The sequence below is a fragment of the Astatotilapia calliptera genome, chromosome 16 (genome assembly GCF_964374335.1).
Source record: "Astatotilapia calliptera chromosome 16, fAstCal68.1, whole genome shotgun sequence".
NCBI lineage: Eukaryota > Metazoa > Chordata > Actinopteri > Cichliformes > Cichlidae > Astatotilapia > Astatotilapia calliptera.
Window position 1 is genome coordinate 36,615,540 of NC_137437.1, and position 71,771 is coordinate 36,687,310.

General features: G+C 45.5%; 3 protein-coding genes across 8 annotated transcripts in view; all 3 read left to right on the plus strand.

The window, feature by feature from the left end:
* The first annotated feature begins 8,749 nt into the window (after nucleotides 1-8,749).
* On the plus strand, nucleotides 8,750-23,276 carry LOC113007931 (exosomal polycystin-1-interacting protein). The gene is made up of 2 exons (XM_026144997.2): nucleotides 8,750-9,745; nucleotides 17,737-23,276. The coding sequence occupies exon 2, from the start codon at nucleotides 17,785-17,787 to the stop codon at nucleotides 18,526-18,528; it is 744 nt and encodes a 247-aa protein (XP_026000782.1). The 5' UTR covers nucleotides 8,750-9,745; nucleotides 17,737-17,784; the 3' UTR covers nucleotides 18,529-23,276.
* A 3,983-nt stretch (nucleotides 23,277-27,259) lies between these two features.
* LOC113008132 (uncharacterized) lies at nucleotides 27,260-37,887 on the plus strand. 3 transcript variants are annotated; one of them, XM_026145311.2, is made up of 8 exons: nucleotides 27,260-27,420; nucleotides 31,201-31,321; nucleotides 31,461-31,584; nucleotides 34,041-34,231; nucleotides 34,384-34,544; nucleotides 35,755-35,908; nucleotides 36,184-36,311; nucleotides 36,887-37,887. In XM_026145311.2, the coding sequence occupies exons 1-8, from the start codon at nucleotides 27,313-27,315 to the stop codon at nucleotides 37,595-37,597; spliced, it is 1,698 nt and encodes a 565-aa protein (XP_026001096.2). In that variant the 5' UTR covers nucleotides 27,260-27,312; the 3' UTR covers nucleotides 37,598-37,887. The 3 variants fall into 3 exon arrangements, with proteins under 3 accessions (XP_026001096.2, XP_080146877.1, XP_080146878.1); XM_080290751.1 differs by lacking the exon at nucleotides 27,260-27,420 and adding an exon at nucleotides 28,916-29,125; XM_080290752.1 differs by lacking the exons at nucleotides 27,260-27,420; nucleotides 35,755-35,908; nucleotides 36,184-36,311 and adding an exon at nucleotides 28,916-29,125.
* A 20,734-nt stretch (nucleotides 37,888-58,621) lies between these two features.
* LOC113008068 (uncharacterized) overlaps nucleotides 58,622-71,771 on the plus strand; it is a 23,452-nt gene continuing 10,302 nt past the window's right edge. The window contains exons 1-4 of one of the 4 annotated variants that reach the window (XR_013902296.1): nucleotides 58,622-66,848; nucleotides 68,396-68,499; nucleotides 68,585-68,696; nucleotides 68,777-69,271. Coding sequence is in view for 3 of the 4 variants with exons in the window: in XM_026145217.2 (XP_026001002.2) it covers nucleotides 66,741-66,848 (108 nt within the window). In the remaining variant the exon portion in view is untranslated. Of the gene's footprint in view, nucleotides 66,849-68,395; nucleotides 68,500-68,584; nucleotides 68,697-68,776; nucleotides 69,272-71,771 lie in introns of those variants that run through there. The other 3 variants (XM_080290753.1, XM_080290754.1, XM_026145217.2) reach the window with 3 other exon arrangements.

Sequence of the window (71,771 nt, forward strand, 5' to 3'; positions counted from 1 at the left end):
TACAATTAATATTAGGAAAACATACAGTTGATATCAAATGTTAAAAAAGTATAAATCCAATATCTTGGTTACATTTTCCAGTCACCGGCATGCAGCCAGTGTCAGCCGCTCCTGCTCTTTTCTTAGTGTTTTACTCAGTATTGGAGTGCTGGTTTGTTCCCCTCAAACGAGTGGGTTGAGACAGTTTTGGTTCTCCTTGATGCTGAGGAACTGTTGCTTTCATTGAGGAACGTGGCCGCGGCGCAGCAGATACACACTGCACGCTTTGTGATTGCCCTGATGGCGCCGGTGTTCTGACAAACCATCCTACTTTTGGCAAAACGTCCTACCATAAGTAGTTTATGCACATTTCTGCTGTCACAGAGTAATTTCAGCACCAATTTAAGTAGGTATGACGGTTTGCCACGTAACTGTGCCCATCAGAGTATGCTTGTAGCTCATATTCATAAAGCCAGGACGGTTGGCCACTTCATTTTACCCGTGAAAGTATGTTTGTAGGTCACATTCACAAAGGTAGCATGGTTTGGCACTGAATTTTACCCGTCAGAGTATGTTTCTAGCTCTTATAAACAAAGGTAGGATGATTTGGCACTGAATTTCGTGTTGTGCGTATGCGCAGAAATAACGGGTAGGATGGTTTGTCAGGTAGGATGGATTCCCTGATGTGTCAGCAGACTCACGGCTGACATCAGGAGACTAACACATCGCAGGTATAGAACGATCAAGTGCTGATTCTGGTTAAAACATTGCTTTACTGAGTGTGCACTGAGACGTCCATCCATCATAACACAACAACAGAGAAAACAACTCTACGATCCTGCTGCTGTAAAAGTACTGCAGTGATGTAAAGCTGTGTCACCTCAGCGTATTGTACGCATGAACATAAACCCGTAGACGACTTTTCCTCCCTTTTCCCTGTTATTGTGAATTAAAAAAAACACATATAAACCGCAAAAAGTAACCACAACATGTTAGTCGTGGGTTTGTCTCATAAGGGAATGAAGGTGAAGTTAACCAAGGTCACTTGAAGAGCAGTTGAGTATGGGGAGCAGTTTGTAAAGTGAAACATGCTGAAATTAACAGCAACATTTTTCCACATTTAGCTCAAAGCCTTACAAAAACATATTTTTTCGAGTAATTTTTTACAACATTTAGTAAAATATTTGTAACTTTTCATCAGATGTTAAATGTAAAATCTAAATATTATATTTAAATCTAAATGTTAAATGTTAAACCTAAACGTTTAGGCTAATATGCAAATGTATTGTACGGATCAACGGAAATACCAAAATAAAAGCTTCCCGAAAACCTCCGGTGCAAAAGTGTGCCGGTGTTGTGCCAGAAACTGATTGCCGTCTGCGGGAGCGCGCGCAGCTGCTTAAAGCTGCAGCGCCCGGATTACTTGCGTTGCCAGCTACTTCCATGCAACTGATATAACGGGCGGGGGGGCAAACAAACACATTTATGCCTTTGTTATTAGGCAAAGGTATGCATTTATGGAACTTCAACGTTTCTTGTAACTGAATTATGACGCTTTTCAGAACATTGCTTTCAGTGTGTAGCGCAGTCACGAATGACTACACGCATCAGGATGGAATAATTAATGCCTACAGGTTTAGTATGTCTACTCTCGTTGTTAATATTTGTTATAAGACTGTCGAATAGTAGTTAAAACAATAAAGACCTATTGTGCCAGTATCACCATGACTCTTTCTTGTTTGTTCAGAATAACGACTGAGAACATGGCATTTTAGCTCTACCAAAAAGTGATTGTGGCCTATAACTCGTCACTGATATTTCTGCTTCAAACTTGGCGGATGTCATTCAGAAGGGTCATATGTCAAATATTACATCTCAAACAGTCCCTTAGAACTGCTGGATAACCTGTAAAGGAACATTAACATTGATAATATGCCATTTTCAGCCTGCCAAAAAGTGATTGTGGCCTATATCTTGTCACTGAAACAATGTTTCTGCTTCAAACTTGCTGCATGTCATTCAGAAGGGTCCTATGTGACATATTATATCTCAAACATTCTCCAAGAACTGCTGAAAAACTTTTAAAATAACATTAATACCGATAATATCTCATTTTCAACCTGCCAAAAAGTGATTGTGGCCTATATCTTGTTAATGAAATACTATTTCTGCTTCAAACTTGCTGCATGTCTTTCTGAAGGGTCCTATGTGACATATTATATCTCAAACAGTCCCTTAGAACTGCTGAATAACCATTAAGGGAACGATAAAACTGACAATATGCAATTTCCAACCTGCCAAAAAGTGATTGCCGCCTATATCTTGTCACTGAAACAATATTTCTGCATCAAACTTGTTGGGTGTCATCCAAAAGGGTTATATGTGACACATTATATCTCAAACAGTCTCTAAGGACTGTTGAATAACTATTAAAGGACCATTAATACCCATAATATGCCATTTTCGACCTGCCAAAAAGTGATTGTGGCCTATATCTTGTCACTGAAACAATATTTCTGCTTCAAACTTGTTGGGTATCATCCAAAAGGATGATATGTGGCACATCATATCCCAAACAGTCTCTAAGAAATGCTGAATAACCTTTAAAGGATCATTAATACCCATAATATGCCATTTTCAACCTGCCAAAAAGTGATTGTGGCCTATATCTTGTTAATGAAATACTATTTCTGCTTCAAACTTGCTGCATGTCTTTCTGAAGGGTCCTATGTGACACATTATATCTCAAACAGTCTCTAAGGACTGCTGAATAACTTTTACAGGAACATTAACATTGATAATATGCCATTTTCAAGCTGCCAAAAAGTGATTGTGGACTATAACTTGTGACTGAAACAATATTTCTGCATCAAACTTGTTAGGTATCATCCAAAAGGGTTACATGTGACACATTATATCTCAAACAGTCTCTAAGGACTGTTGAATAACTATTAAAAGAACTTTAATACCGATAATATGCCATTTTCAGCCTGCCAAAAAGTGATTGTGGACTATATCTTGTCACTGAAACAATATTTCTGCTTCAAACTAGGCGGATGTCATTCAGATGGGTCATATGTCAAATATTATATCTCAAACAGTCTCTAAGGACTGCTGAATAACTTTTACAGGAACATTAATACCCATTAATGTTCCTGTGGGGCGACCGTGGCTCAGGGGGTTGGGAAGTGCATCTGTCGCCGGTTCGTTCCCCGGGCTCTCTGTTCTGGTCGTTGTGTCCTTGGGCAAGACACTTTACTCTACCGCCTACTGGTGAGGGGCCGATGGCGCGATATGGCAGCCTTGCTTCTGTCAGTTTGCCCCAGGGCAGCTGTGGCTACAACCGTAGCTGCCTCCACCAGTGAGTGAATGAATAGTGGCATTGTAAAGCGCTTTGGGTGCCTTGAAAAGCGCTATATAAATCCAATCCATTATTAATGTTATCATCTATAGCCCATTGTGTAAGCCAGTTCTTGTCATTTAGTTAGTATGACATGTATTTCTTGTCTGTGTGTTTCTTGTTGTCAAGCCTCCCTTGTTGGTTCGTGTCATGTCTGTAATTTGTTATACTTGCTGTTTTACTTTGACAGTCCTGTGCTTCTTTCTTCTTAGTGCTTAATTTTACTCTTCTACTGTGATGTCATAATTTTCATTTCATTAAGCTGTTTCCCTATATGTTTCCAATGTCCATGATCACCTCCTGTCTGTATCTCAGACCTTTTTCTTCCTTTGTTTTGCTGTCAAGTCATCTGTGTATTTTACCTTCACGTCTCATCACAATACTCATTGTAGTCATCATAGATAAGATAACATAAGATAGGATAGGATAAGACTTTATTGATCACACAATGGTGAAATTTTTGTGTTACCTCAGATCAAGTAGGTAGGTATCAGAAGGAAAATACAAAAATAACAATAAATACAAACAAATATAAAATACACTTTATACAACGGTAGCATACAAAGTATGTGCTTATGGATGTGCTTGTGGAAATATCCAAGACATAAACTATATAGCTTAACATAACTATTCTACCATTACTGTTCCTGTGAAGTAATAGATATCTATACGTATAGACATGTACATGAACACACACGTAGACAATAAATATACATATGTATACATACATATATACCTGCACACCTCCATAAACAGAGAAGGTGCATTTTGCATTAATTTTGACCATGGATGACCACAAAGTCCAGTGAATTATGACATCGTCATTGAGGAGTTATAGAGTTTAACTGCTGTTGGGATGAAAGATCTGCGAAAGCACTCCTTCCTGCAGCAAGGATGTTTCAGGAAGGAGCTGTGATAGTTGTCTAAATTGGTTTATATTTAGCATAGTTTCATAACAGTTTTCATAATTATTTTCCAACTTTAGTTGTTTCTCCTGTTCCATCTTTGCTTGAGTTTTGTCATGTTTACCTGCCTTAATAAAATCACTTGCTTTTGGTTCTAGTCTCTGCTCTGTCTCTTCCAGTGTCTCCATTTGTGTCCTCTTTCTTGTTCAACACAAGCACTTACTATGATTTTCTAAAAATAAATATGATTCCAATTTTTGGAATAGCAAATGTTACTTCAAATAATGACTGCATTGTTATATATTTTATTCACAGTTTGCAGAGTGCATCTTAAAAGATGTTCCAGTAGAGTTTGAGAACTCTGCTTCAAGTATTGCAAGTCTGAGACAACAGATTGCAATATGTCTTCTTGAGAATACAGGTATCATTACAAATATAAATTAAATAGTAAACTACAAATTGTTTTATTGAACGTGTTTTTAACATTGTTCTTTTATTGCTATAATCTTATTATGTAGTCATGCAAACAGATTTCATTATTATTAAAATTAAAGTATTTGCTTCTTGTTGTTGAAGATGACCTGACTGACCTATGCCACTATTGTGGGAACCACGATGGTGACACCGATTGGGTAAATGCTTATGTTTTACATGTCCATAGCCCATTCAGTCTAAAAAGATGATAAAAAAATCACGAAACAAAAATATAATTTTAAAAATGTTACAAACTATGTGAATACATCATCTGAATTATTGTAGTTGTAATGAATGGTGGACTGCTTTATGATCTGCGTATTTTGCAAAATTGTTATTTAAATACTTCTTTGTATACCACTATTAACATAATACTTGTGTTTCCTTGTTTTGTCTAATTCAGATTGGCTGTGACATTTGCTCACGGTGGTACCACAGGGGCTGTGCAAAGAAGCCCCGCAAGAGCACAGAAAACAAATTTGTCTGTGAGCATGCTGGTCAGACAGTTAGGTTCTCTGGCAATTTTTCTAAGGCTTTGAAATGTGTGTTTTGTATCGTTGTCTCCAATAATATTAATTCGTTGTTTATTTATTGATTTATTCATTCATTCATTTATGTTTGTGTTGCTGTGTGTGCTTATGTATTGTTAACAACATTAAAATTCAGCTTTGATTTGAATTAGTTTGTAGGATTATTCAATTATTTCCTGTTTCCTAACAAGTTAGCATTATAGTTACTGTGGGAAAAGAATTAATATATATGTTGTTTCATGGTTTACTGGTGTTCAGCTTCCACTATACCCCCTGTTTCTGGTATATTTGTTAGTTTATTTAAATTGGTGGTTTCTTCTTTAATTGGATGTTATTGTTATTGTTTTTTGTTTTTTGTTTAAATTAATAAGTGCCGTATTGGAATGACATTTTTTTACCTTTTGTTTTCTCTTTCCTATTACTTATTGTTCCTAATTTATTTATGCAGATCTCCTCCCAGCTGTTTCCATTTGGTGTTATATTTGGTTTTATATTTGAAATTTGACATTTTATGCGCTGTCCAATAAAGGCTTTATTTAAATTTTCAGCAGAATGTGTCACATATTATCCTTCTGAATGACATCAGTCAAGTTTGAAGTAGAAATATTGTTTCAGTGACAAGTTATGGTCCACAATCACTTTTTGGCAGGCTGAAAATGGCATATTATGGGTATTATTGTCCCTTTAAAAGTTATTCAGCAGTTCTAAGGGACTGGTGGAGATATAATATTTGACATATGACCCATCTGAATGACTTCCAGCAAGTCTGAAGCAGAAATATTGTTTCAGTGACAAGATATAGGCGGCAATCACCTTTTGGCAGGTTGGAAATTGCATATTATCAGTTCTATTGTTCCCTTAAAGGTTATTAAGGATTTCCTACAGACTGTTTGGGATATGATGTGCCACATATCATCCTTTTGGATGATACCCAACAAGTTTGATGCAGAAATACTTTTTCAGTGACAAGATATAGGCCACAATCACTTTTTGGCAGGCTGAAAATGGCATATTATCGGTATTAATGTTCTTTTAAAAGTTATTCAGCAGTTCTTGGAGAGTGTTTCGGATATAATATGTCACATGTAACCCTTCTGGATGATACCCAACAATGTTTGAAGCGGAAACATTGTTTCAGTGACAAGTGACTTTCCCTGGAATAGCCTCCCACTGTCGTTCTCTAAACCTAAAAGAGAATTATGGATTTGATCAACTGGTCTCTGAATGCTATTGACTCCCTTTTCTCAACGAGAAGTCTGGGCTCGGGAGAGCCTGAGTGCCCTGGAGGGACTTTCCCTGCCGGATACACGATGGACGGGTGGCAGAACTGGAGGATCATGTGCCTGGCGGGACTGTCGATCGAGGACGCTGAAGATATCTACCTATTCGGAACCATGATAACAGGGTTCATGCTGATCGGAGTTGGCTTAGCCCTGGTTTATCGGAGAAATAAGAGAGCGGAACCAGCTGTTCAAACCCCCCCCCAAGGCTGCCCGCTGGAATCGAAATGGAACGAGGCGCAACCTCTCACAACGAACGTAATATGGTCAACACCTTGGAGACGCTTGCAGCTGCTGTGAAGGCTCAAAGCAACAACATTGAGCGTATGAGGGGAAACATCAGAGAGAGGCCTGCTCAAAATGGGACCCTTGAGCGACAGTTGGAAAACATCGCGGAACGGATCACTGCAGCTGTGAGGTCTCAGAATCAAAAGAACGATAACACCATGGAACAGAAGTTTGATACCATCATAGGGAGGCTCGCGACTCTCCAACGGGAGATCGAGAGGCCAGTGTCGGAGTGTTAAAGAGCAGCCTGAAAAATTCTCCTGGGCTGCTCGCATGAAAATTAACAAAATCAACATGAACATTGCGGACCCCCATAACGCGCCAGCTGCAGGCCCAAGGCTGGAGCCAAACAATCACTCCCTGATAACGACTGTGTGATGACTATTCTTCCCATCCCATGCAAGGACACCTGGATTGGCTGGAGGACTGTTTACTTAGCCTGATAGGCCGAAGGACACTGTCTCAGCTGAACTATGGACACGCACACACACACACTTACACTGATAAGCACTCACTCATCCCCCCTCCCTTTCCAATGCCTTCGATGCTTGTTTCCTGCGAGGGAACACGGCGGGTCTATGTGCCGCGCTGGAATGATAGCGCTGTGCAGGGCGGCTGCTGTGTTTGCTTCGGATTACTCCTCACCCCCCACCCACCCCTGTGGCTTGTCATGTCTTCACAATGTTGTGCTGTGGACATTTATGTGCTTTTTTGTGCAAAGGAGTTTTTTGTTTCCTGTTCTCATGCTGTCCTACCATGGAAGCACAGTATGAGTAGGGGTCTCTTTTTTCCTCTTGTACTTTCCCCATTGTAGTGTACATTTCAATGTTTTTTCTCTGATTCTACCAATCTCCGACCTGTATCCCCATGTACTGTTTGTGCTATATGTGTAAGGTCGGGGGGGGGGGGTCCCATTTCACTGCAGGGCAACCTGCATGTGACGAATAAAGCTTTGATTGATTGATTATAGTCCACAATCACTTTTTGGCAGGTTGGAAATTGCATATTATCAGTTTTATCGTTCCCTTAATGGTTATTCAGCAGTTCTAAGGGACTGTTTGAGATATAATATGTCACATAGGACCCTTCAGAAAGACATGCAGCAAGTTTGAAGCAGAAATAGTATTTCATTAACAAGATATAGGCCACAATCACTTTTTGGCAGGCTGAAAATGGCATATTATCAATGTTAATGTTCCTTTACAGGTTATCCAGCAGTTCTAAGGGACTGTTTGAGATGTAATATTTGACATATGACCCTTCTGAATGACATCCGCCTTTGCCTAATAACAAAGGCATAAATGTGTTTGTTTGCCCCCCCGCCCGTTATATCAGTTGCATGGAAGTAGCTGGCAACGCAAGTAATCCGGGCGCTGCAGCTTTAAGCAGCTGCGCGCGCTCCCGCAGACGGCAATCAGTTTCTGGCACAACACCGGCACACTTTTGCACCGGAGGTTTTCGGGAAGCTTTTATTTTGGTATTTCCGTTGATCCGTACAATACATTTGCATATTAGCCTAAACGTTTAGGTTTAACATTTAACATTTAGATTTAAATATAATATTTAGATTTTACATTTAAAATTCTGTTTTAATTATGAGAAGTTACAAATATTTTACTAAATGTTGTAAAAAAGGACTTGTTTTGAGCTAAATGTGGAAAAATGTTGCCGTTAATTTCAGCATGTTTCACTTTACAAACGGCGCCCCATAGTTGAGGTGCTGCTGGAGTGGGTGCAGTATGACTCCCTTCAAACCCTCTGAGGTCCCGGGTATAATCGGCTGTTTTTGACTACTTCTGATTTTGCATTTCACCTTTAAAAGCGGTTTCCTCGCCTTGTTTAGTGTCATTCTTTGAGCACAACGTCACAGGTCTGAATTTACTGTTATTTTTTCATTTTAACTGTATTAAGAAAATTGAAAACAAAACAACATTTTAACAGCACAAATTTTGCAAATAGCAAAGTTACAACTCCTTACCTAAAAATGGAGGCAATACATATTTTTTTCTTTATCATAATTCTGGTTTAGGGGCGTAAGGGTTAGTTAGTCTACACATGCTGACATGGAGACTCAGTGTGGCAGCATTTTGTTGCTGTGGCATCTTTAATCGGTCATGTGAGTTTGAGTGGTAAAGCTGGACTCAACATATATGAGACCAGAAGCAAGAATTGCTAAACTCATAACATATGTTTCAAAACTAAACGATATAAAGCTGCTAAAACACATAAAAACGATGACTTCATGTCCAGAAACAAATCTGGCACTTGTGTGTAATACCAGTTTATTCCACAAGATGGTGCAGCGAGTCAACGAGCCTCTGGAGGACACGTCTGGAGGAGAATTTTAAAAAGAAGCTGGTGGAAGTTAAACTTAGTATTGTTGCACCTTCAGATGCTCAGCTGATATCTGAGTCTTTTCATGTCCTGCAGCCTGAACGAGCACACAGCGAGGCTTCTGCTGAATGCTTCTGCCCTGTTTCCCCTGTAATGGCCTGAGGAGCCACGAGATGGCTGCATTCTTAAATGTTTGATGGAGAAGACGCAGGAGGCGGGTCCACAGGGGGAGGAGAGTGAGGCTGAGGAGGAGGCGCAGATGCAGAAGCGGGCAGAGAACATGGACAGGGAGCTGGCCACGCTCTTCCATCTGATGAGGAAAGTTTCCACACAGTGTGCAGAGAGTAGGCCTCCCTCACCTCCTTCCTCCTCTCAGCCCCGGCTCTGCCTCCATCCCGGCCTCCTCTCCCTCCCCCCCTGCTCGCAGGCAGAGTGATGAGTGTTTCCTGCCAGCCTGCAGACAGACGTGGACGCTGCTGCTGCTCTCACCGCCGCAGGAAGCAGGACGATCAGCCCAGAGCTCCGTGCCACCTGAACCCGCTGTGAGCCGCACATGTGAGTGCACACACACACACACACACACACACACACACACACACACACACACACACACACACACACACACACACACACACACACGCACACTGATGTCTGTGAATGAGTGTGTGTGATTGGAGCTGCGATGGTGGTTCCAGAGGATCGGTCAGGTCAGTAATGAGAAGCAGACGCTGCTGAGATCACAGAGAAACCAGCAGAAAGCTGAGTCATCATCCGTCTGTCCTGATGGCCGCTCACAGCTAAACCCACAGACTCACCGCATGTTCTGACCTCGTCGGGTCATCGCGTCCAGGAGCTTCAGCATCAAAGTAAACCCTGAGCTCACTGGCTTCATTTGAACTCTGAATTCATTTCTTCCATCTTTTAACAATCAGGAGCTCCTGCAGCAGCCAGAGGGCTGATCCTCTGACGGTAACGTGTTGTGAAGCCAGCGCAGTTTCACGCTCCGCGCTTGAGTCTGTGGACAGCCCACATTTTACTGACTTTTTACGTGTGCGCTGTTAGAGCCTGGCCAGGAGAGCGGCTCAGAGAGATTCACTGCTGTGAATGTCCAGCCTCTATATGTGCTCATTTTAAAGCTTCAGCACACTTTGAAGAGGATCTGAGACCTTCAGGTTCCACAGACACAGAGAAACACTTCTTCACACAGATGCAGCGGATATCTTCATATTCCAAGGAAGTCTCTCACAAGTGGATACAAGAACTCTTAATGATAAAAATCTATTAGTCATTTAAAGTAACTTGAAGATGGAAAGATTGTAGAGGTTTCTTTGAGGTAAAGTCCATATATGCACTCTTCTTAAATAATCTCACTGTCAGATCGGATGTTTGACCCTGTGAGAGGTCGTCTGGATGGATAGATGGATGGTGCCCAGGTATAAGAGTCTGGACTTTAGTTTCACAGCCTGCCGTCTACTTAAAAATAAAGAGACCACAGTCTCAATGTGGGGAAAAGTATGGGGCAGGGGGCGTCTGCAGCAGCACAGATTTAAACCTCCAGTGAACGGCTGATGGAGGTCAGTGACGCGTAAACACGCTCCACACACAGGAAGCTCTTCATCAGCACTGAAACACCACTTGTAACCACGAAGAAGGGAGACGCTGAGAGCCTCACAGCTTCAGTCATTTCTCTTTACTCAGCTGGTCTTAGAGATGGAAGTGCAGATTAACCCGATACGCCTCAGGCTGCTCGACAATTTCCCCCAAATTTCCCCTCAAACATCTGCTTATATTGGTATGAGAGAAAAATCATTCTGCTGCTGGATGTAAGCTTTCTGGGTCTACGTCTGGATCTCTGAGCCTTTCTAAACACATGCAGCCCCAACGCTTCCAAACTAGAGATGCACCGCTCGTGCATTCAGACTTTTCTCTAGCAATGACCTGCTGACGCCGATATTCTTTCCAAGAACTTTATTTTCATAATGAAAGAAATGCTTAAACTTTATGATTTCCCCCAAACTCCAGTCAGTTCCAGGATCTGCTCTCAACAGCTGACTGCTTTCATCCTTTCATTGCTCATACCGAGGCTCTGGACAGCTGTAGCCTTGTTTCCTTTGTTATCTAATCTAAAATATCCCTGTTCGGTTGGGTGACAGAGTGTCAGTGTCTCATTAGGTTTGTTGTTACAAACATTGTGGTTTAATTAGGTCCCACTGACAGGAGAGTGACGAGGCTAAAGACATGTTAGCATGTGCACCGCTCTGCATGTTACACTTGCATGAAACGGACGACTCGCACTCGGACATATGGGAGGCTGACCAACCGAGAACACTGGAAACCAGCAGATTATTATTCATGGATGATTACCCGGGCTTTTCTTTGGCCTCTCCTCGTTCGCCTCCCCGCACATTGAGATTACAGATTCTGATTTTTGGAGTTTTTTGATTTGAATATTTTAGCCCGTACTTGTTTTTAGTGTTTTTTCGTCTAATTGTCTGATGTCTTCTTTAGTGTGGGTTTTTCACACCTGAGCTGGTTACTCAGGTCGGATGAGATCTCCGCTCAGTTCCAAGCAATCGCCAAAGCGCTTCATTTGTGGTGTGTGGCGTACACAGAGGGTACCTGTGTTTACCTTTGTCGCTCCTGCCTCAAACACACCTGGCCAATAAGCAGACTGGACGTTCCCACCTGGTTCATAGTGACGCGTTGCGTTTCACTCTGTGTGAGCAGACACCAAAGCTCCGACTGATTCAGACCACAGCAGGCAAAAAGCCTGATCATTAGCTTCCTGCGTTCCTTTGAAGGCTGATCATCTTTTATTGTTCTCCTGATTCTCTTCATCCTCGCCTACATCGATCGACCTTGTAAACTTTACTTGGACCTTGATAATAACAATGAATGACTTTCTCTTCTTATGCTTCGGGATTTGTTACCATAACATATGTAATCATCACAGCACAGCCTCCATAACTGTGATGGTAGGAAGATAGAATAAAAGTGCTGGGCTCATATAATCGATGTTTACAGCAGGTAAACTGTGTTTTAAGGTGTTCAATCATCATCAAAGCCAAAACGTGGCTCTCGCTGTCAGACATGTCTGGGCTTGTCTTGTTGTGCTGTGGGGAACACAGTTTTTTAACCAAATTTAAGTGTCTGATGGATGATGGTGTGGCTGTGAGCTGTTTTAAAGACGGTTACCATGAAGACGCCACAATAAAGGCCTGAGCTTGGTGGTTAAAAGAGCACATGATGCAGCCCACTGGGTCACAAGAACACGGTGAACCGCTCGGGAATAAACCAATAAATCATGTTAGATAATCGGTTTTACGTTCAGTGTTCAGAGCTGTGAGTCTTTCAGCTCTGCCTGTGAAGCTGCAGCTGCTCAGAGGGAGATGGAGGAAGAAACGAGCTGTAGCTGGAAGAAGGAGAAAGGAAGGGCGGATTAGGGTGGGTGCCTGTGGCGGAGCATGATGTCAGAGGAATGTGCTGAGCCTCTCCTTTAACGAGCAGCGGCCACCTCGCACTCATACGCTTCAACCCCGTCCAGCTCGTTTCGCTGTCGCTTTTCTGTCCTCGGGTCAGCCGCCGCTCGCCTATTGTGGTCCGAGCAGCCCGTTTGTATTTGTCGCACACATGTGACAGATATTTACTGAACAAAGATGCTTTAAAAGAGCACAAATATGACACGCAATCACATGAGAGGAAGAAGAGTGTCGTGTCAGAGTGTGGAATGTGTTTTCAGTGGTCGATTTCCAGCATCCGGCCCTGCAGCTGCAGCTCGTTGCAGGATTACAGATGGAGATGGAGGAAAGGGAGTGGAGAGAGCGAGGGAACACACACAGAAAGTGACTGGTATCATGAGCGGGAGGGCCAGATGCTGGGAACAGCTGGAAAGACTATGACTAATATTAGCAGTGAGGTAAGACGGTGGAGGATGGAGGGGACGGAGGGCAGCTGCTACTGTAAACCAGCCACGCTGAAGTCACGTTTATTTATAGCCACACAGTCATCTCACCAGAATCTTTCATGGTCGACGGCTCGATTTACTCTACAGACTGTATATAAAAGATGGAGGTGGCCACCGTGACCTCCTAGAATCCAAAGTTTGACAAATCAACACCTGCCACCTTGTTACCTGCTAATTAACATCCAAATTAAACACTTGAGTTTAATTAGTGCATTCAACTGGAAAAAAGAGCAGACGCCAGCCAACGCTGCAGTTCCTCTAACGTCCAGCAGAGGCTCCAGCAGGGAGGCAGTCCCCCAGACTCCCATGTTAGAAGATCCAACTTTACAGCAGAAACAAACATGAGCCTGAGGCCTTAAATCAGAGGCGTGGCCTCTGCCAGGTGGATGGTGACACAGCTGGCTGTAGCTGCTAGCTGTCTGCTAGCTTCACATGAACCTGACCTCTGAACCGTGTTCGTGCTGTTGGATCATTTTTAATGGCATCATGTGACCAATAATATGGCTGCTGTGAGGTCACTGTACCAACTGCCCAGGAAGCCTGAGTGATTATGAAGCGTTGTGAACAGGTGTGTGTGTGTGTGTGTGTGTGTGTGTGTGTGTGTGTGTGCGCGCGCTATGTTCCTATAACTCCTAACTAAGCTAGCTAGCTGATATCTTAGCACTGCACCCTCTGTTCAGCTCCAAATAAAAGATGGTGCTGACCGTGAAGTGTCTAAACTAGTGTGTGATGTCATGGCGAGACTATCCAGCCTTTATAAACGAGTAAAAGGTTGACTTTACTTCACACACACGCGCGCACACTTGTTTACACTGCACTGAAATCCATAAAAGGCTGGCAGGTTAACAGTTTGTGTTCTGAAAAAAGATCTTCTCAGAAACAAAGTCCGGGAACATTTCTATAAATAGCGTCCCCTGTGGCTGCTAAAGCGGTGTGTAGAGCTGAGAAGTGTTTGCCGAATCCGTGAGTGCAGAAGCACCTCGAGCAGAGCTGGGTCGGCCTCGTAAAGCCGCTGATCGCTTTATATCCCAACAGTCTGCAGTCGGCTTCAGACGAGGGAGCAAAACACGATAAAACCGAGCGCGATCCCAGAGTGAGACGGATCCCACTGAGCATTTAAATACAGCCCGAGTGAAGCATTTAAACTGCGTCAGCACTTGGAGCACAAGCTCAGCACAGGCGTGTTCTCAACTACAAACTGACCTGGGATCAGTGCAGCTTCAGACACACAACACAGAAAACACCACAACACAAATATGTGAAAACCTCTGAAAGGTCTGCCTCACTGATGCTTTCAAAGCCAACATCATGTTTGTTGTTGACATTTATGACATCTCCTTAATCTCTGGTTTTCCAAAGCTCCCAAAGAAACAGTGCTGAGTAAAACGACAATCTGAAACACAACAAAACCGACGAAAACAGAGCGAAGAACAGGAGAGATTTATTAGAAACATGAGCAGGTTAGCAGAGCAGCACAATATCACCTTAAAATCGTGCCTCAAGAGTTGAAAGAGAGCTGTGATAATGATATTTATGGTGGTAGGGACATACTGAGTGATGGCAGACCGTATGACATGTAAGCACAGGCATCGCCTTAGTGATGATTTCAGTGGAACAGCTATTTAACCGTTTACTTGAACAACAACTAGACTAACTAACCACACTCTGTCACAGGATGAAACTGAAACTTCCTGTGATGTTGTCTCGGGCCACTTAAAGCTTACCTTTACCACCGTGTGACCACATCATCACTTTCCATCTGCCGCAAGCTCTTCCTGTCTCGTGGAGCGCAGTTAGCGAGCGTTTCCTCGATGTGTTTACATCGGGGTCATTGCCAGTGGCTCGTACCTCCTCCTCGTGTGCCCTCACAGTCTGATCACGTTTCCAGAGCACTGTCATTTGTTGGTGGTTGTGGCTCATTGGAAGCTGGCGGGAACATGAAAACTGTTCTTTCAAAAAAAAAGTCAGTTCCAGGTAAACTGTTTTATTGGTTCACTTAAACATTCAGTAATCCTGATGTTTGAATCTGTTTGTACGTCTGTGTGGACACAAACCAAACCAAAAGCAAACACAAACTTGTGAGTCTGGATGTGCTCACTGTTTCATTTGGGGCATAAAGCGAGTAAATGAAATTATTTTAATGAATGTAAACAGGAAGCTGAACATCTCGCCACAGCTCAGCTCTCACAGACTTCAATTTAAAATCCCAGAACATGTGAAGCAAACACAGCGAGGTGTTCCTGGTCCTGTCACTGATGGATGGATGATGGACGGATGATGGATGGATGGAAGGATGGATGATGGACGGATGATGGATGGATGGTTTGATGGATGATTGATGGATGGATGGTTTGATGGATGATTGATGGATGGATGGTTTGATGGATGTGTAACGCGCGGCAACACTAAAGCGGTCGCGCCAGAATGTCACGCTAAAAAGAAAGATTCTTTAAAATACAAGGGGGAGCAAGCGAGTCAGATACCACGGGCACAGAGAGGGAGCAGGTCTGATCAGAAACAGTTTATTACTGGGCCAGGGAGCACAAATAAAACACCCTTAAAATGTACGTAATAAAATGTTTGCTCTCTACTAAAAACAATTCTAAAACCCGTAAAACTACCATTTTCTACATTCACTAAAACCCCCCCTGCTATAATTATGCCACATGTTCATTATGGGTCCATCAGCAGGCCAGGAATTCCTCCTTTAGAGCAGAGTCCACGCCAGCCTCGTCTTCAGCAGACAAGAAAGAGCCTCCCATCTTCTTGTCCTTCCGCTGGCCCATCACTTCCCAGCCCGGCTTGCGTTCTGCACCCGAATCCATGATGCGACCACCGCCACAGCTCCCCTTGCGTCGGTGTCCTGTAAAATAACAAATAGGGGCCAGAACAATGGTCCCAGAAGCGGCCCTGGCTCATGGCCATGGCGACCCTCTCCCAATCCAGCTGCACCCAGTAAACAACAGTAGAGACCCTACTCACAAATGCAGGCAGAGGTAAACCTCTGCCCTGCTGCCAATCACAGCGTCGTCTCTTACTGTTGCCGTTCCATGAGGTCAGGACTTGGTCGCCGCATCACACTGGCCATCTCGCATTAACCTTCCAGTCTGGGGCCTCCCTCCTTCAGTGCTCAGCTAGCCTGTTTTTAAAAGGTCTTTACACAGCTGATAGGCCACCTCTGGACACACCCCTGCCTCAGCAGGTGGTCCCTATCAGCTAATTTGTCCCATGTCCACAGTGGATAAAAACCATGTCACATAAAGCACTAAAAACCATGCAATAGAAACAGAATAAAACCATGCAAATAAAACGACACTCATAAATAAACACTAAAAATCAGAATAAAAATAAAATACAAATTTCCACTGTGTGACAGATGGATGGATGATTTGATGGATGATGGATGGATGGAGTTCACATGTGAAGAATTCCTCCTTCCTGCTCGGGTTGTCCTCACAGCACTCAGTGTGGGAACAATGATCCTAGTGTCTCAGGTTCTGTTGGAGCAGCAGGAAAATTACTCCGAGTGCCGACGGGAGAAGTGAGCACATCATTGCGTTCGTCTGATTGTCATTAAAGTGTTTACAACAGCAGCAGGGTCTAAAGTGACCCCTGACCTTTCCAGGACAACGTAATGATTTCAGGTTTCAGACGTGTCACAGGTCGAGCGATGTCTGCAGAAACTTTGCATTTAAAGTTATTAGTGAAGAATAAGAAATGGCTGTGACCTTCCTGAATGCATCACTTGTTTGTGTTTTTTGGAAAACTGATTCGACTTTGTCCGACATAAACTCTGGAAAGAAGAGGGGAAAGTTTCGCTCTGGAGGTCTAGACTGCTTATTCAGTCCACTTTTCCACGACTGAGCCGGAGAATAAAGAGAGCAGTGTGCTCATTCCTGAGCGTTTAACACGGTGGGACGCAGCCGCGCTGACCGCAGCGCAGCGTGGCACAGGAAACTTCCATCAACCCAGCGCCAGCCCGAGGCCTGGAAGGCAATCAGCCCATAAAGCTGTGTGTGTGTGTGCACCATGTTCAGAGATCTTTGTGGGGACCAAAAACTGGCATGCTGCTATACTTGTGAGGACCAACAGTCCTTATGCAGACAAAACGCCGTCACCACGAGTTTGAAGACGTTTCTGAGGCTCAAAATGTGGTTTTAGTGTCAGGGTTACAGTTATGGTGGGAAATGATGTCATGATGATGGCAACGTCATTTAGATCCTTACTTACTTAGGTCCTTACTAAGATATGAATGTGTGTGTGCGCGCGTGTGTGAGCGTGTGTGAGCGTGTGCGTGTGAGCGTGTGTGAGCGTGTGCGTGTGAGCGTGTGTTTGTGTGTGCGCGCGTGTGTGAGCGTGTGTGTGTGAGCGTGTGTGAGCGTGTGCGTGTGAGCGTGTGTTTGTGTGTGCGCGCGTGTGTGAGCGTGTGTGAGCGTGTGCGTGTGAGCGTGCGTGAGCGCGCGTGTGTGAGCGTGTGTGTGTGTGTGCGCACGAGCGTGTGTGTGTGTGAGCGTGTGTGTGTGTGTGTGTGAGTCAAGCTCTCTGGTGCTGTCCATGCTAACACCCCCCCGTGTGTTCTCAGGTTGGTCCTCTCCCTCCACCTGGTGAAGATGTAGTCTGTTTGGTCTCCATGGAGATGTCTCCAGTCTCATTCTTTGCCCTGTTGCCATGGTCACTGTGCTTGCTGTTCTTCCTGACTGCCGCCCGCCCCCAGACGACGAGCTCCGCCCCCACACATGCAGCTTCCCCGAGGGCCAATACGACGCTACTCTACGAGAGCGGCGCTGCGACTAGCCGCAGCCTGCGTAACTGCAGTTGCTCCGCCCCCGTCACGGACTGCGACGAAGTGCTGGCGAACTCTCTGTGCCGCTGCCACAGCGTGCCACGCTCCGCCCTGCCCCGCGCTGGGCTGCGGGAGGCGGGGCAGCTGGCGGTGTGGGTGAAGGAGCTCTGGGTCCTGGAGGAGCTGCTGAACGGCAGCTCGGTGGGCCACCTGCGCCTGTCGTTCTGCGGGATCAAACCTGTGGACAGCCGGTACCTGGCTCTGCGGGGTCTGCAGACCCTCGGGATCCACAGCGCCGTGCCGCAGACTCCATACCCTGACCAGGAAATGACCCTCTCCCCCCCAGCGGGGGTCACAGCGGAGCTGGACGCCCTTTCCTTTGGCTCCTCCTCCTTCCTGCACATGACCTTCGTGGACGTGGCCGTGCTGAACGGGCTGTCCGCCCTGAAGGCGTACAGCGTGGCAGGACCGCCTGCCCCCACCCTCTCCCAGCACTTCCCCCTGCTGCCCGTTTCCCCGCCCCCCTCTGATGACCCGGCTGAGATGGCTGCAGACCGCCTGCAGGACCTGCTGGTGACCTTCGTGTACTGAACCTCGACACCGATGGCACTTTTTTGTGGGACGCGTTCCCTTCCTGCTGCTGCTCCTGTCCTGGAGATGTAGTGCCCTTTGATGCTCTGATCCTGTAACGAGGTTTGGGAATGTTTGCACTCTGATTGGATAAGAGGACAGCTGCCACAGAGGTTTCACACACATGTACACACTCTGACCGTCCACTGTGGTAACGCACCGCAGTAGAAACTCGTAGCTTTATTAAACATCATAGGTTAGGTTTGGGCTTCATGTGAGGTTAACAGGAATTCCCACTACCAGGACCTGCTGGAGTCTCATGAGTCTAAACATCTGCAGATGCTTCACGGCTAACCTCTCAGTGTCCGTCAAGATACTCTGACCTGTCACAGATAATGAAAATTAGCCTTTTTAGCATTTTACCAACAAAACCAAACAGTAAGCTGAGCCCAGCGATGTTCTCATAACTCACTGATGTGCTGTTGGTGTTAGTGGTTCATAAAGCCTTTCACTCACAGTTTATAACGAGTGTCTCATCAGGAAACTGAAGCTGGGGGATTTTAATGGTTTGGTGTGTGAGTGGCATGTAAGTGATCTGTAAATCCTTAGTAATAGTGGGCGAGGATGGAAAAATGTGTGAAACAGCTGGAAGGGGACGAGGTGCTAACATGACTCAGGCTGCAGGCGCTGCGAGCGCTGATCTCTCCTGTCTCTGCGCTCACTTTTCTCCTCCAGTTCACATTCAATCTGTCTGCGTTTCATGAACTGAAGGTTCACGTCAGCGACCATCGACCGCGAGCCGTCTCACAGCCTTTAGACCTCGCTCAGACTTTATGGACTGCAGCGTAACTGTTACCAAAAGCTGTGGTTCATTCAGGTGCCGTACGGCGATTAAACGACTGTAATTGTGAAGTCATTACTGGGCAAACAGTCTGCAGGCTTCCTGAATCTATGAGAAAAACAACACGATTGTTCCCGGAGACAGAAGAGCTCTGCCTCCAGCTGCCGGCTGGGTGTTAGCGCTCCGTCCTGCCCAGGTGCTCCGTCTCTTTCTCAGTTCTTAGACTTACATGGGCGACAACTTACAGCAAAAACACAAATCAGAAAAACAGCAGGGCTCCCTGCACACTTTTACTGATGAGCCACGCCATCCTCATCATCACAGCAGGAATATCTTTACAAAATAGATTTCATAGCAGATCTCGAGTAGGGTTGGGCGATATGTAAAAATTTTCCAACCGACAATCATCAGTCCAATAATCGACGATGGGCGATATATTCACGCATGCACAGACTTTTTGATGGGCGGAGCAATGTAATCATGCAGAAGTACAAACATGGACGAACTAATAGGGCTGTCGGCATTAACGCAGTCGTCACGATTAATGCGATTAAACTTTTTTTAATGTACTCAACCCATCTGGAGCGCAGAAAGAAGGGATTTTGACTCAATCTGTGTTCCAGATGGGTTCATTGTTAATCGTGTTAGTCATGATGATGGCGCGTTAAAGCTGGCAGCACTAAAAACATATAAAGTCGCCAATTTGGGATGAAAGAGGCAAACCTAAGGACGTAACCAAAGCGGTGTACCACTTGTGCAGACACATAGTACGAGCAAAGTACTCAATAACCCTAATCCCTAGAGACTTGCAGAACCTCTCAGAGGCTCACGGCTCCAGAGTTCATACTTCAAAAGAGCCAACAATAAACCCCATACGAAACCTCTTCAGGTGCATCCTGGGCAGCAGCTCAGCACTCAGTTTTATTTGGCGAGATAATAAATCAACATTAAGACGGTCTGAGAATGAATTTCCACCACAAAGCGCTGAAGCCGCTCTCAGATTCACGTCTGTACTTTAACTCCTCCAGTCTCATTCCCAGAGCATCAAATGATGAGTGCTGAGCGGTTTCAAACTCAAACCAACGTTCAGCAGCGCTGCGGATAGAGCGAGGGCGCGTTGGCTTCCTGCAGGTCTGCGTTACATAACGGCCTCGTGGAAGAACATTTGTGTGCCACATGATGAAATCCTGTCGGTGCAGATTATGAAGATGAAAACAAGACGTACTGGGGCAGCTGGCCGCAGTGAACGCTGTCCAGAGCGGGACGAGCGCGTCTGCCGCTCTGTCTTTGAAACATGACTCAAACACACCGCTGTGTCGGTTTAAGGACAACGCCTCTGAATGTAAACATGTCCGACAGCAGCGGGGTCTGCTGAGGCCAGAGAGCTCGGCAGGCGCTGTGCCGCGTTTTCCCAGCTGCTCTGATTGAGAGCAGATGGCCTCATAAAACAAGCTGTTTTGAAACAGGTTAAAATGGACGCCGAACAACACGAGTGCCAGCGTTAGGATCCTCCGTCAGCAGCCAACACCGCGCACTCGCTTGGACGGCGACCATGACTTGGGCTCTGCTGAGCTGGACGGGGCTGCGCAGCTGTCGCTCAGCAGAGCGCAAACAGAATGTGTTTGTTTCACACTCGCTTTAAGGCCGAGGAGCTTGCATGCTCTCGCTGTCCTCCTGCTCGAGTCCTGAGAGGCTCTGTGAGACCTGCTCGCACAAACGTGTGTGTGTGTGTGTGTGTGTGTGTGTGTGTGTGTGTGTGTGTGTGTGTGTGTGTGTGTGTGTGTGTGTGTTAAACCCATGCAGTGAGGATTCAGAGCAGAGAGTCAGAGTTCAGGTCCACGCCCAGCACACGCTGGCCTCTATGCTTAATTACACGGCGGGACTTTGCACGCTGCTCAGCGCCTCTGTGTGAGGAAATGTTCCCGCAAACAGAAACTTTTAAAACGTGCACAGAGCACGGCTCACTTTTACAAACACCAACCTTAGAGTCCAAAATGATGTGCGTCAGAAATGCTTTGATTCGCTTCCAGGTTCTAATTCTCATTCACAGCAGGACAGCTACAAAGTGCACACACATGGCCAGAGTCCAAGCTAGCACGTTCGACTTAATCAAGGCCGGGTGGAGGGATTAGCCCTTTTTCTTAAACTGGGTTTGATCTCATGCACAAACATTTGATGTGAACAGAGGGTTCAGTTTCCTGGAGTTTCTCTGTTCTGAAACAGTTCAGTTTTGGCTCTGCAGGTGTCGCTGTGCTGCAGCCACACGACAGAGGATGTCAGGCAAATCAGTGCATGTTTGCTAATGTCCTGGTAGTTCCTCACACTCTGGTGGTCAAAGGCAGAACTGAAAGCTGCTCCTGAGTTAAACCATAAGCTATAAAGATACATTTATCATTTCTTATACTGTAACAGTCCATATAAACCTTTGATGGGCTGTTGCTGTTTGAAGCACCCCCTAAATGACCAAAACAAACGTTCTTCTTTATTTTCTGGCTGTTTGCAGCCCTCTAGTGGTTGTACGTGGAACTTCAGTTGAAAGTGTAGACATTTAAACCGCTAATCCTTTTCCAGAAAAACGAACGTGCAGATAAACACTGACGTTCAGGCTTGATGTAAGCGCACATTATTCATGACCTCTCCGCCTATTGGTTAGTTAAATGCCTCAGCAGTGACCAATGACTCGTGGTTAGCCGTCCTGACAGCAGACTCTGATAAGCACCCAGAGTCTTGCAGGCTTTGGGATCTGGTCTCATATGAGCAGCTTTTATGACATAATTATAGATCATGTGGTGTGAAGTCAGGGAGGGGTCAGGGCTGCACGCCCCATCAGCAAACAAACCCAGCAGCAGTGACACACGGTCCGCTTGATTTTTCTCCATGTAACATGAAAGATGCTCAGCCTGTGAGTGTCTGACTTCATCAGAGGGTCTCTGCACTTGATTTTCATGCTTACATCATTTACACTTAGCATTTATCAGACAGTCAGCGACTGCACGGAAACCTCCGATTGTTAAGGAAAAATGTGAATTCTCCACCTGGTTGCTGGAAGCGGTCACAGGGAGGTTTAGTGCTTCTCCATCCAGCTGGTGAATCCTTGTTTTTCCGGGCCGACCTGTCCGGTCTCTAGGCCTGTCCAACAGCTGACGTCACCTGGTTAGTGGTGAAAACCTAAATTTAAGAAGCACTGCTCATGAGAAGAAAATGTTTAAGATCACTTTGATTTGGAGGGGGCGGGGTTTATAACTTTTGCCCCAACCTGCCACCAGAGGGCGATTGCCATGCTGTCCATCTTTATATACAGTCTGTGTTTTCAAGTTTACCCAGTCAGGAACAAGGAGAACCGCTGGGTGAGTTTGCCCTCCTCGGTGACTGTCAGGCTCCTCCTGCTCTTCCTGAGCACAAACACTTGTAGTTATGCAACAGGCAGAAGTCTGTCTGTGAACGCCATCTGCTGTGGCAAACGCAAACAGAGCAGCTCACATTTCCAGCGTGCAGCGCTCTGACACACTGGGATTTTTCCACAGCTCTTCCCATCTGCTAAACTGGGCTGTAACACACCTCCATAATGGTTTTCAGGCAGTTCACAGAGGACTGGCACTGAAAGTCAAAGAGTCTGGAACTTTCCACCACAAAATGGGTGAAAATGAGCTCAGCGGGGTTTTTGGGTTTGACGTCACTCCCTCGTCCTGTCTCCGTTTCCTCTCCTGGTCTCTGTTCCAGCACCTTAACTCTGCATCAGGGAACGTGTTTTGCTTTCGGATGATTTGCACGCTTGTTGCAGGCTTCGTGATGACTTGTGTTTAAGGAGCAGGTTGTGTATTTGGAAACGGCTCGGCACCTTTGATTTGTATATAATTTGGAGTGAATGTCATAAACACGTCATCATGTGGAAGCTTTGTGTAGTCTGACAATAAAGTTTGAAAACGTGTTGTGATGTTGACTTTGTCACAGCTTCATGCCTGCACTTCACACCAACAGTAATAAACAACAGTCACAGTCAGACCAACAGGCTTTGATTCTAAAAACTTTATTAAAGCGAGTCGCTGAGACATTTCCTCACAGCTCTGCAGCTTTTCAGAGTTCACAGAAATAAAAGCGTTTAAAAAACTCCTAACTAATAAACTCCCACAGCGCCCTCCAGCGGCGGCCCCCCAAACAACAGCCTGGAAACCACCGAGTGACGTTTGGGAAGCGCAATCCGGTTGTTCAGTCTGACGTCACTAGCCGTGTCTGGGTCTAAACTCCGCTGCAGGTCCATATATCAAACGATCACTATGGCATTACTGAGAGTTGAAAAACTGTCTAAAGTCTTTCATCTTTAATAAAATGATCAGCGTTCTGCTCTACCAGGTGTAACAATTGAGTTTAACATCCAGGCATCCATGAAAACAGAATTTATGACATTTAACGGAGTTAGAAGTTAGCAGGGAGTTAGCTCGCTAGCTTCTATCTAAATACAATATAGCATGTCCTGACTGCGGGGTTTTGGAAACAAATTAAAACGTACAGCTCTGCTATCACTTCCAGCATAAATGAAGACAGAAAACTAAACAGCAGTGACGTTTGTAGGGTTACTGAAGTTGGGCTAGCTGGTATATAATGATGTGCTACGTGACCGCTAGCGACACAGCTATGTTAGCATAATATAAACAAGCTAACTTTTTTTCCACTCGATAAAAGTTACCGTGAGTGTTCTCGGTGGTCAGGAACAAATGTAATCGCATGGCAGGATGCTGTGAAAGGACCAAACTTCAGCCAGGAGAACAACTGAGATAATCCATCCACAATACGAGGTTAGTCATTCATATACTGCTGCATGGGCTGGGCTGTAGTTACATCCTAAGGTTTTAAAAACTGAGCTTAAATAAATGATTAGTGGTAATAAAAGCCGAGGGAGGTCAACAGTGGTCGCTGACTGTTTTAGGAGCTTTTTGAGATCAAATAGAAGAAAATACATAACATTGAACATGTTAACAACACAAATGCCATATTAAACGCAGCTACTTTAGACCCGGAAGTAGGATTCCTCGCGTCATCACTGAACAACCGGATAGCAGCGAGACAGGAAGCGGAAGAACTTCAACGTAAGAGCACTGGGTCCTCCTGCGCTTTCTGCCGCCTGTCCTCAACTAACGAACCAGCAGAGGGAGCCCAGGGCTTTGTTTTCACACAGCGGGTGAAAGGAAGAAAAGTGACAACACGATAAATCACAAAGTCTGAATATATTCAAGTATTTGTACAATTATAAATACAAAACCTTCTGTTTTCTTTTTCGTTTTATTATCTATTTATTTAATGAAAAAATAAAATCCAATAAAACTTTGTTTTCTAAAAGCACATCGAGTCCTTTCACAGGAAAACAGATTCTTAATGATTTTTACTAAAAATCATTATTATCACCAACAAACCGAGAGAAAACAAACAGGGAGACGCTGTTCTTATTCATATCTGATGAACACATTCATTTCCTCCATTCCCTCGCATCCATGTTTAACATGTTTCAGAGCACAGAGGAGGACAGCAGTCACCGTCTGGCTTAAATGAGTAGAGGACACATTCGTGGACACAGATCCTTGTTCACTGCGCTGCTGTTTACAGGTTAAAGTCTTCATCAGAACAAACACTGCTAACTGTACTTTGCTGCTCGCTGTCCTTGAAAAGCAACAGCTGACACGATCCGCTCAGTAAATGTCCTTTTACCTGTAAGCCTGGTTTAGTAACCTGTCCTAATAAATTTGTGTTGTATTTCCTATAAGGGGCAAAGTGGTGTCAGCCCTGCGCTGAGAGGGCTGTGCTCATCCATCCGCCCTGTTCTAACAAAGACACGTTTCAGGAACACCTGTAGTTCCCTTTTATTCATATAGCATCAGTGAACAAACACACGTGTTACTGTAAGGTGAAGACCCCACAGAGTTAATGCAGGACAAACGTTCACTCGGATTCATTGATGAAGTGAATGCAGGACTACATGTGTGTCCTTCTCATGAGTGGACACACATGGATGTGAACCAGCGTGTTTGGCTGAGCCAAACAACCGCAGCAGTGATTCGAACCTAAAGTACTCTGGATACTGTTACTGTACAAATACTATTACATGTTTGTTGGTCAGGTGTCCTGTAGGAAGAAAACACGTGAATGTGCATGAACGCGTTTACATGAGGACAAAGTGACTTCAAGGGAAATACAAATCTTCACATTTTGATGTCTGTCAGTTATTTTGTTCATGAAGTTTTAATTTACGAATTTTTGAGCAGATGGTGTAAAAGGTTGTAACTGTATCGAAGTGTAAAGATATAAAGAAATTAATTTAATGAGTTACAGTGAAAACCAGTGTCTGTAAATGATAAACACGACTTTCAGTTTTTCTATTCATACAAATTTTATTGTGAAGAAACGGAATTTTCCGTTTTAGAGTTGAAGGAATGTCCGTAAATAGTAGAGAAATTCTACGGAATCTTCTGTTTTACCGGAAAAGTTCGTGAACTTCAGTAAAAGATCTACGATTTTTTTTTTTACCCGAGCGAGGCCGCATCTGTCCACGCCAGTATAAACCACAGCACAGGATCCACCCACTGCAAATTAACGACACTGCACACTGACAACCCCAACTGCGACTACACCTCCCAGCCACCTCCTCCCAGCTTCCCCGACATTAAAATACCGAACTTATAGACCCCCCACACACCCCCACACCCCCAACCTTTCCCCTGAACAAGCATCCTTTATAGGATGCTTGTTCAAGGCTGCAGTTGGTCCAGAATGCTGCAGCTCGTCTTCTGACACGTACTAAAAGATGTGAACACATTTCCCCGGTACTTGCCTCCCTTCATTGGCTCCCTGTCCGCTTCAGAATTAATTTTAAAATTTTATTGTTGACTTACAAAGCCCTGAATGGACAGGCTCCCGGGTATTTGTCTGACCTCTTGCAGACTTATACCCCCTTAGATCTCTTAGATCAAGTGATCTTTTGCTTTTAGCTGTACCAAGGTCGAGGCTGGTTCATGGAGGTGATCGAGCATTTGCAGTCGTAGCGCCTAAGCTGTGGAGTAATTTACCCCTACACATCAGACAGGCTCATACTGTCAATCTTTTTAAATCTTATCTTAAAACACATTTTTATTTACTGGCTTTTAATACAGCATGAGAGTTGTTTGTTAATTCATATTTGGTGTTTGCTTTTAATACTCTAAGTTGTTTTATTATGTATGTTGTATTCTTGTACAGCACTTTGGTAAACGCTCCTGTTGTAATTAAATGTGCTATATAAATAATTAAACTATTAAACTATTAAACTATATGCATGCGCGACGGGATCCCAGAGACAGCAGCTGATCCGGCGGGGTCTGGAGTCCCTACCTAAACACGGCACCCATCCTCCCCTCCTCACCCCCGAACATAACAGCCTTTCCATCCAGCTGGATCGCCGGTGTGGTGCCAGGGTTGGTATCCCCAGACGATTTGTTTCCCCTGCGTCGGGAGCGCGCACAGGGCTGTCCGAATCACGGATGAACACTATCTGTCGTTTTTAGATTTAGTTCACAAACACTTCTTATAAAGACGTATTACTGCTGAAATATTAGCGGCGTTGGCTCTTTAAACAGTAAAGTTACAGGATACAAATAAATATGAGCCACGGTGTGGAAATGATGCGCCGCGTGAGAACTTTTAATGCATCATTTTCTCCTGTAACCCACAAACACTCATCAGTGCGCGCTCCCGACGCAAGGAAAAAATTCTACCCTGGCACTCTGACACGCCCACGCGTGATGTTAACCACTCAGTTCCTACTGTGAGAGGTCCACAGTTCATCCCGATCACATTACAATAATTTAATAACATATTATTAAGATACAGAAAACTAGATCCAGCTTAAGGAAAAAAAGTCCACGGAGACCAGTGTAGAACTGTGTTGGTGCGGGAGGCTTTTACTTTGAAGGGCGTGGCAGGAAGCGGTGGTAGGTTTGATGTGGAGAGCTGAGAGGAGCCCGTCTGCGTCACAGTGTAAGGAGAGTTTCTGGGAGCTGCTCGTCTTTCTCCGAGGCTGTGGAAGCTCCGCTCCGGGCAGACAGGAGGTGAGTGACCGGGCAGAGGGCCACCGAGGCCGGCCGAGCATGTCCACGACACCGCTGTCTGTGTGTGGCTGTGTCGGTTCCGCAGGGAGCAGTGACCGGCGGGCACTCCGGGGCCGGTTTATGGTGTTTAACTACCGACTAGTAGGGGAGACCGGGGATGGTTGTAACGTGGGTCAGTTGTAACACTTCCAATTTCTCCAATCAGGGCTAAGTTTCAAATGATGTGACTCATCCTGTGCATGCCCAACTCAGTTCTGCTATCACATGTGAAAAATCAGCACATTTTGTCAAACACAGACAATTTAACATGAAAAAAAGTAATTTGTATGCCAAAAAGTAAGTTTTTCTACTTTATTTCAATGTTTAATAGCATTATCTGCTTTGCAGTTAAACTCATCAAACTTAAATTATGTTATTTGTATGTCTATGGGGATATATTCTGTGTAAGTCTTTAGTGCTAATGTTTTAGCCATTGGCTGTAATGTTAGCTAGTTCATGGCTATAGGAGTCTGGGTCAGTTGTAACAATAATGCAGATGTTACCACACTATTACTTTAACTTATATTAAACAAGTTGGGGCAACGACACCAGCAGAGAGAGGTTCACTGGTCACCTTTGTATATGCGGTTAATGCCATTGGCAACACAATTCCTCCACTGTTTGTGTTCTCACACATACATTATGCAGACCACTGTGTCAGACACCGCTGTCTGTGTGTGGCTGTGTCGGTTCCGCAGGGAGCAGTGACCGGCGGGCACTCCGGGGCCGGTTTATGGTGTTTAACTACCGACTAGTACACGCGAGCAGGGGCCAGACTGTGGAGCGGACACCGACCAGCCGCGTGAAGTGATAACAACAACAATGATCATCATGATAACAATGATAATAGGGATAAGTGACTGATCAGAAAGTCAATCAGGGTGTCCGTGGTCACTGAGACTGTGTGTTGTGTTCCTCTGAACAAAGCGCTCATTAAACTAATCTGGTTTTGCCTTTTATTGTTTTAAACGTGGGAGAGTGGACAGGTTTCACCGTGGGCTCAGATTATTATATCACGATCTGTCACTCTGACAAACACCACGCTGACTAAAACTACTGTAATGCGCCAAATCACAACAACAGCGCCTTGAGGCGACTTTTGTTGTGATTTGGCGCTATATAAATAAAATTGAATTGACTTAAGTGCACGAGACTGTCCAGTTATTATTATTATTGTTGTTGTTTAGCAGCACGGTGGCGCGGTGATTAGCGCTGTTGTCGGGTCTTTCTGCGTGGACTTTGCGTGTTCTCCCCGTGTCTGTGTCCAGTCTGGTCTGTCTCAGACTGGCGACCAGTCCAGCGTGCAGGGTAACTGGGAGGCTCCAGCCCCCTGTGACCCTGACAAGGATCACCAGATGATGGATTATCGCTATTGTCACTGTTATTGTTGTTGACTGTGTTGTGAGTAGGGCTGCTCAATTAATCGAATTTTAATCACGATTACGATCTGGACTTTCAACGATCATTAAAAATGAGTGAGCCGATTATTAGCCCCTCCCTCGTTTATCCGCGACACCTTAAAGGCCGGTCCGTGAAAATATTGTCGGGCATAAACCGGTCGTGGCGCAAAAAAGGTTGGAGACCTCTGATTAAGAGGACCCGAGGGAAGCTCGGAAAGCTAAGCAGGAGTTATTTGGAGAGTGACTGCTGTTGGTTGAAAAGACAGGTAAAAAAACTTCAGTGGTGTTGCACACTATGTTATATTATTTTTTAAAGTCATTGTTAACCCTTTAAAGCCGGTCAGAGCAGCACGCTCCGTTTTGTGTAACTATTGTTAAATCCCTGTAGAACCGGAACAGCGTAAGCTAGCGCAATAATTTGTTTTGCATATGGGCGATCGTGGCTCAAGAGTTGGGAGTTCGCCTTGTAATCGGAAGGTTGCCGGTTCGAGCCCCGGCTTGGACAGTCTCGGTCGTTGTGTCCTTGGGCAAGACACTTCACCCGTTGCCTACTGGTGGTGGTCAGAGGGCCCGGTGGCGCCAGTGTCAGTGCGCCCCAGGGTGGCTGTGGCTACAATGTAGCTGCCATCACCAGTGTGTGAATGGGTGGATGACTGGATATGTAAAGCGCTTTGGGGTCCTTAGGGACTAGTAAAGCGCTATATAAATACAGGCCATTTACCATATGAAACCGGAGGAGTTGTACTTACATCTGATGCCATCAGCTTGTCCTCGGTCACGGTTTCCTTCCACAAAAAGCTTTGCAAAAATTGCATAAAAAGCGCTTGCAGGAACAAAAGCATAATATTCCAGAAACAGGCTTCGCCGATCAGCTGTTCTTAACACTTCCCACCGTGAAACAGACGTCAGCGCGAACTATCACATGTCCGCCATTTCCTGGCCAAAACCGGAAGTGACGTCATTTTCGCGGAAATGTAGTTTTTTTACTTGTAGGCCTTAAAAGCCTCTACTGGTCATGTTTGACTTTTCTGAATAGTTGCTGGGATGCTTAGAACTCGAATTGCACTGCTGGAAATAGTTTATTTTGATGCACCTGCTGTTTTCTTTGCAAATTTGCATCATAGGATTGTTTTTTCGTTTTTCCTGCAGTGTATATAAAAATTGGTGTATCTCCAAAATAAAACTATGAAGACACTCAAAATAAATTTCCTGTTGTAAACTATTTTTTGCAACTTTTTTGTATTAAAGTTTTGAGGGATAAACCTCTTAAATTTCTCCAAGTAGAAAAAAACCAAAAACGATTTTCAATTTTTTTTGTAGTTTATTGCACTTTTTTGCAATTAATGTAGTTACTATGGACTTAATGCATACATATTATTAAAATATGGGCTATAACAGTTGTATAGCAACTTGAAATGCTCCCAATGACACTACAACATGTAAAAAATGAATATAAGCTCTGGCGGACTTGGTTCTATAGTAGGTCTTAAAGGGTTAAATAAATATCGTCAAATAATCGAGATCTCAATTTCAGTGAAAATAATCGTGATTATCATTTTTGCCATAATCGAGCAGCCCTAGTTGTGTGTTTTTCACGTGTGGTTTTTCAAACACCATACAGTAAACCTTTGATGTCCTGGTGTTTCACGCTCATGAACCGTCCTCATCGTGATGTTTTCACTGAAAACAGGAACTGGGAGACTTTCACAGCGGTGCTGAGGCTCCCAGCCTCTGGACCAGACTCGGGGTCCTGAGCGTGTTTCCAGTCAGTCTGCACGGCTCCTGTTTTTGTAAAAGAACGTCAGTTTTTTCTGCAGCTGCCGTCTCGTGAACACTGAGTAAAAAGTTCACCTTCAAGCTTTAACTCTGGTTTCTAATAATGTGGTAGAAGTGATGCACGTGGGAGGATGTGAGAGTGCTGAGGCAGCAGGGCTGGGCTCAGCGGCAGAGGAGGAAGAGGAGGAAGAGGAGAGAAGGTGCCAGACTTGCTGTGATGTCATCATTCATGCTTGATGCAACATGTTGACGATGTTGCCCACAAGTCTGAGAGTCTGTCTCTCTCTGAGCGTCCTCTCCCCTCTCTCGCCGTTTGCAGTGCGTCACTAAATGTTGTCTTTTTAGTGTTTCATCCTGTTTCCCTGCTCTCTTCCTGTGAAAAGGGGTTTTTGTCACCGCTGTCTGATGGTGGGGGTTTTCTGTCTTCAGGATGAAGCGGCTGCAGTTGGGCAACTAACTGAGTTTATGTTTAATTGACTGAAAATCTTTTCTCGAACTGAAACAATCCGAAACATTACAATCGTCTCGTCGATGAGATGTAAATGTAGATGATGTTTCGCTGCAGCTGGACCGCGTGGTGCTTCCTGGCTCTCAGCGCGTTTGCAGACGTGACGATGAATCCTGCCCACCTGTGACGATGGCCTGTCTGCCTCTGCTGCTCTGCCTCAGCTTGCTGCTGCACTCAGGTGAGTCATGTAAAAGCAGTCAGGTGTTCAAATACCGTCCTGCCCCACCCACACACAGGCTGATACCTGTCAGGTATACTTTGGATCCTCGTGACTCATCAGATTGCCTCACATATTTTCTCTTTTCTTCCTCTCGCAGAGCTCGCTCATCCGCCTCCCGCACCTGTTAACCTTTCTGTCGACTCTCTGAACTTCCGCCACGTCCTTCGGTGGAAGCCCGGCGACAACACGCCCCCTGGGACAGAGTACGGGGTCTTTGTGAGGTAATTTGTCCGCCGTCTGTCCTCACGTCCTGTCACTCTCAGCCTGGTAACATGAAGACGATGGTGCTCACATCAAACCCCAAAAAACCTCTGAGCTCTGTGGGTGATGTAGAAACGCAAAGTTCAGACGCTTGAAGGATCAAGTTCAAGCTCAGCTGTGACTCCAGGCTTTTATTAACACACACACACACACACACACACACACACACACACACACACACACACACCTGAGATAAAGGACAGGATTAAACACCTGTAAATAAAAGTGTTGCATCAGCTGCGTGTTTTTGTCAGATGCTTCCTGTCGAAGTTCAGAACACGATATTTTTTCTAAAGGAGGGTAAAAGTCCCCCCGTAGCCTGCTGGGAAATTCCACTGTTGCTTCTTCTTTTTTACCAAAAGAACGATTCAAAAATAGATTTCCTGTTTTATTTTGTAACTCACACAAGTTTGTCTGCACTTTTCTTCAGATCAAAGAAAGAAATGAAACAACAGAATAATTTCATTTTTAATTATATTGTAATTATGCAGCTATACAAAGTTAGTTACAAGTTTTTTTGTTCATATTTTATAAAATCAGAGGAAACAGCTTCATCTTTGCAGTTTATCCAGAAGAACAGATTTCATGGAGACAGACGTTCTGGTCTTTAGACCCGGTGTCGTGTCCACGTGTGACGACATCAGAAACATTCGAGCCAAACTCGTCGTGACATGGGAAACATAAGCAGCTCGTTCGTACGCGTAAATAAAAAGACAAAGTGTGCTGTGATCGTGAGACGATGGAGGATCAGGTGTGTGAGTGGGGGCGTGACCTCCATGCAGGTTTATGATGTGTGGTAAACATGAAGCAGCCCTCCCTGCTGCCTGTGATGGCGTGCACGGCGTGCTCTGTGGGACGATGAGCCGCCGTCTCTGAGCAACTGCTGCACAGAGATCAGCTGGTCCAGGCTTCAGGGAGCGCTCCTCTCAGGCATGGAGGAAACCCCTGATAACAGACGCACACAGGCTCGAGAGCTTGAACACAGCTTACAGCTGTTTTCCATTTACGCGCACACACACAAAGATGTTCTAGCACACAGATCGTGGTTATTTTGGAGTGCGTGGAGATGAAACAGGAAGTGAAAGCAGAGCGGCGGGCTGAGGTTTGTGGGGACCTCTTCAGACCAGGGTCACCAACCTCTTTGCCCTGAGAGCTACTTTAAGGGTACTGAGTACTCCGAGGGGCGACGTGTCCGACACAGAGCTCGCCTTTAATATTCTAATATTATCAATAACAGATATTAGTGTGTGTGCAGGGACGACTCACACACTGACAGTGGGAGTTCTCACAGCTGATATCTCTGTGAACATGTTTGTAGGAAACCATCAGCTGATATGTAACCATGGAGACTGCCCCACGTTTGTACACGTCCTTCATATTTGAATGAATCTTCTAACATTTGTACCGATCACCAAATCTGTTGCATTTCCATCATTTTTCACGTTTTTCTACACTGTTTGACTTTGATTGTTTGGGCCGCGTTGCTGTGGTGATGATCTCCTGCTGGTGAACCGCGACCTTTAATCTGCTCACGTTTTCAGTCAGCTTCACTGGCTCCTTCTTCTTCTTTGGTGGAATATCTGCCTGGGCGGGGTGCTTTCTCTCTCCTGGGCGGTTTGTTCACAGCGAGCAGCTGGGATGGCTCTGACGCCGTTTCAGTTTCAGCACTCATCGTGAGGGTTCGCTTTACGTTTGCAAGGTTTAACATGAATACACTGAAACTGCTCGTGGCTTCGTGTTTTTCAGCTAGTTCAGAAACTGTGTTCTTCCTCATACAGCGTCCTCGTCACCAAACCACAGCCTGTGGGTCCAACGAGTCTTTATTGTCTTACAGCTAAAACGCAGCAGCATCCGGCTGCCTTCCTGCATGTCTTAGAAATGATTTTCAGGTTTCACTGAGTCTTCAGAGCCGGTGTGCTGGCCTCAGGTGAGCCAGCTTCAGGCCTCAGATGGGTTTCCATCAGGATCTGAACGAGCTATCAGAGGGGATAAAACCTGTGATACGTGGTGCGTTCACTTGTCCTGTTTTAGCTCTGAAATATTGGCGTTGTGTCATATTCCCGTCTTAAGCACCCTGAATGCATCATCTTTTATCTGGAAACACGTCTACAGGCCTCAGCAGGTTAAAGGTCACAGCCTCGACAGCACGGCTTAGGTTTGAAAAGCTGCGTCTGAGCAAAGCAGCAGACTTCTGAGCTTTTTAATTAACATCTAAACTCCTCTCTTATTCATGAATGGTAACCTGACAGTAAACGTCCAATCAGAAATCAGCTTTCGTTTGAATCTAGGACCAGCTGGATTCGAGACATGAACAGCTCATCGTCGCTGTTTGAGCAAACAGTCGTAACACAAAGCAAATGTTTCTTTTACTGTTTTTGTCCTTCTGATCTAAAATGTTCTGTTTGTCGTTGTTCAGTGATAATAGAAAGAAGTGGAAACAGCAATGCAACATACCAACGCAGCCCCAATGCAACCAAACATCTGGAACATCGATGCCGCTGATGCTACCAGAGTGGAACTTTCATTATTACCTGCACGTCACAGCGTTCTTCAACCAAACCTGGTCTCCGAGGTCCAAAATAATTGTGTTTGTCCCTTACAAAGAAAGTACGTCAGCATGAGCGTCTTCTGGGTGTCACACTGGTGCATTTGGATTTAAGTGTGTCCCATAATCCAGATCAGGCTTTGATTGAACTAAAATCTCTGGACTGGTTGAATCTTTACCAAAAGGTGACCGCGTGTTTTCTTCTGTTTACAAGCTAAATTAGGTCCTCCAGAGGTCTCACTGGTCGGATATGAAAACTACATCCAGATCAACATTTCACTGCCTTGGCCCGATGACCTGCCAAACTTTCCCAGTATCCAGCAATATAACGGCTTCAGAGTCTCATTTCGGATCGGAACCGATGGAGAAATCCAGGTAAGACATCCATTTCATCCCAACATCAGCGTGCAGATTTAGACCTCAGCTGGTATCTTCATTCTAGAGTTCCTTTAAACCTGTTTGAGGCTTCAGTCACATGGGCCTACAGGCCGGTCAGCAACCTCTCGCCATCCTGTCCCTGAGCCAGCGGTCGCTGACTGGTGTCCAGGCACGGCTGTAAAACACATATAGTACATATACGATATAAAAATGGAAATGCAGCCAATCACACAAAGGTGCAGATTTGGCTTAAAATAACCTGGTTGCACAAATATGCACACCCTTAAACTAATACCTTGTTGCAGCACCTTTGCCTTTTATCACTCTAATCAGTCTTTTTGGGTAGGAACCTATCAGCATGGCACATCTTGATGTGGAAATATTTGCTCACTCTTCTTTGCAAAAAAAACGTCCAAATCGGACAGATTGCGAGGACATCTCCTGTGCACAGCCCTCTTCAGATCAGCCGACAGATGTTGGAATTCAGGTCTGGACTCTGTCCGGTCTCTTCCAAAGCCTCAGCCTTATTCCGGTGAATCCATTCTGTTGTTGTTCTGGATGTGTGCTTTGGGTCATTGCTGTGCTGAAAGATGAAGTTCCTCTTTATCTTCCGCTTTCTAACAGAAGGACGAAGGTTTTGTGCCAACACCAACTGGTAACAGTAGTTCATGTTTAGAAGAAAAGATCCCAGCTCACTGATTTGATCGGGGCAATAGTGCCTAAAATGTTGCAGAATTTTGCTGAGAGATCTTTTACTCTGTGGTCATCTTTCGTGAGTAGTTTTATGGACAAAACCCAGCAGGTCATTCAGTGTTCCCTTAGTGCTGATGTAAAGAGATAGCTTATGTAGGCAAGTATATTTCTCCTTTTATCAAGAAGCAAAGACAAAAAGGGGGGAAAAAGAAACAGGGCAGGGGTCGGTGGTTGAATCATCCGTCCCCACCAATGCCACAACCAAATCTACGCCCTTGCAATCACAGCAGGCTTCTGCCTAAAAGCAGGTGTCGGGTTGATTGACATGAGGAGACTTTGACTTTGAGAGTCACCTGTCAGAGCAGGTGTTGCACACCTGGTCAGGCCTCCAAAGGTGTCTTCATGGCCGCGTAGAGGTCAGAGGAGAAAACGATGCTGAGGATCACACCAGTGGGTCGTGGACAAATCCCAGATGTGATTTTAATGACACGTTTCCTCCTTCTTTGACTTGCAGACGCTGGAAACAGAAAATAAAAGTTTTACCCTTGAAAACTTAAAGAAAGGGGCGGAGTACTGCATAGAGGTGAAGCTCAACACCAGAGAACTAAACAACCATGAGCCGTCTGCCTGGAAGTGCACCTTCACCACGGCGGTGGACCAGCAGAGAGGTGAGCTGATGTGCAGCCGGTAAGGCGGGCGTTGTTGCTGAATCAGAGCATAATGAGCTGCCACAATTCATCTGCCTCCTTATCTGTGTAAATATGCAGAGGGAGTAATTACTAACACATGCCAGGGCTGCCCCTCTCGCCAGTGGGACTCCTCCCCCAGCCACCTGCTCCACCCATCCCTCCCACAGCACAGCCACAAACCACACCCCTCCGCTGTACTTCGGCTGGTTCAGACGGTCGTCTGCATGGAATAATGTGTGTCTGTGTGTCTGCAGGCCTCACTTTAGGTTTGGTCATCGGCGTCCCGATGGTTGCCATCTTCATCGTCACGAGCTGCCTGCTCCTCCTCTTCTACACGGGAGTCATTTGTAAACTGAAGGAAACTGTGCCCAGAGCTCTAATTGTAAGAAATCCAGTTTCATGTGCACTCTAACACCTGTGGTTTGAGAGATTTTATAATGATGTGTTTATTTCTGCTGTGAAGTTGAACATCGCCTTCATTTCATCCATGAGCGTCTCTCAGAGGACAAAGTTCAAACGCTTTGAAGCTCCACAGTCGTAAAGCTCCTCCAGCATATTGTGATTTGCATTTCCACAGAAGGACCAAAGTCCTTCAAAGGTTAAGCAAATGAGTCAGCTGAGCTGAAAACAACTTCTGTTTTGCCCTGCTGCTCTGTGTATATCTTGCTTCAGTCTTAAATATGATCAACCTATCTCTAATAATCAGCTGTGTACCACAGGCCTTCAAGCTGGCTGTAGTTAAACCTTTACTCAAAAAGCATCTCTAGACCATCTCTAGATCCTTGAAAGAGTAGTTGTCAAACAGCTAACAGATCACAGTGACTGTCCCCAGAAAACAGCTTTGGCTGATGTGTTTGTCCTGCATACTTAGACACAGCTGTGACTCGATGATAGACATCTTCAGCAGAGTTTGCCTCTGTTCCTCCTTCTCAGAGCTTCTTTCTCTTCTCTTTGTAGACGGCTCTAACCAAAGGCTACGTCCTGGCCCCGCAGCCCACCGTCCTAGATCCCATCTCAGTTACCTCGGAGACCGGGGAGCATAACAATCACACAACATCACCTTCTGCCAACATTGACGATGTCTCAGAGGACGACGATGATGGCAACTATGTGAACAGAGCAGTGGATCTCTCCTCAGGGGAGAGCTGCTGCTGTGAGGAGCTGTCTGGCAACATGTCAACGAACAGCGAGCCAACGGCAGCACTGGACGCTGGAAGCTCAAGGTTATTTGCTAAGGTGAAAGTAACGGCGCTGCCTGCAGAGTCTGACGAAGGCCAGGTGGAGACGGAGGTGGAGGGAGCGCAGCTCTGTTTGGTGAAAGAGAGGAGTCGAAGTGGAGTCTGGGGACAAAGTCAGGACGAGGAGGTGACGAAGTCCAAAGAGGACAAGGAGGTGCGGGACATCTCCGGCAATGTCAACCTGTTCTCAGTCACCCTCGCCTCAATGGCTGCACGCGATGGAGATGAGGAGGACGTCACAGGCTTTTTGAAAGAGTCCAGCCTGGAGGGTTTACCTGCCACAGACTCACAAACTGAATCAGATCACCTGACACCTCAAGTATTCCCGACACACACAGACCGCACTGCGAGCAGATGTGAAGGCAACAGCACGGACACGCTAACTGAAGAGGAAGAGGAGGAGTTCTCGCCCTATTTGAGAAACAGATGATACTGATGTGTGCTGCTCTGAGCGTCGATGACTCGCAGGGTCTCCTCGTGTTTGTAGACCAGCTTATTATTTGGTGCTGCAGGTCAGAAGATCTGCAAATGAACCAGCCGGATTTTCTGTGTCCGACTTTTTGACTTGTTTGACTGTGAACGTAAAACTGATGCTGCCAAATGGGGTCCAGACACTTTTTAATGTTGTTTGAAAATTAACATAAGCATTTTAAGAAAATCAAAGGAAACTGTGACATTTCTCTTTCTAATGTTCTTCATTAAATATAGATTTTAATGTTTGCTTTTCTCCTGGTTTCCATTCTCTGTACTTCATAATTAAGTTTGGGTCATCTCACGCTGGGTCTCAGGAAAAAATAACCACAAACTATATCACATGACTTCTCAAAGGTACTGGGAGCCTGTCAGGTAAGCGTCCGTGCTTCCACAACATCACGTGATTCATAGCTGGACTGGCCCGGTATGCCCGATGGCGATTTTTTGTTTTTTTTTTAGGAAGGCTTTCAATTGAACTCAGTTACACAGCGATAAAAAGAAACACAAAAAATGGCAAGAAGCTGTTGTATTATTAACTGCAATAGCCGGTCGCATGACAGCCACGGAAAGCCGACGGGTAAAGAGATCGGTTGTTATCGGATTACGTCGTTGAAGAGAAATTGTTCGAGCCATGTTTCCGAAGTAACAAAGAGGCGACTGGATATATAATGAAAGGTGTTGGATTGGCCAATTGGTCATGATCGACTCTGGGCTGGACCAATTACAGCCGAGGAGGCCGGATGCACCCGCCCCCTTGTTTAGCAATCACGTGATTTTCGCGCATTGCATGCCGGGAACTCGTGGCAAAACAATCCAATGCAAGCATTTGCAGCACCGCAAAACGTTCATTCTCCGGTTCCAATGCCTTCTTGTTTTTTCTTTGACGCACAAAAAAAGGAATGTACAAAACAAAAGGAGAACAATGCCGGTCCGTACAAAGACAGACTCGACGAAAAGACAAAGAAAAGATACAAGAAAAAAATCAAAGGAGTGAAAGGGTTAGACCAAGCCTATTCAAATGGCGGCCCGCGGGCCAAATGCGGCCCAGAAGCAACCTGCGAGTGGCCCTGCCTGTGGTCCTGGCAGAAACACAGAGAAAACGCAAAAAATGAATTTGTTAATTAATTTAAAAAAAAATTAAAAATTCCTACAGCGTAGTGTAGACTGTGAATGCAACACTCCTAGTAGCCTAGCAATATTTAACCCACAATGCACCGTGATGTAAACATATTAAACAATCATCGTAATATATGATGCGACAACAGCATGTCTCTCTCACTCCAAAAGCGCAAAATTGACAATGAAAACTGTCGGTTTAACCCTGCCCGGACTGACAAATACTTATTCATTTTACCGAGTTTAATAATCTTACAACCGGAGTTGTACTACCATGGTGAGGGTCCTGTACAGCCCAAGAGAGCTGCAGCATCTTCCCTTCGTGTTTGCTTCTTGGCGAAGAAGAAAAGGCCTTTCACAGATTCTGAAACAATGAAATACTGCATGCTGGCCGTGGTGGATACGGTGAAAAGTGAGTGTGACATCTGCTATTAAAAACGTACCCCTGTAGGACAGTTCAAATATTCGTAGAATTGAAGTTCTGGCGTCAGACGAGTTTGAAATGCTGTTAGATGACCTGAAGAAAACTGATGTAATGTCTATAGCAGGAGATCACAGACAGAACTGATAATGCGTATATGTCCTTTTTTGGATGGGAAATTGCTCGGCTTACTACCGTTAGAGGGACAAACAGCTGGCGAAATGATGTTTGAGAAGATTTCAGCTCTTTTTGAGGAAAATGGTCTGGATATGAAGCGTGTCTGTATACTTGTGACCGATGGGGCTCCATCCATGGCAGGAAAAGTGAGTGGTCAGCGAAATATTTATTTTAATTTGAAAGGGAATTATCAAAATGTTTTTGTTATTATTATTATTATTTCAAATGTGCAAAAAATAGTTTAGTTATAGCTCCCTTTTTTTTTAAATGGACCTTTTGGTGTGCATTTGTGAGAGGTCACCACCAGATTTATAGGGGAAAAGGAATAAAAAAAATACTTGTTTTTCAGTACAGTTGTTTGGGTTTGAAATTGATCATGATCTGCTGCTTACTGGCTTCAAAAAAAATATCTGGCCCAGATAAATTCCTCGGTTTGAAAATCTGGCCCAACTAACTTCGTAGTTGAATAGGCATGGGTTAGACCCTCACGAGCACACAGCGTGCTGCCCAACTTTCACCACGCTCAGATTTATAATCATACGGTTCTTGGAGTGAGTGCATACACTCATGAAGTTTAGTAACTTCAGGTCACTGCAACAAGCCCAGGTACAGTTTACCGACGGATGGGTGCAGGACCTTGAAATGCACCGTGTAGAACGAAAGACCATCGTACGTATCATAAGTTTACCAGTCTCACAAATCGTCGTCATAAATACACATTCGTTAACCGTTTATTAATAGGACCTTTGAGCTCAATGGTAATTAATTAGTAGTGGAAATAATTTCTGGTAGCATCACAGAAATGTAGCAGTGACAATAATATTGTATGCTGTAATCGTACTGGACAATTGGTGATACAAAACAACTGTTTTATCCTGTGAATAAAAGTACATGTTTTTGTCAATGTACCATAATAACAGAAGCGAAACGCAATATTGTGTCAGGACAATTCACTATTTATGCACAATAAACACAATAAACAAAGGAGCATAGCGCCACAATTTCTGTTCAGCGCCAGACTTGCTTGTAACCTATATCACCAATTATGTTATGAAAATGACGTATTAACTACTACAAAACTCTGACCTTTGTGGGAATGCTTGGAGCAGACTAACCTGTGAGCTGGAGTGTTCTGAGACGTTATATTTGGTATATCCAGACCATCCGTCGGCTCTTACTTCGGAAACATGGCTTAAAAATTTTCTCTTCAACGACTTAATCCGATAAAAACACTCTCTTTACCCGTCGGCTTCCCGTGGCTGTCATGCGACCGGCTATTGCAGTTAATAATACAACAGCTTCTTGCCATTTTTTGGGTTTCTTTTTATCGCTGTGTGACTGAGTTCAATTGAAAGCCTGCGTGCGCTAGTACCTCTTGCCACAAGTTCCCAGAATCCTTTGCGGTTTTACCCCTGAATGACATCACATTTTCAATCTTTATCCTGGTGGGCCGGTCTCTAGTCAAAATGCCCGGGCCGATTTTTTGTCCCAGTCCAGCCTTGACTGTAACCATGGCAACCGTAACGCTGCCACCTGGAACGACAGAACGTAGCTGTCAAACAAAACCCAAACAGTCCTGACCCGCGACAATATGAAACAGGAAAGTACCGCAGTGTAATCCATTTATTTCAACAAAGTAACTGTATTCTAAATACCACCTTTTTAAACGGTAACTGTAACGAATACAGTTACTCATATTTTGTATTTTAAATACGTAACGGCGGTACATGTATTCCGTTACTCCCCAACACTGTATATATATATATATATATATCATAATAATCTGACAATACTATAATATTGGCCATATTATATTTACATTACCACAGTGAGATGATTTTAGTCTCATGAACAACATCAGCTAATTGTTATTTACTAACTAATCTTAAATGACTGTTCAGTACAGAAATGAAGCCCAACAATCATGTTTACAGTCCCGTGGTCTCAGCCTCAGAGGCACAATTAACTATTCTAATTTCCAGATTTCAGTTTTTCACAACATAAAGCTTTTTTCACCAAAACCTACAGTAAATAATATAAATATATAAACAGCAGCAGCCTCAGAGAAAACATTAGAATGAGGCATCTTCAACATATGTTCATACAAGGCAGCTCAGTTTACCATAAGTTGTATGGGTGTGCATCTATTTCTGCATATTTAGCAAAAATGTGCCATTTCTTCACTCAGTGAGGTGATGGTTCAGCTTCAGCAGCAGTTTGCTCTCAAGGTTCTTTCTGTGAAGCTGTGACTGTTCAGCAGTGAACAGGAGTCCTGCATGACTGAGAAGTCCTTCACAAGCTCCAATTGCAGGAAGCTGTATTGATTTTGATCAACAGCTTCTTGATGTGAGGAACGCCATGTAATAGAGCCACACCTCCAGTGAATGGACATGAAAGGTACCTCTCCAGCTCCCCTGCTTCTGGCTTTCCTGACCCCATGGATCCATCATCTTCGTCAGTTAGGCTGCTGTTTGTGCTGGCCTCATCCAGCTCTGAGTCTAGGTGATGCCTGATAAAGTGGAGACCTGTGGAAAGATGTAAGGTTTTCAAAAGAATTAGGTCTGGTCATTATAGTGCTGTAAACACTGCCAAGCTGCAGATGTTTGTTTGGAGCTAGCCTCCAAAAGCTGGCCATACACTGTGCGATTTTTGGCCCATTTTGAGCCGATTTTTCAGTCGCGCAACAGTTTTGGGGATCGGCCAGTGTTTTGCCTTCATCGTGTGTCGTGCATCGTGTGCATGGGGTAATGAGCAGTTAACACCTCACGACCAGCTCCCAATCATCAATCGTTTGGTCGCAAGATAATCAAACCTGTTTGAAATCCTGTCGCCCCTCAACGCAGCCTCTCACACTGCGCACGCACAAACACAGAAATGAAAGAGAAAAGGTGGAGCAGCACGGCAGTGCAGCGTGTGATCTGGACACAAGAGATGGAGGCACAACTTGTAGGATGAGGCAAGCTCATCTGAGTACGTAAGCGTAGAGCTGGCACCCAGGCAAAAGGAAAATAGAGCTGTATCATGTTAGAACGAGAAAAGTTTATTGTTCTAACAATATACTTTTCATGTTTGAACAATATAATATTTATATTGTACGAACGTGATAGTTGTGTATATTGTAATAACATGATATTATATTGTTAGAACAATGATGTTGTTCATGTTGATGTTCATCTCTAAATGTTGTGCTCGTTGGTGATCATCGTCACGTTCTGCATCTTCATGCTGATCTCGACCGGGTTCATCTGTCTGAGCCGTCGGTTCTGGTAAGTTCAGAGTCAGAGCATCACACGCTGAACACGTCACCAAAGGAAGACGATTTATTCTAGCATCTGATTCCTTCAGGTTTCAGTCGTCAGCGCTCGTGTCTGATGTTCGACCTTTGTTGTTGTTTCACAGTTTCAAAGAACGCCATCGCGATGCGTGTGACAAGTGGCTCTTATTTTGAAAGTTCAGTTGTTTTCAGTTATAAAATAAAGTTTCCATCCTGTACCCGCACCGCTAACTGGACCTGACCCTTCAGCATCCAGCAGCAAACGGGTCAGAGGTCCTGAGTTTGAGCCTTTGAAGCAAACTCGAGGACGCTGGTTCATGAGAACGTGATACGATCGTGCTGTGATAGTCACGTAGTTTCAGTCTCACTCCTGTCACTTCTCATTGCTTCATCACAGCAAAGTGTTTTCCACGCGAACAGATCCGCGTGTCTAAAGCACCAGAACGATCTCAGCAGAAATATTCCCGTTGATCTGCAGAGAACACGAGTGGGAACGTGTGAAGAGTTCTTTCTTTCTGTGGTTTCACATCTCTGTCATCTCACATCCTTTGATGCGTGTGAAGCATAAATCTGAGTGCAGATTACACCATCAGATGCTTTAACAGGACTCTAATGTGGTGGAATCGCCCAGGGTCGGGCTCTCTGCTACAGCTGGAGTCGCAGGCCAAACAGTTAACGTGCTGTTTGCTGTTTGTGGTCGAGCGGCGAGCGCTCAGCGTTTTCTGAGTAAAGACACAGGAAGAAACAGCAGCAGGTGGAAACTCTGCCAGAGCTGCGGTTGTACAAACAAAGAGAGACAGCTGCACAGACTCAGGACGCTGCTAAAGAGCTCGCGCACACAGTCAGAGCGTGCAGGCAGGATGTGCTTCGAGAGGTGAAACACAGCCATGTTTTGACAGCTCGTACCGCAGTGAAATCCCATTTGCTCCCAGTCACAGCAGCGCTGAGACCCGCTCGGCTGCTCGGTCACCGAGCCGCTAATCGCTCCGTTCATAACGTGCCGTGTTATTCCTGGTGTGGAGATGCCAGCAAACAACTTTTAATACTCCTGCATCGGCACGAGCCGTCCATGTTTAAAGCGCTCACCAGACTGAAGTGTAATGTTTGTCCACAGAGATCTCACAGTGATTCAGTTTCACAGTGTCTCACGTCCCTCTGGTCACATTTCAGACGCTTCATGATCAAAGTAATGTTTTCATATCAGGGCTGAGAGCTCAGAGCTGGAACGCAGGAAGACCCCGACCCCGGCCCGCTCTCCGTGCAGTGTTCAAAAGCTGCTTTTAAGTTTGGCTTTATTTTCTGCTTTGACCTCGAGCCTGCACTCAAACGTTGGCCACCCCTCTGAGGTGAAAGCAGAGCAGCGTTTCTGTGGTGTTGTGAGTGAGTGTTGTTTATCTGAAAGTTGAACGTCTTCGCCGTGTATCCGGGACTCCGGTGTACCCCAGGGTAGGGTTCTCGGCTCATTGTTCTTCTGAGTTTATCACAACCCGAAGCAGCAGAACGCCGGCCAGCGGCTGCTTCCTCTGTGCACAGGAAATGTTATCACATAAAAAACTGGTGAATATTTAAAAATGTGGCCTGAGGAGCCGCTGGTTCAGTTTGGCTTTGAACCCAGTGTAGAAATGTTCATCTGGGTTTATTCTTGGTGTTGTCGTTCTGCGGTGTTTGCTGATATATGTCTGTGTTGGCGTCTTGGCTGAAGTTGCTATGGAGACTTGGTGACGTGAGTCTCAGAGCAGAGGCTGTCCTGCACAGGGAAACACTTCGCATCAGGAAGTCTTCTCTGTTACCTGCTGTGAGTCGTTATCTCGTCTTCTCACGTGATTATTTATCTGTAACCACCTGTTTGCTGGGATCTAAAGGTCGTGTGGTTTATGAGCATGAATGAACCCCGGGCTTATTTATTTATTTTTGCATTGTCTCTTTTATTGAGAGAAAGCAATTGAACACTTTTACACTGTCTTTGCTTTCACATTTTTAAACTTACAATTGAAAAGAAAAAAGAGGGAAAAAAGACTTGGGTAAGGGAGTAGCAGCAGGCAAGTTAGCATCACATGATTGTCAACTCGGGGCTTCAATGTAAAAAAAAAATAAGAAAGCATGGTTCATAAAATAAAAAATAAAAATCACACCTCACAGGCTTAACGTATTCTGTAGGAAGTATCCCTCTGAAGTTTAAGAGAAAATGACAATTTTCCATCGTATAGATCTCTGGTACAGAATGTTTTCCATCTTCCATCGTTGGTGGTTCAGGCGTAAGCCATTTCCTCGAGGCTTTTTACTCGTGGCCAGTAGGATATACAAGAGTCTTCTATCATTAGAGTTCAATTCATCCACTGGTGTGTTACACAGAAATATGGTCTCAAAGGTTAAAGGAAAAACAAATGAAAACACATTTTGTAGATGTTCGTGGATTAGTGTTGGCGACTATCTTTGCAATCCCAAAAGATTTGGAAACGGTTAGCTCCATCTCGCCCACATCTCCAACAAGTGTCGCAGTTCCCCGATATCTTTGCTGAGCAGGGCTGATGAAAACTCTCGTAATGATTTTACAGCAGAACTCACGGCAAACACTGGACCCGGTGGTAGCCCACTGTGTCATGCAACACTCCTCTGTAATCGACAGGTTACCTTCTTTTCCCCACATTGCTTTCATATACAGAGAGCTGTGGTTTTTACACCGCAGGATGCTCTTATATCGTTTGGAAGTAATTTTTCTTTGCGCTCCAGATTTGGTTAATGATAAAAATGTTTCTACAAACTGTAATTCGTTTAGGTTCACTTTTAAGTTTTGATTAAAATAATTTCTGGCCTGTAGAAATCTAAAGAAGTCGTCTGAGCCTAAATCATGTTTGCTCCTTTCAAAGCTTTGAAATGCCTCCTTGTGGACGAATGAATAATAATTAGTTATACCTTTTCAAATCCAGTTCTTGAATCTATTATCGTACTGATTCGGGGAAAATCTGAATCACATGCTCACCATCAAAGCTTAGAGGCAAATTCTGATGACTTCTTTCAGAGCAGATGTGATTATTTGTAGTATGGGTTCATCTGCCATGTCTGTTTTGTTCTGTAACTTTATGTCCGATATTAAAGCTGTAACTGGTTTTCCTTCAACATCTTTCCATCCGGCGGTGTAATCTGGACAGCAGAGACATATCAGTGGTCTTAGCTGAGCTGCGCAGTAATATTCTCGTAGACAAGGAAGCCCACGACCTCCCTTTTCTTTCTTTAGTTGGAGCGTTTATATTTAACTCGAGCTTTTTTCCCGTTGCAGATGTGTTTTGACAATATTCTTACAATATTCAATATAAAGACTGAAACAAATACAGGGAAGAATATTTAATCTAACTGATTCGATCCTGGAGTGCAGAGACGGATTGGTATTCCATCTTTGTCTGTCTGATTGTATAGATTCATTTAGCGGGGCATAGTTGGCATTGAACATTTTGGTGACGTCACGATGTATTACCACCCTAGGTACCTAATGCTATCTACATCCCACTTCCATTTATAGCGATTCTTAATTTCAACTGGTGGTTCATAGTTTAAAGTTAATACCTGCATTTACATTAACCTTGTATCCTGAAAAAGAGCCGTACTCTGATAGCATTTCCATGCCCGGGCTTATTTGAAAGATGAGCTCCTGTTAACGTGTCGGTGAGTGCCGTGTGACTCGTCGTCACCTTTAGTTTGTGAAACCTTGAATTCATCTGAGTATTTTCTTCGTGCAGACAGCGTGCTGGGATGGAGCAGCTGTGGGCGTCCTTACAGTTAACCTTTTTAATATTTGTAGTTTGTAGCTTTTCATGAAATAGATGCAGTTTCATGTTCCATTATTAACTGCCTTTAGTTAACCAAGATGCAGAGGGGGCTTTCCCCTGCTGTGTGACCAACAAACCAAACATGAAATTTGGAGGGTTTGGGTGCTCACCAACAGTTTTTTCCAAAACACGGCGCCGTGCCCAGCTCTCTGTCACACCGCACTTCTTTTAATGTGATTCAGCTACGTTTCCACTGCTAGGAAACACGCAAAGGCCACGCGAGCAGATGAAGCGCTCACAGCCCACAAAGGTCTGTTCAGCGCTTCGACCGTAACACCGAGCTCAGTTTGCTCGTAAAGCCGAGGTGAAGCCGAGATGAGCCAAGGTGAGCCTCTAACTCCAGGGATGAACTAGATGAACACGCAACATTTCAATTTTCATTTTAAAACGGATCTTCAGGCTCGTTGTGTTTGCTCGCCTCTCACAAAACACGTCATTTGCTTCTTTTGCTAAATCTACAAAAAAATGAAAAAACACAGTTTGACCTGAAATAGTGGCACCAACAGCTGTTAGCTGGAAACTTACCTGATCTCAGCGTGGTGTGCAGTGTGTATCTGACAGTCACGTCAGACAGGGTGCAAAGACCTGACGGTCGACAGGAGGTCAGGAGGAGGACAGGAGGAGGTCTGGAGGAGGATAGGAGGACGACAGGATAGTAGGAGCAAAGACCTGACGGTGATCAGCTGATCGTCGACTGAAACCTCATCAGCAATGGTCAGGAAGACGTTTTTACTGAAGAGAGACAGGAGGAGGACAGGAGGAGGAGAGGGGGAGGACAGGAGGAGGTAAGGAGGACGATGGGAGGAGGTCAGGAGGAGATTGGGAGGAGGACAGGAGGAGGTCTGGGACAGGAGGAGGTCAGGAGGAGGTCTGGGACAGGAGGAGGTCAGGAGGAGGTCTGGGACAGGAGGAGGTCAGGAAGAGGACAGGAGGAGGACAGGAAGAGGTCTGGAGGAGGATAGGAGGACGACAGGAGGAGAAGGTCTGGAGGAGGTCAGAAGGTCAGGTGGAGGATAGGAGAAGGACAGGAGGAGGTCTGGAGAAGGTCAGGAGGAGATTGGGAGGAGGACAGGAAGAGGTCAGGAGAAGATCTGGAGGAGGTCAGGAAGACGAGAAGAGGAGGTCAGGAGGAGGTCAGGAGGAGGTTAGGAGGAGGACAGGAGGAGGTCTGGAACAGGAGAAGGTTAGGAGGAGGATAGGAGGAGGTAAGAAAGACGACAGGAGGAGGTCAGGAGGAGGTTAGGAGGAGGACAGGAGGAGGTCTGGAACAGGAGGAGGATAGGAGGAGGTCAGGAAGACGACAGGAGGTGGTCTGGGACAGGAGGACGACAGGAGGAGGTCTGGAGGAGGTCAGGAGGAGGACAGAGGAGGTCCGGAGGAGGACAGGAGGAGGTCTGGAACAGGAGGACGACAGGAGGAGGTCTGGAGGAGGTCAGGAGAAGATCAGGAGGAGCTAACTGGAGGGGGTCAGGTGGAGATCGGGAGGAGGACAGGAGGAGGTCTGGAGAAGGACAGAGGAGGTCTGGGACAGGAGGACGACGGGAGGAGGTCTGGAGGAGGTCAGGAGAAGATCAGGAGGAGCTAACTGGAGGGGGTCAGGAGGAGATCGGGAGGAGGACAGGAGGAGGTCTGGAGAAGGACAGAGGAGGTCTGGGACAGGAGGACGACAGGAGGAGGTCAGGAGGACAGAGGAGGTCTGGGACAGGAGGACGACAGGAGGACGACAGGGACAGGAGGAGGACAGAGGAGGTCTGGGACAGGAGGACGACAGGAGGATGTCAGGAGGAGGTCTGGAGAAGGACAGAGGAGGTCTGGGACAGGAGGAGGTCTGGAGAAGGACAGGAGGAGGTCAGGAGAAGATCAGGAGGAGCTAACTGGAGTGGTCAGGAGGAGATCGGGAGGAGGACAGGAGGAGGTCTTACCTTTTTTAGCCATTCCTCGCCGTCGGTCCCCTGACCATGGTCGGAATACGCAAGGGGAGATGCTTACTCCAGGGCCGAAGTTTTGTCCTCCTTCTGGGTTAACTCCCTTCACTTTTGCGGAGTAGTGAGGTAGGCAGAAATCAGCCGAGACACTCAGGAGTACTGAAGAGATGAGGCTTTTGTCATGTAACGGTGTGGCAGACAGGAAAATAGGACCCAAACGCAAACTCACGGGAAAACAGGACTGAACTCAAAATGAAGCTTTAATGCTGACAAAAAGGTGACAAAAGATAACGGTGATACAAAAGCAATACAAAACTAAACTGGGAGAAGCCAATTGTAACACATACCAGAAAACACGGGGAGAATCACACACAGCATGAGGGACGACGCGACACTGACTCAGAGAAACACAGGGTTTAAATACACTGGGGAGTAACGAGGGGAATGAGACACAGAAGGAGGGCACAGCTGGGAGAAATCAGGACTGACGAGACAAGCAAAGCAGGACGCATTCACATAAGACACGGACCTTCAAAGTAAAACAGGAAGGATCACACAGAGACGCGAACATGACACAGTGGAGACAGCAACTAAGAAACACAGAGACATAAACCATAAGGCAGAGGACTCTAAGAACCAAAATACGCGGAGGGAAATACTCAGCTTGGAACACAAGAAACTAGACTAGAGGGAGTAACAAAAGACCAACCATGAGAACATAATGCACAATGCAGAGTGACAGAAAACAAACTCAAACATGCAAAGACACACAATTACACAGAACAGAGGGGACACATAGAGACATGAAGGGCAAGGGCTCAAAACTAGAAGCCATAGAATAAATCACACACATAAGTACAATAATACAAAAACCACAAAGAACTAAAAACGCTGGGTCAGGAGACCCAGGACCGTGACAGCTTTAATAACGGCACTGCACATTTCAAAACACACTGCATAGGCTGTAGCCCGTTAGAACGCTGCTCTCGGTCACCGCCTCTACCCGTGACATTCTTTTTCGCTTACCGCGTTTCCTCACACGCATGCTCTCACACACATCGCATACACGCCTCACACAGCACCCAGCCACACACAAGCTGGCAGTTCCTGCAACACTACCCCCACTCTGGATGGCAATTAAACAATAGTTCCACTCCAGAATTGTAATGCACAAAATAAAACATTTCAAGTGCTGTAAAGTAGAAAAGAAATTACACAACTGTAACTATTACATGGCGACTATATATAATAAGAATAACTAACTTATCCTAGCATCTTGGAAGGCACAAATACAAATGCATGTACATAACCCCGTAGGTTCTTCAGATACTTTACTCCCCCTTTTTTAATGTAAACACTGGCACAATGAAAAACATAGCTCTCTTAAACCATTGTAGCTAACACTGTAGGAAGCTGAAACGATTTAAACTTGAACTGAATCTTCAGTCCTACTTGAAACTGTCCATGGTAGATAAACCAAGCTAAGTAACCCACACCCCATACCGGTCTGGTGCTCTGCGCCGACGAGTTGGTCACTGAAACTGTTGGCCCAGATGGTCTGGCTCACCCACCACACCCACCACACCCCCACCATTCTCATGGTCTACATGGGAAGGAGACGATGGGACAAGCACAACCAGAGTGGGATCAGCTGCAACTGAGACAGAGAGAAGCTGGGACCATTGCCAGTGTCTGTAGAGAACAGACTGTGCAGACCCAGATCACGGTCTGCTGGGTCATCCTCTAAAGCTGGTGGGACCTCTGTAGGTGACCACTGATGAGCTTGATCAAGGACCCAGGTATTGTCCAGGGGCTCACAGCAGCGATAATGCTTTAGCTGGTCATGGTGGACAACTTTCATTTTAGATCTTGGGTTCTTCTGGATCCGATAAACTAGGTCATCCAATTGCCCCAGGACAAAGAATGGTCCTTCATACGATGGGAGGAAATTTTTGACCTTGTTCTTGATGTGACATGTTCCTTTGATGAGATACCACACAGGATCTCCAGTCTTGTACTGTGTGTGGCAACAGTTCTTGTCATATTGTCTCTTTGCGCGCGTGACTGACTCACACAGGGCTTCCCTGACGATGAGGTGAGCCAGCTCCAGCCGCTGAAGCATTTGCTGCACATACTCTGGAGCTGAGGGTTGGTTGTCTGGATCGGGAGGTAAACCTGCGACAAGGTCCACTGGCTCACTCAGTTCTCGACCAAACATCATGAAGTTTGGGGTGAAACCTGTAGCACTGTGCTTGGTCGCCCTGTAGGCCATAACAGCGTACGGGATCATCAGGTCCCAGTCCCAATGACAACGTTCTGCTGTGGAGGCCAGGATCTTTTGGAGAGTGGCATTGAAACGTTCAACCTGGCCATCTGACTGGGGTCTGAATGGTGTTGTGTGAGTCTTGTCTATGCCAAACAAACTGCACACCCCCTGGAACACCTCAGATTCAAAATTGCGTCCCTGGTCACTGTGCACTGCTTGAGGTATCCCGTAGCGGCACACCCACTCAGATGCAACAACCTCAGCAACAGTTGCAGCCCATTCATCTGGGATAGGAAAGGCTTCAGTCCACTTTGTAAAGTAGTCTTGTATCACAAGCACATATCGGTTTCTGCGCTCTCATTCAGTGGTCCCATAATGTCCAGCGCAATGCGCTCCATTGGGGCTCCTATCCGGACAGTTCCCATCGGAGCTTGTGGTGTCTTCTGGGGTCGGGCTCTGGATGCACAGCTGGTACAAGTACGGCGCCAAAGAGCAACGTCTTCCCTCATGTGATACCAATAGAATCTGTCACGGTCCTGGGTCTCCTGACCCAGCGTTTTTAGTTCTTTGTGATGTTTGTATTATTGTACTTGTGTGAGTTATTCTATGGTTTCTAGTTTCGATCCCTTGCCCTTCATGTTTCTCTGTGTCCCCTCTGTTCTGTGTAGTCTGTGTCTGCATGTTTGAGTTCCCCTCTGTGTCTCTCGGTTCTTAGAGTCCTCTGCCTTATGGTTTATGTCTCTGTGTTTCTTAGTTGCTGTCTCCACTGTGTCAAGTTCGTGTCTCTGTGTGAAACTTCCTGTTTTACTTTGATGGTCCGTGTCTTATGTGAATGCGTCCTGCTTTGCTTGTCTCGTCAGTCCTGATGTCTCCCAGCTGTGCCCTCCTTCTGTGTCTCATTCCCCTCGTTACTTCCCAGTGTATTTAAACCCTGTGTTTCTCTGAGTCAGTGTCGCGTCGTCCCTCATGCTGTGCGGATCTCCCTGTGTCTCTCTGTGGGTTTAGTTTGTGAGTTCCAGTTTAGTTTTCTTTGTATGACTTTCTCCTGCCAGCGAATAAAGCTGAGTTCTTTGTGTTTAAACCTCGTGCCTGAGTGCCTGCATTTTGGGTCCAACTCCTGCCTGCCGCACAGCGATTCATGACAGAATCGGGTTCGTAGTCTGGCCACAGTCCTCTTGACACCAAAATGTCCGCCCACTGGCCCTTTGTGCATCAGGCTCATCACTTCTGGTTGTAGCTTGCGTGGCAGTATGATTTGGAAGAACTGGGTCTCGTCAAGGCAGTAGAAGCAACGGACCAGAACTCCATTTCTGAAGTAGAGCCGTTTCCATTGAGCCCAGTGTGTCTTAGTGGCCGGGCTGCATGGTGAAACAATAGTCCATTGAGGACGCTCACTGCTGGCCTCCATCCAGGCACGTATGGGTGCAATGTCTGCATACTTATTTTCCACCCTGATTTACGAATAAATTCTTTACAAATCCTACCAGAATCGTGTTTATTGGCCAAGTATATGTGCAGACACATGTGGATTCATGGATTTTTTTTTCACATTCTGTCTCTCACAGTTGAAGTGTACCTCTGGTGCAAATTACTGACCTCTGTCATCATTTTAGGTGGGGGAACTTGCACAATCGGTGGCTGACTAAATACTTTTTTGCCCCACTATATATCTCCCATGGGTGGCTACACTCCCGAAGTGGCAACCCCCAACTTTGACATACACCAACTGCTCACAGATTCAGGGGAGGGGCAGAACAAATCTCACAGACACAGCATCAACGCACCTGAACCAGAGGGACCACAGTGTAGGACGGGTAGCTGCGGTCACATCAGCGGGCCTCGTGCCACTAACTCACCACCAACTGACATCAGACATCCACTGATTCCCCAGCAACACCACATGGCTGCGGGAGCACTGCCTACCCCAGCCCACGAGAGTGTGATTGCCCTTCGCGACCTGCCCCTGTTACAGAGGAAGGAATTCAAAATACATGGTGGGCAAATCAGAATCAGAATCAGAATATTTTATTAATCCCGAGGGAAATTAGGGTTACAGCAGGCAGCACGCTAATGGCGCATGCGCACTTACAAAGGAACCTTCTGACCAACTTTACACAAACATCACATTGGGGAGACATGTCAGAGAGGTCGGCTGATAGGAAAAAACAACGAATATACACTACATGAGGTAAGAGGAGGAGAAAAAAACTCCACTCAGACTGAGCTCCTAGTGGGAGAACAGTTTGATAACAGAAAAAACACCTCAGCACAAAAAGCACATGACTATCAACACACCATAGAAACACAAGACAAGCAACAGGAGCGGGTAAAGGGTAAGAGAGAGCCGGTGTAGACAGCGCATCCGGTCCTGCAGCATCTGCGCTGGTCCAGTCGACTGCCATCTTCCCCGGGAGGAGACAAGCATCGAAGGCGTTGGAAAGGGAGGGGGGATCAGTGAGTGCATATCAGTGTAAGTGTATGTGTGTGTCCATAGTTTAGCTGAGACAGTGTCCTTCGGCCTATCAGGCTAAGTAAACAGTCCTCCAGCCAATCCAGGTGTCCTTGCATGGGACGGGAAGAATAGCCGTAACACAGTCGTTATCAGGGAGTGATTGTTCGGCTCCAGCCTTGGGCCTGCAGCTGGCGCCATTATGGGGTCCGCAATCTCGATGTTGATTTTGTAAATTTCCATGCGAGCAGCCCAGGAGAATTTTCAGGCTGCCCTAACACTCCGACACTGGCCTCTCGATCTCCCGTTGGAGAGCCGCGAGCCTCCCCATGATGGTATCAAACTTCTGTTCCATGGTGTTGTCATTCTTTTGATTCTGAGACCTCACAGCTGCAGTGATCCATTCCGCGATGTCTTCCAACTGTCGCTCAAGGGTCCCATTTTGAGCAGTCCTCTCTCTGATGTATCCCCCCATACGCTCAATGTTGTTGCTTTGAGCCTTCACAGCCGATGCAAACGTCTCCAAGGTGTTGACCATCTTACGTTCGTTGTGAGAGGTCGCATAACTGATACTGCATCGGACATTAGTTTTAACAGTATCTGCAAACAGATTGATGATGGTCGCAGGGAACAACACACAGATGACGACATAATTAGAGGAGTCCTACGCGTAATCAAGGGCTGAAACTTTAAAGACATGCTTGTGAACAAGGAAGACCTGACAGTTACAGAACTGAAAAGTTTCCTACAGTCCCATTTGAGAGAGAAAACCAGCACCGAGCTCTTTCAGGAACTGATGTGTGCTAAACAACACGAGAACGAATCTCCACAGCAATTCCTGTATCGCATGATCGGACTGAAACAGAGAATAACGTTAACATCCAAGCAGGCAAGTTCAGTCATAAAGTATGATGCCTCCACACTCCAGGGCGTGTTCCTGAACGCAGTTTATCAAGGCATGGGAGAAAGGCACGAGGACCTCAGGCGGGACCTGAAGCCGCTCCTGGCTGACCCCACTGTTTCTGATGAAGCTCTCTTAAGACAGGTTATCCAGACCACGATGGAGGACAACGAGAGAAAACGCAGACTGGGGCGTAGCACCAGCCGGAAGTTCACACAAGCCCACAGCACAGTTGCAGAGCCAGAGGGAATGACCGGCGTTGTGGGCGAGACTAGAGTCAAAGGTAAAGACAATGTAATTCAGAGACTGAGTGCTCAGGTCGAGGCTCTAATGGAGGCCATGGAGACACTGAGAAAGCTCACTACTCCAGCCCTGGTGCCTGGGGCTGCCCATCAAATTGTCCAACAGAGTGCCTCTGACAAGACCAAATCGGACAGAAAGACACAAAGATCATATGGGTGTCCACAGTGTGTAGCCCAAGGCATGCCAAGCTGTAACCACTGCTTTTCGTGTGGAGAAGTAGGCCATCGTGCTATTGGCTGCTTGAAAAGGAATATGAAGTCGGGAAACGAGTGCCAGTCTGGGCTGAGGGGCAACCGCTGACCAATCCAAGGGACAAATCCCAGCCCCATGATGCCACAGTACTAGAGTTAGGAAAGAGGCACCAGTCTATGAGCTTACAGATGGGTAACCACCTACCCCCACCTGAGAAAGTTGCCCCACTGATTGGCCGAAAATCCCTATTGAAATGCAGCATTAACGGCTAAGCAGTAACTGCCATGTTAGACACCGGGGCAAATGTGAACATCATAGACCACGCCTGGAAGAACAAGTACCTACCTGAAAAAGAGATCCGCCCACTGAGTGAACTAATGGATGAGGAACTCAGTGTAACTGCTGTCACGGGGGAGGCAGTGCCATATGATGGGTGGATGGAAGTGGTGGTAAACCTGCAAGGCAACAATGATCCAGATCTATCCATTAGAGTACCTTTTCTAGTTAGTCGGCTAGATTTAGAAAGACCATTGGTTGGTTTTAATGTCATCCAAGAACTCATCAAGAGTAACGAGAGCAGACCCAAAATCATGTCCATCCTCGTCAACCTGCTGACTGGTGCCCTAGAGATCAACAGTGCAAAGGCAGAGGCTATTGTAAGCTTCATACAGACCAAACCAAAAGTAGAACAGAATGCGACTGTAAAGGTGGGCAGGAAAGGTGCCACTATTAATCCTGGTCAAGTAGTGTATATTAGGTGTGGAGTATCTTTAGACATTAGTGACTCTAGCCCACTCGTGCTGTTTGAACCTAACCTAGATGACACACCACTGTTGCCACTGAGTATAGGTGAAGGGCTATTGGCAATCCAGCAGGATGAGAGACCCTTCGTGAAGGTACCAGTTTCCAACCACTCTACCGAGACGGTGGTCCTGCCCAGCTCCACGGTCCTAGGCACCATTGAAGCCATTGATGGAGTAATAGGAACAGGCAGCCCAAGCGGCAAGCACAGTTAAGCCCGGGGCAACACTGACCCGCCACCAAGCTCCATGAGTGACCTGCCCCCTACTACACTGTGGCACCTGCCAGTGGATGTTAGTCACCTAAGTGATGAGCAACAGAGAAAGGTGAAACAAATGCTATACGAGGAGTCAGGAGCTTTTGCTTGTGATGACGAAGACATAGGGTGTATTCCAAGCCTGCAAATGTCCATAAATTTAAAGGACAACATCCCAGTACAGCAAACCTATGCTGCAGTGCCCAAACCCCTCTACAAAGAGGTTAAAGAATACATCCAAGATCTGCTTGCCAAAGGGTGGATAGTTAAGTCAAAGTCACCGCACGCAGCACCTGTCGTGTGTGTCAGAAAAAAAGATGGAACATTGAGATTATGTATCGCTTACAGGCTTTTAAATCAAAAGACTGTACCAGACCGCCACCCACTGCCTCGCATCCAGGACCTCATAGACACACTAGGAGGCCACAGCTGGTTCACTATCCTGGATCAAGGCAAAGCCTATCACCAGGGCTACATGGCAGAGGGATCCAGACACATGACAGCATTCATCACTCCTTGGGGTCCCTATGAATGGGTGAGGATCCCATTTGGGCTCTCCAATGCCCCAGCCGCTTTTCAACGCAGCATGGCAGGAGATGTTAGATTCCCTGCGTGATAGCTGCTGCATCCCTTATCTCGACGACATCCTCTGCTACGCAAAATCTTTTGACGAGCATGTCGAGGGAGTATGTCAGGTCCTGAGGTCTCTAAAAGCCCATGGTGTCAAGCTTCGGCCCACAAAATGTGAGCTGTTCCGGCAGGAGGTCAGGTATGTGGGGAGGCTGGTCTCAGCTGATGGTGTCAGGATTGACCCAAAAGACACTGATGCGTCTCTTGATGCTGCAAGAGAAAACACCCAATACAGTGGGTGAGGTGAGGAAGCTGCTTGGGTTCCTGAGCTATTACAGAATGTACATCCAAAACTTCTCTAGCATCGCTAAGCCAATCTACAAGCTGCTGAATGTGAAGACCGCCCCAGCAGTAGCAAGTGGAAAGCTCACGAAGGGAAAGGGGGCCCAGCTGCCATCAAAGACACCCATCGTGTGGACAGATGAGCACCAGAGGATACTAGAGCAGCTGATAGACACTCTGTCGCCCCCACCCGTGTTGGCGTATCCAGACTTTGAACTCCCGTTTGTACTCCACACAGATGTCTCTAAGGAGGGACTAGGTGCTGTGTTGTATCAGTGCCAGGGTGGAAGAATGAGGGTCATCGCTTATGGCTCGAGAACTCTGTCCCCTGCTGAGAAAAATTATAACTTGCACTCAGGGAAACTGGAGTTCCTCGCCCTTAAGTGGGCGGTATGTGAGAAATTCAGGGATTACCTGTTTTATGCACCCCATTTCACAGTCTATACGGACAATAATCCCCTCACCTATGTGCTGAGCACTGCAAAGCTTAATGCGGTGGGCCACCACTGGGTGGGTGAGCTGGCAGATTTCCGGTTCGATGTCAAGTACACGCCGGGGAAGGTGAACATAGATGCGGACACATTCTCCCGGTTTCCACTTGACATCGACACCTATCTCACAAAGTGTACGGAAGAGCTCACGGGAGACGCTGTCCATGCTGCCTGGGAGGGTTGTGAGTCAGCAAAGACAGAGGACGTTGCATATGTTGCTGCCTTGAGCTTAACATGCCCGGAGCCACCTGTGAACGGATCACCATTTACAGTCTGTCACAGTGATCTGGTGACATCACAAAGGGGGGATCCTGTTATCAGCGAACTGATCAAACTGAAAGAAACAAAAACAGTAATAACGAATGACGACAGAAGGGAGAGCCAGTGGCCCTGTGAGGAAGTTGATGCACGAGTGGGGAAAGCTCAATATCGAAAACCAGCTACTGTATCGCACGGCAGGACAGCGGAGACAGCTTGTGCTTCCAACACAATATCACCCCCTAGTGCTGAAACATCTTCATGATGACCTGGGTCATTTTGGGGCAGAGAGGGTCATTCACATGTTGTTGGTCTCAAAGGTTCGGTTTTATCTTGGTTTAAATCCTATCTCTCAGAGAGGTCGTTCTCTGTTGCTATGGGGCAACACTCCTCGGCTTCTGCTCCTATTTATTGTGGTGTGCCTCAAGGGTCCGCGCTCGGTCCTGCTCTTTTCTCTTTGTACATGTTGCCCTTGGGATTAATTTTTAGTAAATACAACATCTCCTTTCACTGTTATGCCGATGATATCCAGATTTATTTACCTTTGAAATCCGATGTGTCTGCTTCTTTGCAACCTCTGTTCAACTGTTTGCATGAAGTTAAAATTTGGTTATCACATAATTTTCTTACATTGAACGAGAATAAGACCGAAATCATAGTCTTTGGTAGTCACACTCCGCTAGACCAGTTAGTTGATGCCCTAGGCCCTCTCGCTAGCCATCTTTCGTCCACTGTAAGAAACCTCGGAGTGTTCCTGGAGGGCTCTTTTAAACTCGAGAAACAGGTGTCCACTGTGGTAAAAAACAGCTTTTACCAGTTGCGTCAGATTTCCAAAGCAAAGCCTTTCCTTCCTTTAAAGGACCTTGAAAAGCTTATCCACGCATTTATTACATCCAGATTGGACTACTGTAACTCCCTCTACTCGGGCCTCCAACACTCCTCTCTTTGCCGGCTCCAGTTAATTCAAAATGCAGCTGCGCGTCTTTTAACAGGTACGAGAATTCATGAACACATAACTCCAATTTTAGCCAAATTACATTGGCTCCCTGTTAAATATCGTATAGATTTTAAAATTCTTTTGTTCACTTTTAATATTTTGAATAATTTAGCGCCCAGTTATATTTCTGATTTACTCCATTCATACAATCCCAACAGAGCACTTAGATCGTCCAACCATAGGCTCCTAGCACAACCTAGGACTCGAATGAAGTCGAGAGGCGACCGGGCCTTTGCATCCGTGGCACCCAGACTCTGGAATAACCTCCCCGTTCATATTCGCACTGCTGAGTCTATCCAGTCTTTTAAATTATGTCTTAAAACTTATTTTTTTACTTTGGCTTTTGATTCTGTCTAGTTGGCTGTTTTAGCTTGTTGCGTTGTTACCTATTGTTTGTTGTCCTCTTTTATTGTTTGTTTTAATTGTCTCATGTTTTTATTGACTGTGAAGCACTATGGAAATGCCCCTGCATTAAGCAAAAGAAGCCGGTCAAACAGATCAGAGCCCCGATGGGATCAATCTCCACTTCTGCGCCGCTTGAACTGGTGTCTGTGGACCATATGCACCTGGAAGCCAGTAGGGGGGGCTACGAGTACATCTTAGTAGTCATCGACCACTTCACCAGGTTTGCTCAGGCCTACCCCATGAAAAACAAGTCGGGAAGGACGGCGGCGGAGAAGATATTCAATGACTTCATCCCCAGGTTTGGATTTCCAAGGCGGCTACACCATGACCAGGGCAGAGAATTTGAAAATGACCTGTTCATGGCCCTACGACACCTGGCTGGGGTTGCTCACTCGAGGACGACACCATATCATCCACAGGGCAACCCAGCCGAGCGATTTAACAGGACGTTGCTCCAAATGCTAAGGACGCTGGAGGAGAGGGCGAAGAGCAACTGGAAGGAGCACCTACCCCAGATAGTGTATGCCTACAACTGTACCAGGCATGAGGCCACAGGCTTTTCACCCCACTACCTCATGTTTGGTCGGCACCCCCACCTCCCAGTAGACCAAATTTTTGGCCTGTTAACCAGAGATCAATCTGAAACACCTCAGAGTTATGCCAAAAAGTGGGCGTCACGGATGAAGGAGGCTTACCGTATTGCAGCTGAGAACAGCCAGTACTCCAGTGCAAGGGGTAAGAAGTATTATGATCGTCACATACAGAACACAGTCACTCTCCAGTCTGGTGACAGGGTCCTAGTCCGTAATATGAGTGAGAAGGGAGGACCTGGAAAATTGAGACCCTACTGGGAGCAAACTGTGTATGTCGTCAAGGAACAAGTGGGTGACAGTCCCATTTACAAAGTATGCTCTGAGGCAGGTGGTGCTAAAACCCGCATACTTCACAGAAACCTTCTACACCTGGTAAATAATCTACCTGTGGACTTACCTGACCTGCAGAGGGGGCCATTGCCATCCAGAGGGGCTCGAAGGAAAAGGAGTGACCCTGCTGTGGGACATGACGGGATGGAGACGCCCGAAAGCAGCAACTCGGAAAACTCAGACAGTGAAGCACCCAGAGTGCAGTACTGGCTCAGAGTATCACCACAGGCTCAACGCCAAACAAAGAATCTGAGACCAATGCGTCAGTCCCAGAGAAATATTGAAGGAGCCCAGAATGTCCCTGGAAAACAAATATACATGCCACAGTCAGGAGGTGATATGGCAGAGCAACCCAGAGGCACTTCTCCTGAAAGAGAAGTTGAACAAGAACAAGGTGAAAACCAAACTGCAGACTGCTCTGTTGCTGATCCAGAACACCTTGATGCGGAGGAGTGTCCAGAGACAATGGCTGAGGGTGATGAGGCTCGACCGCTGACTTCTCAGGAAGCCACAGTGAGGAGATCCGCCAGGGGCAGGAAACCCCCTCGGGTTCTCACATACGAGTCCCTGGGCCAGCCATCTTACCGAGCACACGGGTCACTTAACCCCGCTGGACTTTGTACAGTACAGGCCCTGCCAGTCTGGGGAATTCCACCCCTCGCTGTGCCACACTACATCCCATACACACTACATCCCATCTTACTTTTATTTTTTCATGTCTATTTAAGCGCAATTTATGACAGTATGTTTGCACTGAAGCACCGCAGCAATTTCCTAATGTTGTAAACCTGCTCAACATTTGGCAATAAAACCCTTTCTGATTCTGATACCAACCATTCCCCTGCACGGTCGTGCCATACACAAACCCATATTGATACACACACTGACAAAATACCTTCGCTCTGAAATACGAAGATCAAGAACTGTTTCTAGGTGAGCGAGTTAAAGTGTTAAGAAGTGTGAACTTTCTGTGTATTTTTCTTGAAATGTCTGGAGCCATCTTTTTTTGTTTGGGAGCATGTGATCCACACAGAAATGTGGTCACAATTGTGAGTTAAGTGTTGTGATATATGGAGATTATTATGCACGTTTTATTTTGCTGGTTTATTGGTGTAATTTAAATCCACAATGTCATGTAAGTTCCCTGTTGCCAGGAGAGTGTATAACACTTTGGACAGTAGGGGGCAGCAGCGTGCTTTGGGAACTGAGTTGGGTGCATAGCTGCCGTAAGTTTTCCATTCTGGCAAGACTGACCAGGCGAACGGCAGCGTGTCTCCTGTGTTCACTTTCTCTCCTGTTTTACAGGATCGTAATCTGGCTACGCGCCCATCATAGTGGGGCCTGTAACATGTGCGCGCGTGTGTGTGTGTGTTAAACCCATGCAGTGAGGATTCAGAGCAGAGAGTCAGAGTTCAGGTCCACGCCCAGCACACGCTGGCCTCTATGCTTAATTACACGGCGGGACTTTGCACGCTGCTCAGCGCCTCTGTGTGAGGAAATGTTCCCGCAAACAGAAACTTTTAAAACGTGCACAGAGCACGGCTCACTTTTACAAACACCAACCTTAGAGTCCAAAATGATGTGCGTCAGAAATGCTTTGATTCGCTTCCAGGTTCTAATTCTCATTCACAGCAGGACAGCTACAAAGTGCACACACATGGCCAGAGTCCAAGCTAGCACGTTCGACTTAATCAAGGCCGGGTGGAGGGATTAGCCCTTTTTCTTAAACTGGGTTTGATCTCATGCACAAACATTTGATGTGAACAGAGGGTTCAGTTTCCTGGAGTTTCTCTGTTCTGAAACAGTTCAGTTTTGGCTCTGCAGGTGTCGCTGTGCTGCAGCCACACGACAGAGGATGTCAGGCAAATCAGTGCATGTTTGCTAATGTCCTGGTAGTTCCTCACACTCTGGTGGTCAAAGGCAGAACTGAAAGCTGCTCCTGAGTTAAACCATAAGCTATAAAGATACATTTATCATTTCTTATACTGTAACAGTCCATATAAACCTTTGATGGGCTGTTGCTGTTTGAAGCACCCCCTAAATGACCAAAACAAACGTTCTTCTTTATTTTCTGGCTGTTTGCAGCCCTCTAGTGGTTGTACGTGGAACTTCAGTTGAAAGTGTAGACATTTAAACCGCTAATCCTTTTCCAGAAAAACGAACGTGCAGATAAACACTGACGTTCAGGCTTGATGTAAGCGCACATTATTCATGACCTCTCCGCCTATTGGTTAGTTAAATGCCTCAGCAGTGACCAATGACTCGTGGTTAGCCGTCCTGACAGCAGACTCTGATAAGCACCCAGAGTCTTGCAGGCTTTGGGATCTGGTCTCATATGAGCAGCTTTTATGACATAATTATAGATCATGTGGTGTGAAGTCAGGGAGGGGTCAGGGCTGCACGCCCCATCAGCAAACAAACCCAGCAGCAGTGACACACGGTCCGCTTGATTTTTCTCCATGTAACATGAAAGATGCTCAGCCTGTGAGTGTCTGACTTCATCAGAGGGTCTCTGCACTTGATTTTCATGCTTACATCATTTACACTTAGCATTTATCAGACAGTCAGCGACTGCACGGAAACCTCCGATTGTTAAGGAAAAATGTGAATTCTCCACCTGGTTGCTGGAAGCGGTCACAGGGAGGTTTAGTGCTTCTCCATCCAGCTGGTGAATCCTTGTTTTTCCGGGCCGACCTGTCCGGTCTCTAGGCCTGTCCAACAGCTGACGTCACCTGGTTAGTGGTGAAAACCTAAATTTAAGAAGCACTGCTCATGAGAAGAAAATGTTTAAGATCACTTTGATTTGGAGGGGGCGGGGTTTATAACTTTTGCCCCAACCTGCCACCAGAGGGCGATTGCCATGCTGTCCATCTTTATATACAGTCTGTGTTTTCAAGTTTACCCAGTCAGGAACAAGGAGAACCGCTGGGTGAGTTTGCCCTCCTCGGTGACTGTCAGGCTCCTCCTGCTCTTCCTGAGCACAAACACTTGTAGTTATGCAACAGGCAGAAGTCTGTCTGTGAACGCCATCTGCTGTGGCAAACGCAAACAGAGCAGCTCACATTTCCAGCGTGCAGCGCTCTGACACACTGGGATTTTTCCACAGCTCTTCCCATCTGCTAAACTGGGCTGTAACACACCTCCATAATGGTTTTCAGGCAGTTCACAGAGGACTGGCACTGAAAGTCAAAGAGTCTGGAACTTTCCACCACAAAATGGGTGAAAATGAGCTCAGCGGGGTTTTTGGGTTTGACGTCACTCCCTCGTCCTGTCTCCGTTTCCTCTCCTGGTCTCTGTTCCAGCACCTTAACTCTGCATCAGGGAACGTGTTTTGCTTTCGGATGATTTGCACGCTTGTTGCAGGCTTCGTGATGACTTGTGTTTAAGGAGCAGGTTGTGTATTTGGAAACGGCTCGGCACCTTTGATTTGTATATAATTTGGAGTGAATGTCATAAACACGTCATCATGTGGAAGCTTTGTGTAGTCTGACAATAAAGTTTGAAAACGTGTTGTGATGTTGACTTTGTTACAGCTTCATGCCTGCACTTCACACCAACAGTAATAAACAACAGTCACAGTCAGACCAACAGGCTTTGATTCTAAATACCAGAGGTGGGACCAAGTCATTGTTTTGCAAGTCTCAAGTCAAGTCTCAAGTAATGTCAGGCAAGTCAGAGTCGAGTCTCAAGTCACTGGTGTAAAAGTCCGAGTAAAGTCACAAGTCTGAAACTTTGAATTTCAAGTCCTTTCGAGTCTTTAAAAACAAAATAATGAAAAAAGCATGTTGCAGTTATGCTAAATGTAAATATTAGACCATGTAATTTTAAAATGTGTTTTTCTCAACACATGACAAAATAGTGAACTTAGAAAATATACACAAATTGTGAAATTGCACCTCTTTAAAATGCAGCTCAATTAAACCTAGCTCCAAGAATAATTTTCACCGACAGTTCTGAGATAAGATGCATGTTATTCTTGGATACGCTTGTAGGACCGGCTTTAAAATCGCATGACAAAAGTATCATACACATTAAAAAAACTGTATCACCAACGTAGCCTGGACAAGATTTGCTTGTTAGATGAAGTCATGATCTCATCGTAGCAAGAGAGAAGCACCACCTACGTTCTTTATGCAACTTCAACTGTCGGAGAAAGTTGGAAGTTGTTCCATCTCTGTCTGTGATTCTCTTCTTGCATGTTTTGCATATTGCATTTCAGTTTTTTGTTGACTACTTCATAGTTTATGTACCTGAAAAAAATAACTCCTTGCAGCATTTTTGAGCGGTTTTTTTTTTTAATTTTTTTTTAAATCTGGTTAATTTGATCGGCTGTGCTACAGCTCACGCACACATACATACGGAGTGTGGTTTGAATAAATGAATCAATGAATTGAATTAATGGTGCACACTTTCTATATAATATGCATGTTAAATTTTATATTTGGGGTGAAATATCAAGTCTTTTCAAGTAAACCGGTTCAAGTCCGATTCAAGTCCCAGGTCATTGGTGTAAAAGTCCAAGTCAAGTCTAAAGTCATAAAATTAATGACTCAAGTCTGACTCGATTCCAAGTCATGTGACTCGAGTCCACACCTCTGCTAAAAACTTTATTAAAGCGAGTCGCTGAGACATTTCCTCACAGCTCTGCAGCTTTTCAGAGTTCACAGAAATAAAAGCGTTTAAAAAAACTCCTAACTAATAAACTCCCACAGCGCCCTCCAGCGGCGGCCCCCCGAACAACAGCCTGGAAACCACCGAGTGACGTTTGGGAAGCGCAATAGCAGCGAGACAGGAAGCGGAAGAACTTCAACGTAAGAGCACTGGGTCCTCCTGCGCTTTCTGCTGCCTGTCCTCAACTAACGAACCAGCAGAGGGAGCCCAGGGCTTTGTTTTCACACAGCGGGTGAAAGGAAGCAACAGCTGACACGATCCGCTCAGTAAATGTCCTTTTACCTGTAAGCCTGGTTTAGTAACCTGTCCTAATAAATTTGTGTTGTATTTCTTATAAGGGGCAAAGTGGTGTCAGCCCTGCGCTGAGAGGGCTGTGCTCATCCATCCGTCCTGTTCTAACAAAGACACGTTTCAGGAACACCTGTAGTTCCCTTTTATTCATATAGCATCAGTGAACAAACACACGTGTTACTGTAAGGTGAAGACCCCACAGAGTTAATGCAGGACAAACGTTCACTCGGATTCATTGATGAAGTGAATGCAGGACTACATGTGTGTCCTTCTCATGAGTGGACACACATGGATGTGAACCACGCGTGTTTGGCTGAGCCAAACAACCGCAGCAGTGATTCGAACCTAAAGTACTCTGGATACTGTTACTGTACAAATACTATTACATGTTTGTTGGTCAGGTGTCCTGTAGGAAGAAAACACGTGAATGTGCATGAACGCGTTTACATGAGGACAAAGTGACTTCAAGGGAAATACAAATCTTCACATTTTGATGTCTGTCAGTTATTTTGTTCATGAAGTTTTAATTTACGAATTTTTGAGCAGATGGTGTAAAAGGTTGTAACTGTATCGAAGTGTAAAGATATAAAGAAATTAATTTAATGAGTTACAGTGAAAACCAGTGTCTGTAAATGATAAACACGACTTTCAGTTTTTCTATTCATACAAATTTTATTGTGAAGAAACGGAATTTTCCGTTTTAGAGTTGAAGGAATGTCCGTAAATAGTAGAGAAATTCTACGGAATCTTCTGTTTTACCGGAAAAGTTCGTGAACTTCAGTAAAAGATCTACGATTTTTTTTTTACCCGAGCGAGGCCGCATCTGTCCACGCCAGTATAAACCACAGCACAGGATCCACCCACTGCAAATTAACGACACTGCACACTGACAACCCCAACTGCGACTACACCTCCCAGCCACCTCCTCCCAGCTTCCCCGACATTAAAATACCGAACTTATAGACCCCCCACACACCCCCAACCTTTCCCCTGAACAAGCATCCTTTATAGGATGCTTGTTCAAGGCTGCAGTTGGTCCAGAATGCTGCAGCTCGTCTTCTGACACGTACTAAAAGATGTGAACACATTTCCCCGGTACTTGCCTCCCTTCATTGGCTCCCTGTCCGCTTCAGAATTAATTTTAAAATTTTATTGTTGTTACAAAGCCCTGAATGGACAGGCTCCCGGGTATTTGTCTGACCTCTTGCAGACTTATACCCCCCTTAGAGCTCTTAGATCAAGTGATCTTTTGCTTTTAGCTGTACCAAGGTCGAGGCTGGTTCATGGAGGTGATCGAGCATTTGCAGTCGTAGCGCCTAAGCTGTGGAGTAATTTACCCCTACACATCAGACAGGCTCATACTGTCAATCTTTTTAAATCTTATCTTAAAACACATTTTTATTTACTGGCTTTTAATACAGCATGAGAGTTGTTTGTTAATTCATATTTGGTGTTTGCTTTTAATACTCTAAGTTGTTTTATTATGTATGTTGTATTCTTGTACAGCACTTTGGTAAACGCTCCTGTTGTAATTAAATGTGCTATATAAATAATTAAACTATTAAACTATTAAACTATATGCATGCGCGACGGGATCCCAGAGACAGCAGCTGATCCGGCGGGGTCTGGAGTCCCTACCTAAACACGGCACCCATCCTCCCCTCCTCACCCCCGAACATAACAGCCTTTCCATCCAGCTGGATCGCCGGTGTGGTGCCAGGGTTGGTATCCCCAGACGATTTGTTTCCCCTGCGTCGGGAGCGCGCACAGGGCTGTCCGAATCACGGATGAACACTATCTGTCGTTTTTAGATTTAGTTCACAAACACTTCTTATAAAGACGTATTACTGCTGAAATATTAGCGGCGTTGGCTCTTTAAACAGTAAAGTTACAGGATACAAATAAATATGAGCCACGGTGTGGAAATGATGCGCCGCGTGAGAACTTTTAATGCATCATTTTCTCCTGTAACCCACAAACACTCATCAGTGCGCGCTCCCGACGCAAGGGAAAAATTCTACCCTGGCACTCTGACACGCCCACGCGTGATGTTAACCACTCAGTTCCTACTGTGAGAGGTCCACAGTTCATCCCGATCACATTACAATAATTTAATAACATATTATTAAGATACAGAAAACTAGATCCAGCTTAAGGAAAAAAAGTCCACGGAGACCAGTGTAGAACTGTGTTGGTGCGGGAGGCTTTTACTTTGAAGGGCGTGGCAGGAAGCGGTGGTAGGTTTGATGTGGAGAGCTGAGAGGAGCCCGTCTGCGTCACAGTGTAAGGAGAGTTTCTGGGAGCTGCTCGTCTTTCTCCGAGGCTGTGGAAGCTCCGCTCCGGGCAGACAGGAGGTGAGTGACCGGGCAGAGGGCCACCGAGGCCGGCCGAGCATGTCCACGACACCGCTGTCTGTGTGTGGCTGTGTCGGTTCCGCAGGGAGCAGTGACCGGCGGGCACTCCGGGGCCGGTTTATGGTGTTTAACTACCGACTAGTACACGCGAGCAGGGGCCAGACTGTGGAGCGGACACCGACCAGCCGCGTGAAGTGATAACAATAACAATGATCATCATGATAACAATGATAATAGGGATAAGTGACTGATCAGAAAGTCAATCAGGGTGTCCGTGGTCACTGAGACTGTGTGTTGTGTTCCTCTGAACAAAGCGCTCATTAAACTAATCTGGTTTTGCCTTTTATTGTTTTAAACGTGGGAGAGTGGACAGGTTTCACCGTGGGCTCAGATTATTATATCACGATCTGTCACTCTGACAAACACCACGCTGACTAAAACTACTGTAATGCGCCAAATCACAACAACAGCGCCTTGAGGCGACTTTTGTTGTGATTTGGCGCTATATAAATAAAATTGAATTGACTTAAGTGCACGAGACTGTCCAGTTATTATTATTATTGTTGTTGTTTAGCAGCACGGTGGCGCAGTGATTAGCGCTGTTGTCGGGTCTTTCTGCGTGGACTTTGCGTGTTCTCCCCGTGTCTGTGTCCAGTCTGGTCTGTCTCAGACTGGCGACCAGTCCAGCGTGCAGGGTAACTGGGAGGCTCCAGCCCCCTGTGACCCTGACAAGGATCACCAGCAAGGCTGGACTGGGACAAAAAAATCGGCCCGGGCATTTTGACTAGAGACCGGCCCACCAGGGCCCTGTTTCAGGAAGCCGGTTTAGAGCAAAATCTGAGTAAGTATACCCTGAGTTAACGAAAACTCTGGGTTTTCGGTTTCACAAAGCGAGTTCAGCTGAAGCCTGAGTGAGTCACTATGACGACACACTCCGTGAAGCTAACCTGCCCCCTAGCAGGTTTACTACAACTAACCCTGACTGTCTCCGCCCCTTTGTCGGAAACCTGACTGTAGGAAGTGTCGGACATGGCGTGCCACTTCCTTGAAGAGCCAGTAGATGTTGAAGCCCAAATTCTCTGCAGAGCTCTCCGCCGGGAGAGAGTGATTAGAGCGCGTTTGGACATTTTATCATTTCCTGATGATTTTCTGTGCGAACGTCACCGTTTCTCAGCACAATCTATAATTTATTTGGATAACATCCTCAGGCCATATATTACGCATGTGACACATCGCGGACATGCTCTCAGTTCATTACATATTATTTGTATTGCACTTCGGTTTTTTGCAAACGGCAGCTTTCTGTATAATATTGGTTACGCTGAGCACGTTTCCAAGGCTACCGTCTGTCGGGCAGTCAGGAATGTCACAGTTGCACTGAAACGTCTCCTGTACTCGTCTGTGGTGTTCCCCGGTCATAGACCCACAAGATTTATCAAAGAGGGATGCCACAAAATTGCAGGTATCAGGATGAACGAAACTTAATTTATGATGTGGTGATACTTGAACTACTACTTAAATTTTACATTTATTTTCATGGTTCCCAGGCGTGATTGGCTGTACAGATGGTACTCACATTCCAATTATTGCTCCTTCAGTAAATGAAGGAGACTATGTGAACAGGAAGTCTTTCCACAGCATTAATGTACAGGTACATAGTTCCCTGTAGCATTTCAAACTAACAAATTATTTCATTATAGTAATGGATGCTAATTTGTGTTCTCTGCACTGTGAAGATCATATATGATGCTGCCAACATTATCACAAATGTGGAAGCCAAGTGGCCAGGCTCTGTCCATGACTCACAAATATTCCGTGAATGTACACTGAGCACAAAATTTGGACATGGTGAGTTGAGAATACTGTAAAATATATAAAGACCAATTGCTACAGGGACATTTGAACTGAAGTGTATCCTTCTGTCTTAGGAGAGTTCACTGGCTACTTGCTTGGTGATAGGGGGTATCCATGTTTACCCTATTTGCTTACCCCTTACCCTGACCCTGAACCGGGCCCACAGCAGCGATATAATCTGGCTCATTGCAGGACAAGAGCCAGAATTGAAATGACTATCGGAATGCTTAAGGCCCGGTTCCAGTGCCTGCAAAGACTCAGGGTCACCCCAGAAAGGGCATGTGACATTATTGTGGCATGTGTGATTCTTCACAACATTGCCACAATTAGAGGAGAACACTGTCCTTCTGAACCAAACATCAGCAGTGATCCAAACCATGAACATCCTGACCCTCCCACGGACATACAAGATGGAAGCGCAGTCAGAGACACCATATGTCACAATCATTTCTTTTGACCCATCACCTCAACATGTTGAAAGAAGAATAAACAGATTTTTTGTTCAACTGGCTTTATTGGTCACCTGTGTTTCCTGTACACAAAGTATTAAAAGATGTAAACCTCATAAAGTGTCTCTGTTGCTTCCTCCTCTGTAACAGCTGTCAATGTTTCTTCATTATTTTCCTGTAGTAAAGAAATAAACAACATTGCTGTTCTACTGTAAACTCATATAATCTGTGGAGTATTACTCACAACTGCATGTTGGTCTGGCTCAACAGGAGGCTGCACCAGATGCAGTACACCACCACCATCAACTGATAGAATATGAGGTTTATACAGGTCACTTATAACTTACAAGGGACCAAATGGCAATTAACAAACATACCAATCACCTTACACTTCATTGTCATTATGCTCTCAAAGACAACCAAGACTGAGGCAAGGCAAAATCAGTAGGAAAATAACTTCACTACAAAATAATTCATTATGGTAAAGAGTTTATCAAATGAATGTGTCGCACTGCAAAGGTGACTGTGAAGAAAGGATGTATGCACATCATGTATTATTTTGAATTCACCCCCTATGTAGGCACTTGTGTCTTGCGGGGTTATTGACTCAGAGGATGTCCCCGCAGAGATGCCTTCGGCCACAGGGCGCCCACTGTTTTGGCTGAGGGCCAACTGCTCAGCCTCTGTGAGTGGTGGTGGTGGAGGACCTCCACCTGTTTTTCAGGCCTCCGCTTTTTTTCTGTTGGCTATAACGGGTCACATTTGAGCATACAGAGTAAGCAAATATGTACTTGTAATGTGCTCAGATAATTTCAATAAGTGCTTACAGAAAGGAAATTAATGTAGCCTCTAACTGCAATTGATTTACATGGGACAAACAGACCAAGCACTATGGCTCATAATACAATTACACCTTACCTGTTTGGACTATATTTTTATATTTCATTTTTACTTGCTGCCAGGAACGTTTGGGGCCTGTTGGGTTGCACCTGCGCTCACATCACATCACAAAATAAAATGTATAACATATAAAATAAAATAACATATGATAAAATAACGTGTTAAATGGGTGGAAATCCCTAGATCAATGTTTATATTAACACTCACGCATTGACTCTGTCGGCTATGTTTTGCCATGCATGCTCCCTGTCTTTTGCAGCTGAGGCTGTGTTACTTTTTTCCTCAAAATTTGCATGTTATCGGCATATGCTGCCATCAGAATTTCGGCCTCAAGCGCTGTGAAATACATTGACCGCGCCTTCTTTCCCTCCGTCTCCATGGTGACTCGCTTAATCTGTGCTCCGCTTATCAGGGCTTTATGTATCCTCGTCCGCGCGCTTAACTTGGGGTTAAAGCAACTCCGCGTTGACTGAACTAATTGTTATCAGCCTTTCTGAAACCGAATATTCCGAGTTGGACAGTTCGGGGTTACTCAACCATGCGTATCGTTTTTCACTCTGAGTTTTCTAAACCGGCTTCCTGAAACAGGGCCCAGGATAAAGATTGAAAATGTGACGTCACTCAGGGGTAAAACCGCAAAGGATTCTGGGAACTTGTGGCAAGAGGTACTAGCGCACGCAGGCTTTCAATTGAACTCAGTCACACAGGATAAAAAGAAACACAAAAAATGGCAAGAAGCTGTTGTATTATTAACTGCAATAGCCGGTCGCATGACAGCCACGGAAAGCCGACGGGTAAAGAGATCGTTTTTTTTATCGGATTAAGTCGTTGAAGAGAAAATTTTTAAGCCATGTTTCCGAAGTAAGAGCCGACGGATGGTCTGGATATACCAAATATAACGTCTCAGAACCCTCCAGCTCACAGGTTAGTCTGCTCCAAGCATTCCCACAAAGGTCAGAGTTTTGTAGTAGTTAATACGTCATTTTCATAACATAATTGGTGATATAGGTTACAAGCAAGTCTGGCGCTGAACAGAAATTGTGGCGCTATGCTCCTTTGTTTATTGTGTTTATTGTGCATAAATAGTGAATTGTCCTGACACAATATTGCGTTTCGCTTCTGTTATTATGGTACACTGACAAAAACATGTACTTTTATTCACAGGATAAAACAGGTTTTTTGTATCACTAATTGCCCAGTACGATTACAGCATACAATATTATTGTCACTGCTACATTTCTGTGATGAACCAGAAATTATTTCCACTACTAATTAATTACCGTTGAGCTCAAAGGTCCTATTAATAAACGGTTAAGGAATGTGTATTTATGACGACGATTTGTGAGACTGGTAAACTTATGATACGTACGATGGTCTTTCGTTCTACACGGTGCATTTCAAGGTCCTGCACCCATCCGTCGGTAAACTGTACCTGGGCTTGTTGCAGTGACCTGAAGTTACTAAACTTGATGAGTGTATGCACTCACTCCAAGAACCGTATGATTATAAATCTGAGCGTGGTGAAAGTTGGGCAGCACGCTGACGTCTTTTGTCCCTCTGTGTGCTCGTAAGGGTCTGACCCTTTCACTCCTTTGATTTTTTTCTTGTATCTTTTCTTTGTCTTTTCGTCGAGTCTGTCTTTGTACGGACCGGCATTGTTCTCCTTTTGTTTTGTACATTCCTTTTTTTGTGCGTCAAAGAAAAAACAAGAAGGCATTGG

Coding starts and splice junctions, on each gene's coding strand:
- LOC113007931 (XM_026144997.2), top strand. CDS start 17,785: ATGGAGATGTCTCCAGTCTCATTCTTTGCCCTGTTGCCATGGTCACTG.
- LOC113008132 (XM_080290751.1), top strand. CDS start 28,931: ATGAGTGAGCCGATTATTAGCCCCTCCCTCGTTTATCCGCGACACCTT. Junction 31,322..31,460: donor CAGCTTGCTGCTGCACTCAG/GTGAGTCATGTA, acceptor TTCCTCTCGCAG/AGCTCGCTCATCCGCCTCCC. Junction 35,909..36,183: donor GGCGGTGGACCAGCAGAGAG/GTGAGCTGATGT, acceptor GTGTGTCTGCAG/GCCTCACTTTAGGTTTGGTC.